Source organism: Gossypium hirsutum, chromosome A02 (genome assembly GCF_007990345.1).
Source record: "Gossypium hirsutum isolate 1008001.06 chromosome A02, Gossypium_hirsutum_v2.1, whole genome shotgun sequence".
NCBI classification, from domain to species: domain Eukaryota; kingdom Viridiplantae; phylum Streptophyta; class Magnoliopsida; order Malvales; family Malvaceae; genus Gossypium; species Gossypium hirsutum.
Genome location: NC_053425.1, coordinates 77813262 through 77885350, shown reverse-complemented (window position 1 = coordinate 77885350; position 72089 = coordinate 77813262). Strand labels below are relative to the sequence as shown.

Genomic DNA, 72089 nt, shown 5'->3' with positions numbered 1-72089 from the left:
ACTATACCGAATGCTTTGGTTGATAGTGTGATCGATATCTCTGACTTCTGGAATCCTTGAGCTAGTTAGGCAGCACTGTAAGGAAATGGAAAGGAAAGGAAGTAAGCATAAAGCTTAGTAAGTTGTATATAAATAAGTATACAACAACAATTTATCCATAATCAACATGCTCATAACGCCAAAGTAGGCATAAGTGTAACTTACTGGAACGACGGAAAAAAATGTGCAAGTGTACACAATCGCAACAAGTAATAAAGTGACAAGTAAATGTCGAGTTATCGTACCCACAGAGAATGTAAAAAGAATTATTTATGAAAGTATTTGTAAAACACTTTGGCGAGGTAAAAATAATTTGATTTTAAAAGATGGTCAAAAACTATTTAAAAACTAAAAGAGTTTTGGTGCACGATTTCAAATAAGATTTAATCAATGTAACATACATGTGTTGGATTAATTATATTTCTTTAACTTAGAATTATTAAACTCATGTTTACATTGTTACGAATAAATTCACAGCAACCCGGCAATTTGCTAACTTATGAACAAATTTACAAACAAAAATCCATCCATCTCTTGACATATCCCTGTGTCAATTCAACCGACTAAACAGATTCTAGTAAGCAAACATGTTATTGCACATACATACTCATTAAATTGAACCAATCTCTTGCATATCCCTATGTCAATTCAAACGATTAACAAAATCTAATAAGCATATAAAAGACTATGTGAAGTAACAATGCATCCCTACCTTGAAACAATTTAATCACAATAATCTTACAAGTTATGCAAGGCAATAATATCACCAGATACATTGCTAATTTAACCTTCAGCTTCCTTAGAAGAATAAATATGCACTGATTAAGTACTGTGTCTATTAATTACAATTGCAATTCGTTTAAATAATTAATTCATTAGTTACCTCACAGTCGTAACGCAAGAATAACTTAGGCATGATTTTACTTAATCAAGCATCTTACCGAGGCTTATAACAACATAAACACGATTTTAACAATTCAAGAAGGAAAAATATAATCAACCCAACACAAACATAACTTAAGCTGAATTGATTAAAATAACCATTTTAGTAGCATAAATATTCATAACCATGTTCGTCAAAACAACAACAAAATTTAAAGAGATAGGGAACAAGAAGCAAATCCAGTGTTTCTCCGTGGCTTGACTAGTTGCTCCACTCTTCGTTCTTCATTGGCCTTGGCTATCAAGGTGGCTTATGAGCACCTAAATTACTGCTCCAAATGGCTAATGAGAGCCTTTTTCCCAAGAGAAGAAATCGGCACTTGAACAAGAGGGAATGTAATGGAGAAAATGAGAGAAAAGTGAGAGAGGGAATGAGAGAATAATGTGAAATGAGTGATGCATGAGGGATCAGCAAGGGGTGGCTTTTATAGATGATTGTGGCTGCTAAAATAGAAAATTCCAGCAGCCAAAGAGCCCTCCCTTGGCCGGCCACACACATGGCAAAGTTGAGAGTTTCAACTTTGCTATTTTAAGCTTGGGGCAAATCTACAAAGCCATAATTTAAGGTAGGGTTTGAATGCAATTTGGAAGTATTTTGAGGGCCTTTTTGCAAGCATATTTAATAAGCTAAAATGCTGATTTGGGTCAGTATATAGACGGCTCTGGGTTGCCCATTTAGTGGCTGGTTTGGTTCACTCAATCTGGCTCGACCAGTGCGATTCAACTGGACCCTTTCTCCATAATTAATTAAAAATAATTTATTTAACCCAAATTAAATAGGAATAAATTAAAATTAATTAAATTATGAATTAATACACATTTCTGGACCATCTTAGGTTGGAAATTAAAGTGTCTCGATACTTCAAATTGCTTCTCAGTTTTGTGCTTTCAGCAGTGTCAGCCGAGCCAATTTTCACCTTTTGCGCAAATCTGTCGAAAATAGTCAAAATTAGTCAAAGTTAAGTATAAAATTAACTAAATTCACCATGTTCATATTTTTAACATGACTTAATTATTTTATAATATTTAATTATTTTTCAAAAAGAATTTACCCGAATTTGCATGAATTTAAGAAAAATTGGGTATGAAAAAGTATATAAATTTTTGTGTTTCCACACCCCAAACTTAATTCATTGCTCGTCCCGAGTAATGCACAAATTTTAAAAAGAATTTCTTGAAAACACCTTTGAAAAATTCCTTTAGAACAAAATTTTCTCAAAATTATGGATAGAAAATACTTATGCTCAAAAACAAGAAATCTGATGATTATGCTAACTTAAGTATACATATTGTTCAAATTAAATTCAACAACTTATTATAATAGCAAAATTTAGACTAAATGCTTTTGTAACAAGACATGTTAACCCTTACCAATTTGATAACTAAGTTGCAATCATTAAGCTTAACTTATGTCTTCATATGTTGATCGTAGCAATTTCTCTCCACTAATGTAGGTAGCATTAGAAATTTGAATTAATAGGTCTTTATCAAGGTTGTAACGTGGCTAGGCTAGGGGTAGGTGAAAGATGGATAAATTTGGTTTAAAAACCCTAGACATAGCCTCAATCGAACCTTCGGAGTTTTTACCTTCGATACACCAACTTGACTTTTATATGCTCTTTTGTACATCTCTTTCAAATACATGTGCTCTTTCTTTTTTTTTTCACGAGCACTTACTTTGCGTACTACAATTCTCGAGCAATTGATACTTCTTTTCAACTCCCCCAAACTTATTTTTGAAGTACATCTTGAAGATTATTGAGTCTAGTGTTTGGGACAATTTTAAGATCATTAAGCGAAAAGTAATGGCTTATTATTGTAAGGGTCGAAATAAAATTAGGCCATATAGTCTCAAAATTGGGTTTCAAAGGATAAAATTTTACTACGGTGTGCTTGAAAGGCTCAAGCGGTCCAACAATAGTTGCCTAAATCATTTCCAAAGTTTCATGCTCCCTAGGATTTCGCTTCAAGAAACTACTAAGTCAATTCTAAAGACTTAAACTTTCATGCATACCCGGCCTGGAAGTTTGGCTCGAATCTGGCGTGTCACATTGAAGTGTTTTTCGAAAACCATGTTTCCATTAAAAACCCTTTTTAATAATTAAAAACTTATACCCTTTTTAAATCTTGTTAGAAAACCTCAGCTGAATAACATTCTTAACAGCTTTGTAAAAATCTTGGTAGTTGCGGAAGCTTAATTTAAAAATAATTGCGGATACGCGATGTTTTGAACAACAGTAGTTGCTTTGAAAAACCGTGTTCTAATACTAGCAATTATAAGAACAATAAATAAAATTCCAAATTTGAAATCCATAAAATTACAACGGCTTTACTAAAACCACATAAAAACATTTAAAAGTAATAATCAAAACTGTAACATAAACAGTGTGTGTGGCTTCCTCCAAGCCCCTCGCAGCTCCGATCCGTCTAAGGCTGGAAATTACCTGAAAGGTTAATAAACGGGGTGAGTTTACGAAAACTCAGTGTGAAATCCCCTACTATATAAAAGGAACAGTCAGTCATATAAAAGAATTAAAAGTCTGGCCCCAGCCCTACTTACAGTTTCAGTATCAATTGGGCCTTAGCCCATTATAACAGACAGTACCAGTGGGCTTTAGGCCATTACAGAATAAGAAACATTATCAGAACTAGAATCAAAATAAGAATCAGAATCAGAATCAGGTGACAGAATTAGAATTAGAATCAGAATTAGGTGACAGAATCAGAATTAGTATCAGGTAACAGAATCAGAATCAAAATCAGAATTAGGTGACAGAATCAGAATCAATATCAGGAACAGAATCAGAATCAGAATCAGTATCAGGTAACAGAATCAGAATCAGAATCAGAATTAGAATCAGGTGACAGAATCAGAATCAGTATCAGGTAACAAAATCAGAATTAGAATGTGAATGCAATCCCAACCCAATCCAGCCGTATACACCCCCGTACCAACCTTACACCATGTGGGGAGACAACTCGACCCACCCATCCGCTACACACCACAGAATTTGCAACATGGCTGCCAGAACAGATATTGTGATAGAGTCACCAGATACAAATATTGTGGCAGAGCCACCAGAACAGATATTTGTGGCATAGCCACCAGAAACAGATAATGTGGCAAAGCCACTTAACAGAATACGTGGCACAAAGCCATCGATAACTGCATTATGTTAGGCACATAGCCATCAACTAGAGTAACATAACCGACACACAGCCCTAGGTAAATGTGATTGACACAGAGTCGTCAATAACCATATATTGGCACATAGCCTTAGGCAAATACGTTTGGCACATAGCCATAATCAGGTTGGCATAGAGCCATATGTAGGTTGGCTGAAAGCCATAATCAAAATAATTAGCTTTAAGCCATTGGTAGTTGTATCATGTTAGGCACATAGCCATCAGCGATGGAAATATAGTCGGCACACAGCCTCGGGTAAATATGATCGACACAGAGTCATCAATAATCATATATTGGGCTTAAAAGCCACAGGTGGATCCATAGTCGTCAAGCAACCATGCGATCCTAACAGATCAGATCTTCCTCCGTACAAAATCCCAACCCATGCAACATGTCATGTATGCAGAATGTCATGCCCATATTTGAATCAAACAATCGTAGTCAAGCCATTCATATCACCAACATATATTCACAATCAAATCCGTCAACCACACAGTCTAAGTCAGTCACTTGCCCACAAAGGTAAAACAATCATTTAACACCCTAAGGGCAAAATGGTAATTTTACCCCACAAGGATATCTCGATAATTCTACCCTACAGGGGTATTTCAGTAATTCTACCCTACAAGGGTATTTCGGTAATTCTACCCTACAGGGGTATTTCAGTAATTCTACCCCACAGGGGTATTTCGGTATTTCTACCCTACAAGGGTATATAGATAATTCTACCCTATAGGGGTATTTCAGTAATTCTACCCTACAAGGGTATTTCGGTAATTCTACCCTACATGGGTATTTCGGTAATTCTACTCTATAGGGGTATTTCGGTAATTCTACCCTATAGGGGTATTTCGGTAATTCTACTCTATAGGGGTATTTCGGTAATTCTACCCTACAAGGGTATTTCGGTAATTCTACCCTACAGGGGTATTTCAATAATTCTACCTTACAGGGGTATTTCGGTAATTCTACCTTACAAGGGTATTTTGGTAATTCTACCCTACAGGGGTATTTCGGTAATTTTACCCTGTTCTACCCTACAGGGGTATTTCGATAATTCTACCCTACAGGGGTATTTCGATAATTCTACCCTACAGGGGTATTTCGGTATTCTACCCTACAAGGGTATTTCAGTAATTTTACCCTATAGGGGTATTTTGGTAATTCTACCCTATAGGGGTATTTCAGTAATTCTATCCTACAAGGGTATTTCAGTAATTCTACCCTACAGGGGTATTTCGATAATTCTACCCTACAGGGGTATTTCGGTAATTCTACCCTACAAGGGTATTTCGGTATTTCTACCCTACAAGGGTATTTCGGTAATTCTACCCTATAAGGGTATTTCAATAATTTTGCAAATCGGAGGTATTTCGGTAAGTTTGCAAATCGGGGGTATTTTGATAATTTTACAAATCAGGGGTATTTGGTAAATTTTACAAACTAGGGGTATTTTGATAATTTTACAAACTAGGGGTATTTTGGTAATTTTACTAATCGAGGGTATTTTGGTAATTTTACTAATCAAGGATATTTTGGTAATTTTGCTAATCGAGGGTATTTTGGTAATTTTGCTAATCGAGGGTATTTTGGTAATTTTGCTAATCGAGAGTATTTTGGTAATTTGGTAAACTAAAGTATTCTAAACAGGGATAACAATACGAATGGGTCTAAAGCCCATTCTCGGCCCAAATGGGCCCACACGCTCGTGTGGCCCTTTTAGCCCAAATCTAGCAACAGATATGAGATTCACTTAGCCTAGTCCAATATTTACTACACAATCAAACAACTTATCTAATTGGGCCCGTAGGCCCATTGGGCCCACATGGCCCCTTTCGGCCCATCGCGGCCCGAAGTAGCCATCTTACAACTAGAGTAGTGAGAAATACACACCTGATAGGAGACTGGAGTTAATCCGCACTCCAAGCACTCTTAGCTGACGCCCAACCCAAACGAGCATGCCATAAAGCGAAAGGGATCAGCCAAGAAAGGTACCTTTACTCTCCTCATGGTTCTCTCTATTTAAAGCCAGCTTCGCATCCACTCTTATGTTAGCTTACCGATGTGGGATCCCTCCATCATCAGAGTTTAAATTCAACACCAACTCTTGCCGCCCCTTGTTAGCAAAATAAATGCTCTTTGATTGCTATGAGTTTCGAACCCTAGACCTCCTTGCCAACTTTATGACGCCACCTTCCTGCCTCTTATGTGGCGCTACTTTGCCACTAGACCACAAGGCTTTTTGTGGCACAATTTCCCCAACAATATTCTTAAGGCCTACCTACTACACCCAGAGTTTGATTCACCTTAAACCAAAATTTTTACTAGAGTCCAGATTTGAACCCAGGACTTCTCCAACACTTCTCAGCACACTTAACCACTAAAACAAGCCTTCATTAACGAAATTTACATGCACAACAAAATATTATAAGCTGCCTTCAACCGCTCCCATGCTCAAGGCCCAAAACTTCTAGGCCCAAATTCAGGGTGTTACACGTACGAACCCGGTTGTTTCGTAACCTCTATCACCACTTGTTCCCCAACTGATCCCTATAGTTCCTCATGGTGTTGATCCTTTACGATTAAATAAACCACCTATTGAAAAGATACAGAAACATAGAGTTGAGGAATTTAGATCCACTGTTAATGATGACCCTGAGAGAGTTGAATTTTGGCTTGAGAACACGATTCGGGTATTCGAAAAATTATCTTGCACACCTGGAGAATGTTTAAAGTGTGTCGTATCGTTGCTAAGAGACATTGCGTATCAGTGGTGGAATACCTTGATATCTGTAGTTCTACAATAACGAGTCACTTGGGATTTCTTTCAAGTTGAATTTAGAAAGAAATATATCAGCCAAAGGTTCATTGATCAGAAGAGAAAAGAATTCCTTGTATTGAAGCAGGGTCGTATGTCAGTTACAGAATATGATAGAGAGTTTGTACGACTCAGCAAATATGCTCGTGAATGCGTCTCTTCTGAAGCTATAATGTGTAAAAATTCAAGGATGGATTGAATGAAGAAATCAGAGTGTTAGTCAGAATTTTTGAGCTGAAAGAGTTTGTCGTTTTATTTAATTGAGCTTGTAAAGTCGAAGAGCTTTGCAAAGAGAAAAGAAAAGCCGATTCTATGGCTAGAGATTCTAGAAGGAGATTTGTGGGCAAATTACATCAGTTAGCATCAAAGAAATTTAGAGACTATCATCTTCGTTCTACGGCTGCTATGGGAATTTCGATTAGGGACAGGGATGTGAGACATTTCAGTTCTAAACCTCAGGCGACATCTGTTGCTATTGTGGGAAGTGTTAGAAATGCTGGACCTGAATGTAAACATTGCAATAAGAAGCATGCTGGTGAATGTAGATTAGTGAGCAGAGCTTGCTTTAAATGTGGATCTTTTGATCATTTTCTCCGTGACTATCTAGAAAAGTTTACAGCTGAAAGAAAACAACCAGCGAAAGCAAGTAACACAGCTACTAGAGGGAGACCGCCTCGAAACAGTGGAAATGTGAGTGCTAATCAAGGTACTACGAGAGATTCGACCGTGGGATCTGAGACACGAGCACCTGTCAGAGCTTATGCTATTCGTGCACGAGAAGAGGCATCATCGCCAGATGTTATTACCAGTACATTTTCTCTTTTTGATACTATATAGTTGCGTTGATAGATCCTGATCAACTCATTCATATATCTATATGAATAAAGTATTTAAAAAGAGTTTGCATGTCGAGTCCACAGAGTTTGTAATTAAAGTATCGAACTCCTTAGGCAAATATATTTTAGTTGATAAAATTTGTAAGAATTGTCCTCTAATGATCCGGGGTTACTGTTTTCGGGCTGATTTGATGCTTTTACCGTTCGATGAGTTTGATGTGATTTTGGGAATGGATTGGCTGACTATGCATGATGCAGTTGTGAATTGTAGACAAAAGATTATCGAGTTGAAATGTCAAAATGTTGAGATTCTTTGGATTGAGTCTAATGATTCGAGTGAGTTACCGGTTGTGATTTCATCTATTTTAGCTCAGAAATACTTGAAAAAGGGCTATGATGCATATCTTGCATATGTGTTGGATACGAAAGTGTCAGAATCAAAGGTTGAATCCGTACTTGTTGTTTGCGAGTTTTTGGATGTATTTCCAAAAGAATTACTAGGTTTGTCGCCGACTAGAGAAGTTGAATTTGGTAATGAATTAGTATTGGGAACAACGCCGATATCGATAGCTCTGCATAGAATGGCTCCCATAGAATTAAAAGAGTTGAAAGCTCAGTTGCAAGAATTGACAAATAGAGGTTTTGTACAATCGAGTTATTCTTCCTGGGGTGCACCAGTATTGTTCGTGAAAAAGAAAAATGGCACCATGAGAATGTGTATTAACTACAAACAGTTGAATAAAGTGACTATAAAGAACAAATACCCTTTACCGTGGATTGACGATTTATTTGATCAGTTGAAAGGGGCTACAATATTTTCAAAGATTAATCTGAGATCAGGTTATTATCAACTACGAGTCAAAGAGTCGGATGTGCCGAAAACTGTATTCAGAATAAGGTATGGACATTATAAATTCCTTATCATGCCTTTCGGTTGAACTAATGCTCCTGCCATTTTTATGGACTTGATGAATCGTATATTCAGACCGTATTTAGACAGATTTGTTGTTGTATTTATTGACGATATTCTAATCTATTTATGAGATGAATCTGAGCATATCGACCATTTGAGAGTTGTGTTACAGACTTTACGTGATAAGCTGTTATTTGCAAAGTTCAGTAAATGCGAATTCTGGCTCAAAGAGGTTGGATTTTTAGGGCATATTGTTTCAGCCGATGGTATTAGAGTTGATGTGACAACCCGAATTAGGGCCTAATCCGAATAGTTGTTTTATGACCACAAATCCAAGATAGAAATAATTGTTTTATAATTATTTTTAGGTTTATGATATGATTTCATGATTGAGTGAAAATTTCGTGATGAAATTCTATGCATTAAGCGCTTAAGTTGAGGACTAAATTGAATAATTTGCAAAACTTGTGTTCTAGAAGTTTTTAGTATGAAATTGCTTTGGAATATTAATTAGGAATAGCAATTTGACAAATTTCTAAGTTTATGGACAAAAATTGGACATGGATGGAATTTTTGGAAAGTTTAGTAGTAAGGGTATTTTGGTCATTTGTATATTAAATGAAATAAAATGGGAAAAATAACGCAAAAATGGTTATCTTCTCAATTGGTTGCTGCCGAATTTTTCTCTCCTCCATAGCTAGGGTTTCTTCAATTTTCAAGCATCATAGTAAATGATTTCAAGCCCCGTTTTTAATGATTTTTATGTTTTTGAAATCCCGGTAACTCGATTTAGCTTATGTTAGCAATAATTCAACCTAGGGTTCATATTTGGAAAAATACCTATAGGTGAAATTTGTGTATTTTGGTGTTTTATGATAGAATATGAGGTTTTAAATTATGTTAGACAACTTGTGCTACTCGGTTTTGAGTGAAAACGAGTAAAAGGGCTTAATCGGTAAAAATACCTAATGTTCATAAGTACATGTTAGAGTGAGAATTTGATGTTTCCATAGAAGAGAAAAATGTTTAGCATGTTATTAAACATAAGAATAAGGGCTGAAATTAAATTTCCGAGCCTAGGGGAAAAATCATAATTTTGTAAAAGTTAGGGGGCAAAAATGTAATTTTTCCATAATGTGATTTTTGGATTGAAATAAATAGTATGATGTTAAATGAGCTAAATGTGTTGTTATAGATCAAGAAAGACGTGGAATCGATCGTGATCGGGGAAAAGAAAAGCTTTCGGTCTAAATTATAACATTTCTAAAGTTTGCACCGAGGTAAGTTTGTACATGAATAATTTATCGATTTTTTTATGTTATTTTATGCTGTTATCATATGAATTGGTGACCGTCCATAGAATGATTAAATGATGGAAACTTGCAAATTTAATTAGATTATGAATAAGTGTTAACGGTGAAAAAGGAAAGATTTTCCGGTTGAACCCTCGGAACAGGAACAATACGAATGACCCATTGTGAATACATGTGTGTAGTACTAAGTGCAGGCTACTACGTGTACCGTACTGTTAATTCGTATGTGTAGTACTAAGTGCAGGCTACTATGCGTACTCAATGTGTAACACCCCGAACCCGAGACCGTCGCCGGAGTCGAACACGAGGTGTTAACAGACTTCAAACCACTTATTTGACATTTCCCAGACAACCTGCCAATCTGCGTACTAGTCTCTTTAAAAATCATATCTTGAGTTCTGAAACTCGAAATCCAGTTCCGTAAATTTTCTCTAAAACTAGACTCATATACCTATATGGTAGAATTTTTTTAGAATTTTTGGTTGGGCCAATTAGTACAGTTTATTAGTTAAATTTACCCCTATTACAGGGTGCGACTACACTGACCTTCATGCATTACGATTTGGATAACTCCCTGAACAGAGCTTCAATACTGATGCCGTTTTTTTCTATAGAAACTAGACTCAGAGAGGAATCTATACATATATGGCATGACTCCTAATTATCTCTGGTTAATTTATAATGAATTTCCAAAGTCGGAACAGGGAACCCAGAAATCGCTCTGGCCCTGTTTCACAAGAGTTTAATTATCTCCTAACATACAGCTCATATGGTCGTTTCGTTTCTTCTATATGAAAATATACTCATCGAGCTTCGATTACATAATTTATTCATTAATTAATTCCACTCCTACTATTTTTAGTGATTTTTCAATCTCACGTCACTGCTGCTGCCAGCATCTGTTACTAAAGCAACTATGCCTATTTCGTGATTTCTCCTTGATCTAACTAGTAATTCATCATACATATCACAAATCATGATCATGACTAGCCATGCCAAGGGCTAATCATTGTCAAACATCTCCCTACTACACTATTGCCCATATCATGAATTTTGACACCAAAAATAATCAACCATGACATATGGCATAAAAATCGAATTTCCAAGACTTACGACCTAACATTATAGAACCAAATCCAACCGAACATTTATGCCATTTTCGCATGGCTAAAAGTTTACATACCAAATTTCAACAAAACATATTAGCCTATACATGCCGAAATGTTCTCCTAGACCGACTAAAAAGAAGATACCAAAAGTTCCTAGCCGGTGTGATGACTTCGATGGCGGCCCGATCACGCAAAAAGAGACGAGTCCAAGAAACCTAAAATAGGTGACAAGGAAACACCGAGTGAGTATATAACTCAGTAAGTCATAAGCAATGCACTACCATCCATTAATAACATTATCACAAGAGGAAACAAAATGGAACGAGGCTAGTTACTCCATCCATACCGAACCATACCATAGTTCCTTAGACCTATCGGTTCAATCTCATACCAAGTCATGCATTCACATTCCATATACTAATCAATAGGATATTTGAGGCATTTTCATACATCATTTTATTTTCGTTACAATCATACAACTAAACGACCTTTCACCTATTCCACGATAAATCTTATGTACGTGACTTCAATTATAATTGTCACATAGGTTCAAACTTACCAAGCTCAACTCCAAATATAAACATAGCGCCTATTAGCCATGAACTCAAGGTACTTACCCGATCCGCTGTCCGTGATCAACTCAATAATGTCGCACACTTAGTGTCCATAGTGATTCAAAAGTATATATTAAGTCCGCACACTCAGTGCTATATAATCAACTCGCACACTTAGTGCTATATAATCGAACTCGCACACTTAGTGCTGTACAATTTAAACCCGCACACTTAGCGCCAATCTCATGATCATAAATGTTTATACCCGCACACTTAGTGCCGAGATCAACAACTCAATACATCTCACCTCTTTTCTTCTCATTCAACACTTTCATCACCACATACATACATGTATATATATATTTATCATTCCATTCAGCATCATTACATAGACGTTATGACCATTTAAATTAATACAAACTATATGCTTAATGACTTACTTTGTGTTGGGTAAGACGGTTCCAACTCGGCTACTCGATGATCTTTTCTTTGCCTTTGCTTGATTCTCCTCCTTTAACTCCTTGAGCTTAATCAATAAATCAACTAGTTTAACCGCCTTGCTAAATATTTACAATCCAATTACACATGCATATGTATGTTAGTATATTCGGCAATCACTCTTACTAATCACCCATTTAGTCGATTGTAGGGAATTAAATATAATATCTCTAGGATGTACTCTACATGGCCGAATATACCATGTTAGTTTTTTTAACATTTCCTATGTAATTACATATAGGTTTTTACACTTTAAGTTTCACACATTTCACCTTTTTAATGCCTATTGCTCATCCCTTTGATCTTAACCTAAATGACAACTCCCTCTCCCCATATCTCAACCGAATTATCCATAACATCAAGACTAAAATTTTGCACCTTGAACTTCATACATTTATAAAAACTTCCATAACTCATTCAGCTTTAACAATTACCCATTTCTCATAAAAGAAATTAACAAATAAAATGAACATTCCATTAACCCATATGGCCGAATGTACCAAGCATTACTTAACTAAAATTCCACAAATTTCAACCTCATAATAATCTCTACTTATTCAATACAACATGAAACAACCTCTACTCCTAACCTCTTGATATACGGCTTAATGCCCAAACCACCATAAAAGTTTGATTTTTCATGACATTGCCGAAATGCATTTCAACAATTAGCTCAACATACAAAGGAAGTTAAAACCAACATTTCAAAACTTACCTCCCACTAGAAAAAGGGTTGCCGAATTGCCTTAATGAAAACTTCCCTATTTCTTTCCTTTTTGTTTCGGTTTTGGCAAGATGGAGAAGAAGATGAACACACTCTTTCTTTTTTTTTTTGTCTAGTTACGGCAAATGGAGGGGGGGGGATGGATGAGACAACTTTGTTTTCATCACCCCTCCCTTTTCATTACTTAATTACTAACCCTTTTATTTATTCTTTCTAATATAACACACTAAGCCAACATGTTCCCAACATGTTTCCACCCATAGCATGGCCAGCCACTAGCTCAAATTTTGGGTAATTTGACATGCAAACCCATCATTTTCATAACATGCATTAATAGGCCACTTCACATTTGCCTAGCACATTTCTAAATTTTCTCACATAAGTCCTATTTAATGAAATTCACTTACAATTAACAAAATTCAAGCATGAAATTTTCACACATGCATATATACATATAATAAGCATCAAATATGATGGCTAATTATTAGTAGGACTCGGTTTTGTGGTCCCGAAACCACTTCCCGACTAGGGTCAATTTTGGGCTGTCACACAATGACTTCGATCACGTGTGTAGTACTAAGTGCAGGCTACTACGTGTATCGGATTGTTGGTCGCATGTGTACTACTAAGTGCAGGCTACTATACTATCAGATAGCTTCGGCTATGAGTGTGGAAAGGGGAAATATGTGTAAACAATGGTATATTTGTTATTTTTCTGTTGAGTTTAATGGGGAAAATCGATAAAGTGGTAGTATGTGAAAGTTATTATAAGGTGGATATGTGCAAATTTATGTTTATGAAAAGTTAGGAGCTATGTGCTCGATAATTGAGTGAATTCTGGTATAACAAAAAGGACTAGGTGAAATTATGCAGGAGTGAATGTTAGAAATAAAACAGTGTTGGACAGCAGCAGTTACATGATTTTAAAAATTTACCAAAAATCGTGGAAGTTGAATAAAAATGTAAATGATATATGAAAATAAATCTTAATGAGTCTATTTTCACATAAAAGAAACAGGGGAAGCAAAAGAATTCTATATTGTATGATATTTGAATTCTTGTAAAACAGGGTCTGAATGAATTTGAGATCCCCTTTTCTGACTTTAGAAATTCACCATAAATTGTAAAAAAATTATTAAGAGTCATACTTTACATTCATGGATTTCGTATTGAGTCTATTTTTAAGGGAAACAAACGGCATGGTTGTTGGTATTCTGTAAAGGGAGAAATTTGGTTCGTAGTGCACAGGGGTCAGAGTAGTCGAACCCTGAAATAGGGGAGAATTTAACTAATAAACTGTACTAATTGAACTGACAAAAAATTCTAGAAAAAAATTAGTAAGTAAAAATATGAGTCTAGTTTCAGGAAAAATTTACAGAATTTGATTTTGAGTTTTTTAGCTCGAGATATGATTTTTTTTAAACCGGGATTCCAGAAAATAGCCTGTCCTGAATATGTGATTATATACTAGTATGATTGTTTTACTTTGATAAATTGAATATCAATTTCGTACTTACTTACTAAGTATATGCTTACCTTCTTTTCTTTTTCTTGTCTTATAGAATTATTAAGCTAGCTCGAGATTTGGAATAAACATGGGATCCAGGAAGAAACATTGAAACCCGAAGAAGCTATTCGAAAACAATAACCTAACCTCTTTATTGGTAATATTTTCGGGGACGAAAATCCCTAAGGGGGAGAGTTGTAACATCCTGTTTTTAGGTCAAATCAGAATAGTGGTTTTGGGACCACAAATCTAAAGTCAAAATATTTATTTTATTATTTTAATAAGGTCTACAACATGATAGATTAATTATGTGAAAGTTTCGTAAAGAAATTTTACCGTTTAAATGCTTAATTTGATAAAAAAGACTAAATCGCATAACACGTAAAAGTGCCATTTTTTTATCCTTACATGTAAGCTCATTTTTTTATCCGTTTTTAATGATTTCTACATTTTTGAGATCGTTGCTTCGTATTCTAGCTAGCCCATGCTTTAATTTTTGAATTTGTTCATGATTTTAAAAAGTGCCATTGTTGAATACTTGAGTTTTTTGATGTTTAATGGAATATTATGAAGGTTTAATGATAAATATACAAGTTTTATAAAGTGATTTTTGATAAAAAAGTCAAATAGGGATTTAATTGTGAAGTTGAAAAATGTGGTGGTTAAAAGTGTAAATTAATGAAAGAAATTGGCTGTTAAAAGTCCCAATGAAATTCGACTACCATGGGATTATGGTTTAATTGTGTAATTTTGCATTTTTATATATTAAGGACTAAATTGCAAAGTAGTCAAAAGTCTAGGAGTAAAATTGTAAATTAGCCAAAATGAATGCTTTAGGCTAAATTGATTTGAATGAAAGTTTGAATGAGTTAATTTGATATATATATATCAAGATAAACAAATAACGGAACTAGATCGGGGAAAAAGAAAGGTTGATGAACAGACGATAGTCTTCATCCAAGCAACCCAAGGTAAGTTCGTATAATTAGAATCGAACTTTTCTATACTTGTAATTATTGAAATGAATATATATAATTGAAATACTTGAAGTATGAATGATTTAATGATTTAATGTGTATGTTACTGAGCCCTGTATGAACTGTATGAATTCATTGGATACGAGTGACTTAATAATGGGATTACCGTTTTGGTTGAGCTCCTGCATTTGTTGCGGACTCACCACAGCACGTATGAGCTTACTGATATATCAGCTCGAAAGAGCTTACTGTTTTCAGCTCAATAGAGCTTACCGTTTCAGCTCAATAGAGCTTACTGTTTAGCAGCTCAAGAGGAGCTTACCGATCATGGATCAAAAGAGCATATATGATGATAAATTGACGGATTACTGACATTGTTCACTCGATTATCCTTTGAAGTTCTAATAGGTTCAATGGGCCTAAATAATGTTATACGGATGAGTTACGGTTTATAAATGTTACTAATGTTATACATTATATATGAATTTGGAATGATGATAAGCATTGTATTAATGGATGGTTTCATGTATTTTTACAATGACTAACATGTGATAAATACTTGTGTTTAGGTGTTGGTTAATTGAATTGGTTGCATTTTTGTATTGCTTTGATTATGTATAATGGTAAGTTTAATTCTAAATTATACAGGCTTACTAAGTATAATGCTTACTCTGCTTCTTTTTCTATATTTTATAGAGGTTTATTAACTCGCTCGTGTCGGACAAGTCGGAGTTGCACATCACACTATCCAATTTCTGATTGGTACTTTTGAACTTGTGAATTTGTAAATATGTCAAGTATAGGCTAGTTTAAAGAATGATAGTTATATTACTTAATATCATGATTTTGGTATATTTTGTGTATAAGTAAGCCATGTGATTTGGCTTATTTTGATGTTATGTTTTGGTTGAATCGAAGTGCTCAATTATGATGTGTTTTGGGCAAGGAATGATTGAATGAAATTATATAAGTAAAGTCCTAATATGTGTTTGTTCAATGAATGGATTATGCATGTTGTTAGATAGGTATTTGGATATGTAATTGGTAGGTTTGATATGGCTTATAATGTGTATTGAAATGAGTATTTTGGCTGCCTATTGAGCTTTGAAAATGTGGTCAATTATGCTTGTAAATGCTTGTGTTTTTAGGGTGGCAAAATGGCTTTGCAAATAGCCTATTTTTGTCCATACGGACAGGGACACGGGCGTGTGTTTCAGCTGTGTGCGACATACGGTCACACTACACAGCCGTGTGTCCCTTGGGTTACCCTTTCGAATTAAAGTCAGTATACCCTACAGGTTTGACATGGCCTAGACACATGGGCGTGTCTACTGGCCATGTGTGGTACACGGGCTGGCATATGGGCATGTGGCCGACCGTGTGACCCAAGTTAGTAACCTCATTAATTTTCCTACGGCTTGGCATAGGGGCGTGTCCTTGGCCGTGTGGTACACGTCAGCTGTAAGTCCTGTTTTCACAAGGCCTGTGACACGGGTGTGTCTGGTAATCGTGTGAGGCACACGGCCTATTCACACGGGCGTGTGACACTTGAAATGTGAAAATTTTTCTAAGTTTCTGAAATTTTTAATGTATTACGATTTAGTCCCGAATACATGATTAAAGCTTTGTATGCTTGGTTTGGGTAAATATTGATTATGAATGAATGATAATTACTGAAATGAGATGACATTTGATAAATGATTGTTCTAAATTGAGTTATAAGTCATATAATGCCTCTTAACATATTTCGGCGACTGGTATGGGTTAAGGGTGTTACAGAGGACCTTACTCATGTTGGATAAACAGACTCATTCTTCCAAACCTGTAAAGATTTTAGGCAATCAATGTCAGGATATTTATTCGTTCTAGGTTGTGGAGCCATAGTATGAAGAAGTGTAAAACAAACTTCCACTCCTGACTCTACTGTGGAGGCTGAGTATGTGGCTACTTCTGAGGTAACGAAAGAAGCAATATGGCTTTGAAAGTTCTTAACCAAGCTTGAAGTTAAAAATAGCTATAACATTGTATTGTGATAATAGTGCTGCAATAGCTAATACCAAGGAAATGAGAAGTCACAAGAGGACGAAAGACATTGATCGGAAGTATCGCTTGATATGAAAGGCAATAGTCGAAGGAATTGTAGATGTGATGAAAGTAACTTCTAAAAATAACCTTGTGGCCATTTACTAAGACTCTTATAACTGGGAGTTTTAACAAACATGTCGAGGATATGGGAATGCGAAACATGACACATTTACTTCACTAGGGCAAGTGGGGGATTGTTGGGAAATGTGCCCATATTGTAGTACACATGTAACTGTTTTCTATTTATTTGAATGATGGATAAATAATTTATTTGAATGATAAATAAATAACTAAAGTTAATTTCACATTTCACTATTATGTATTTTACATTTTGCATGCATAGCAAAATTGCGACAAACAAATATTAGCTCATTGATTGTCTAAAGTTCAAACTGAAGAAAAGTGGCATTGTAAAGAACATTTACATTGCGAGAAAGATGACTTACTTTAGTAGATAACTTAAATGAGCATATAATTCTGTAAAAGAATCAAAGTGAGAATTTGATTCAAATACTGAGAAGAATTATTATGTCATCTACAATTCGAATTGGGGAGACGACTAGTCTTGGCTATCAGAGCAGTTGACTCCACGGGTAGAGACATAGATGTATTCATTGGTAGAATGATACATTAGACTGGACTCGAGATGAATTAATTCTAAACCAGTTTGTGAATTAATACACTTGTGACTTCATGATGTGATTTACCTAAATCCTGAGTTAGTTATTGACCATGCGTATGCAACTCATATGCTTTAATATAAGTGGAGGCTTATGCTCTAATGATGATCGAGCTCATAACAAGTATGTTCGGTACATCACTTGTGTATGGCATGGCTTTACTAGCAATAGTGTAATTCATAACTCATTTAAAGAGTTAATGATATTATCTCATTGGCAGTGTGTGGATTGATAAATATGGAACGTGGCATTGAGTTGCTTATTCTCAAACGAGCAATTTATCACAGTCATTTGTTTCTAGTGATCATCTTAATCATTAAGAAGACACAATGCTAACAATTAGATAAAATAGGATTGTATTGAATGAACAAATTTAACTTAAAGGAATCAAGGATATCATATGAGGGTAACACACACATGACAAGGTCATTAGACAAAACAGTTGGATAAATTGTTTTCGTAAAGAGTATCCAATAAGGAGTTTTCAATCATGGTACTTCTTGTAGACTGACTCCATGATTAAGTAATTATGAATTATTGGAACGATGCTTCTGGACATAATTGCAAATCACTAGAGCCTAATTGAAAATGTTTGATTGGTCCCTCTGCTAGATCAACAAAAGCTCGATTAAACTGCATTTGAATCAGAAAAAAATTCTACGACTTTGGAAATAAATTAATTGAGTCGATTTATTTGATGTGGAATTAAATTAGGTGGTCGTGAGAATTATTCAACTAGAGAATTCAATTAAAGAATTTTCTTGAAAAATTAATTTAGAAAATCCAAGTGATTTTTGGGAAAATTAATTTTGATCAAGTAAAATCAAATTAATCAAATTAATTAAAATTAATATGATATTTTTGAAAATTAATTTTTGAGTTAGACAATTGACCCAATGGGTAATTGAACTTGAAAATTGGACCTAAGATCGTAAATTAGGCCCGTGAGCCCAAAATCGAGACCAAGACCCAAAAACTAGTTGAATCGAGCCCAACATGTGAAATTGGGCTGATGGTCCAATCGATGGCTAGATCGAAATAGTTGGGTCGTAATTGACCCGGATCGAACCAGCAGCAGCTGAATCGACTCGAGGTGCTGTAAGGGTGTCACACCTGCATCACCGAATACAGCGGTGCCGGTGGCCGGTAGCAGTTGGTCATTTGTGGTTGAGCAGTGGAAGAGTTACACTCCTATTGGAATTCTACTGGAGAATTTGATTTCAAATTAATTATTCCAAAAACAATATTATTTTAATAGTTTAATATGAAATTTAATTTAATACTTATCTTAATAATATATTATTAATTTAATATTCAAATGATTATCTTAATATTAAATTTAATTTAATTTTTATCTTGTATATAAATATTCTGTTATTTTAATAAGATTTAATATTAAATTTAATTTTATGTTTACCTTGTATATAAATATTCTATTATTTTAATAAGATTTAATATTAAATTTAATATAATTTTTATCAAGATAAATATTATATTAAATTTAATATTAAAGTGATTAAGTTTAATTATAGTTGAATTCTCTAAACTCTCCCTATATAAATAGAGCATTGGGTCATTATTTACACGCACTTGAATTCACGAGAAAGTTGTAGAGAGAAAATTCTCTAAAGAGATTATTCCATAAAATTTCTAGAGATATTTTTCTGATTTACAACTTGACCCAAAAGTTTAGAGAAATTATAAAATTACCTCACTGGTAATTTTTCTGAAAAATTTTCTGATTCGAAGCGAGCCCACTCTCAGCAGACATGAGCTTGAGGATAGCGGAGAAGACTACTCGGTCGAAGTGGTCATCCCAGACTAATCGATAAGGTAAAATTTTGATTAAATGTTTATTATTTTAGGTATCACAATCAAGACTTTGTTTTGGGAAAAAAAATTTAAGCTTTGATTTTTCCCTAAATTTATTTTCCGTTGCGTTTTTCGAACCTGTTTTTCCAACATAACGCCCTCCTGTCGACCCAATTCACTGGGTCCGAATCTCGGGTGTTACCACACAAAACTTGACCATGCAACAAAAACAATTTTCAATTTCTTACTTTTTGAAAACATATTCTATGGAATTTCAATTGAAAACTTATTACATAAAAACAATGGGAGTATATTACAACAGTTTGTACGTAAATCTTGATACAAATCATTACAAAATAGAAGTTTATCAGAAATAGACTCAAAAGGGCGTATTCGTAGACTGTGCCACAATTCCACTATATGCATAATAACCCACTTCGCCACCAACTTGGCGCACTCCTAGCATTGTACCTCCAGAAAATGTCCTTTCTCAATTACCTGAAAATAAATAACAAATCTTGTAAGTACAAGAGTATATAGTGAGCTCATTAACTATACCTTGATGGATGCTTTGCAATCTTGTAGGAATTGCTATAAGTTAACTATTTCTCTACATCATTTACTTCAGCTGATATTATACAGTCTTATCACTTTTGTAGACGTGACCGGCTGCGTGCGTGCGCATTAAAATAACTAATTTATGAAACAAATTTTAAAATTCGATTTTACTGCAAGCATACAGGTCAGTTGTAATATTTTTGTGTTACAATAAAACAACGAAGTATTCTAAGGATCAAACACAAAGGAGAAGACAATTGAGCAATAATTAGTATACACAATATAGGCTAAGTGACTAATAATACGATTTTATATTATGGCAATTTATAAAAGATAATTTTGCAAGAAAATTAAATATTCTACTCTAGGGACTAAATTGCAAGAATTGTAAACTAGAGGGACTATCTAGAAAAATGACTATTAAGGGTTGGTTGGTGTAAACTATGAAAGTATATAGATATTTTTATAGTTGTTTATGACACCTTTTTATTTAAAAATTATGTTAATCTCGAATATTTGATAGTTAATTGGGTGAATTTTGTTCATATTGAGATAATGGGCATGATTTAGTAAAGTATGCAATTTTTTGCATTTATGTATTAAATTTGTGCATAATTTAATTATTTCATGTTACATGATAAATTCTTTTATTTAATTGTTGCAGTGGGACCAAGGAATTATTAAGTTGAGAAACTTATTTCAATTATATGTGGACATGAGCTATATTCCAACTTAGTTGGACGAAAAAGGCAAGCAAAATTAGGTCAAGAGAAGGTCACTTTAATCAAGTTAAAGTTAATTTAATTGAAGAACAAGTCTGAAAAGTAATTGGGTTATAAAACTGTCTAAGTGAGGGAAGAAGCCCAATTTAATAAGGGAATATGAGCATGTAACGCCCCAAAATATAGGTACTTATTTTATGTATATTGCGTAACACAAATACATGTCTGCTTCAGTGGTTAAGTGTTCTAGGAAGTGCTTAAGAAGTCTTGGGTTCAAACTTGGGCATTTGCAGAACTTTGTGTTTGTGAATGAAACGCTTTCCTTTAGTTAGTAGTATTTTAAATTAATGTGGGCAGAGCTTGATAGGAAGGGCCTGTTGGTTAAGGGGTAAGTGGCGTCTTATTGTTGCTAGAGGCCTTGAGTTCAAGTCCTATGTTGCACAAGGAATGTTTTATTTTGTTGCTGTGCCGTGTAGGAAGTTTAATACCAGTAGAACTCTAAAGCTTGTGGGTGGTTGGAGTGTTTGAGGGGTGAGGGGAGTGTGTGGCTGAAATTTAAGAGGATTATGGGGGGATTTGGATAGTGATCGGTGGGAGTGATTTGGGGAGGGATTTTAGGAGAGAGTTATGGGTGGTTGAGACGTGTGGGAGTAGTTTTCCGAATGTGGGAACTCCACATGCCAATTTGGTCATAGGCTCTTGGTGCCGAAAATTGTATGGCTTTGCTTTCCATTTTTGGTAGTTTTTGCTCCTTTTGCTTATTGTCTTTCTTTGGTTTTGTGGTTTTTTTTGGTAGCCGAATACTAAGTGTGACCATTTGGGAACTGGTTGTTTGGGTTTTGCTCTTCAATAGTGCTTTTCAGACCGACCTCCTCTGTTTTCTCTACATCCTTAACAGTCATTCTTCCCCTTGTTCTTTTTGTTTGGCTAAACACCCTTTCTCAAACTTGTTCGAGTTTTTGTTTTGGTTTTGATTGGTTTTCCTCTGTTCTCCCTTTCCCTCAATCAAGTTTCTCTTTAAACCGATTACACCTTCTTCCCTCTCTTTCTATTTGGATACTTGTGCCAATTTCTGCTTAGCTCCTTCTCTAACTGTTTTGATTTTTGCAGTTCTTCTTTGAACAATCGATTGGTGCCTAGTTCTTATTTGTTCTCTCGCTCTTTTTCTTTATGTAGTAATATTACTTCTAACTTCTTCCTTTTTTGCCATTTATGGCTAGGGACGTGTTGGTGTTAGCCTTGCCTCTGTAGTGTAGGTTTCTTTTAAGATGAAAGATCGATTGTTTTCCTTCCCTAGAATCGTGTTGCGATTTTGGTAAGTGCTATATGTTGGTTCAACTATTTATGCAAACGTTAATAATAGAGGTTAATAGATTTTAGTTTAAGTGCAGATGATCTGTAAGAGCATATAATCAATCTTCGGTATCGATTGAAATGTGAGGAGTATTTTGTTCATTCAAGGCAAGTGATAAATTATAGATTGGTTAAGAGTTATTTAAGGGATTGTTAACTCTATAGATTAAAGGGCTGATAGTGTATCGTGTTGATATAGGTTTGGGGAACTCTTGAGCTAGACGCACGTTTTTGCAAACAGGTGTGTAACCACATTGCTATAATTGTAAATCGACAAAAGTCGAAAAATATGACTATTGACGCTGCACGAGCGTGCGCTTGCTCGTGTGGTAATCTGAACGCGTAAAATGTGGGCGTTTGATCGTAGAGGCCATCATGAGCGATTTCATGGGCTTAAGCCGTTTTGGGCCACGTTGGGCCTAAATGGGCTGTGTGGGCCCTACGGGCTCGTGGGCCCGCATGGGTAAACCACACAGACTTGTAGAGATTACTGGGCTAGGCTGTATAGTTTACATGGCCAAGGCCTTTTTTGGCTTTGTGGGCCATATGGGCATGTGGGCCCACATAGGTCGTGTTATGGGCTTTGGGCTCATTTTTAATGTTTGAGCGTTAAGGTTGCACGGGTCGTCCGAGACGACTGTGGACCTACAGTTGGGTCGATAAGTACACTTAGACCCCATACTGATGAAATGATTGTTATACCCCTATGAGGTAAATTGACTAATATACCCTTATGATATGTATGAATATATTTGAGCATGACATTTTTGCATACACGTATGATATTAGGATATGACATGTTGCATGGGGGTGAGTTTGATATATTTAGAGGAAGTGTACTGTATTGGCAGTTCTGCTGCAAATACTGTTTAGTACCGCAACCAGTGCTATATTTTGGAGTGTAGGGATAGGTGGGTGGATTTTATCCCTACGTAGAGTGTAGGGCTGGACGAAGTGGAGTGTAGAGGATGGATGGGTAGGACTTCTGATTGCATTTCTATTACTGTTACTATAATGGGCTATGGTCCTAACTGATACTGGACTGTCACTGAAACGGGCTTAGGCCTAAACTGAATTTGCATACTGTATGATTGACTACTGTAAAGGGATTACACACCGAGTTTACTTAGACTCACCCTTCTGTTTTTCTGTGCAGGTAATCCTTAGGCGGATCGGTGCTGCGAGAGACTCGATGGTGGTCACACAACCGTTCTTGCTTCCTTTAAACTTTTAATTTATAAGTAATTTAATTTGGGGGTTTTGTTTTGTAATAAGGCCTTTTTAAGTTTTTATTTTGATTTTGGGATTTATTTAATTTGAATCATATCTGTTAGAAGTAGGTCGCGATTTTTCAAAGAGATAAATGCATTTTAAAACACCACTCTATTGCAACACAATTTAAAAAGCTTCCGCAACAATCATGTTTTTAAAATGCAATAACAATCTAATATGATTAACGCTATGCTAAACCAACTTGAGTTTTAACAATGAGCAAGTTATTATAAATTTTTTTGTAAAGATCACAATGAGGTTTTAATATAGAACAGATTTTTCAATAGAACTATGTTTTTCGAAATACACTTCAATGTGACATTGCAGATTCGGCCATAATGTCTAGGCCAGTTTTGGGGTGTTACATTTAATGGTATCAGAGCTAGGTTTTTAAAACTCAGATGTGGATTTGGGTTTCCTTAAAGCTTAAAATTTGGAAAAAAGAACTGTTTCAAATACTTGGAAATGTTTTACTGAATGTGTGGTACACCGAGTCTCCGGCGCCAATCCTGTAAGTTCTCTGAAACTACTATTTGTTTAAATTGAAATACTACGACTACTATAGGCAGTAGACTGTACCGGAATACTCTCTTTAGGGTAACCTAAAACTGTAGTAAGACTACGATCTGCGAAAACAAAACTCTGAATTACTAATAATATTTTCCATAAAATATCCTGTAATAAACACTGGAACTGTAAATTGACGCATAAAATATATAATTTAGATAAAACGCAAATCGATAATGAGCACTAGAAGTACTCGTGGAAAGGGTACAAGAGGCCTAATACTGGTTACACGATCGTGCAATTGGGGAGAACGTATTGTCCCAAGCTATGTTGTGAATTTTGGAAAGGGTCACTGGGCCTGATACTGGTACTGTGGGCTGTAGGTCGGTGACAGAATGAATCAGGTCAATGGGGCTGAGATTTTTAGGGGTATCGCTGGAGTTGCCTCTAATGTGGCTGAATATTAGATTGAAGCCACTGAGAGGATCATGGATGACCTCGATTGCACCCCAGAGCAAAAACTAAAAGGTGCAGTGTCGTTGCTACGAGATGAAGCCTATCAGTGGTGGCTTACAGTTAAAGAGGGTACTCAGCCCAACTAGTTGACTTGGGAATTTTTCAAGATTGCATTCCAAGAGAAATATGTGGGTGCTAGTTATGTGGATGCCCGGAGGAGGGAGTTTCTGAATTTGACTCAGAGGGATAAATCAGTAGCTGAATATGAGCCTGAGTTTTTGCGACTTAACCTCTATGCACGTGGGATGGTGGCAACAGAATATGAACACTGTGTTCATTTTAAGGACAGCCTCAAGGATAGTTTAAGGATTCTGATAGCTCTACAGAGGGAACGAGATTTTATTGTGTTGATCAATAAGGCGAAGATCGCTAAAGATGTGAAGCACGCTAAGCGCCAGAACTGTGAGAAGGAAAAGGGTAAGAACAAGAGGGATTTAGAGCCCTCAAGTTCATTTTTGGGGTATAAGAAGAAGGCCAAAGTTGATGGGCCGATTAGAGTTGGGGCCCCTATTGTTGCTACTGGACTGCAGCCCTGTGCGAATTGTGGGAGATGCCATCAGGGCGAGTGCTGGAAAAGGATTGGGGTATGTTTGAGGTGCGGATTTGTGGAGCACTATATCAAAGATTGTCCATAGAGGCCCGATCAGATGCAAGCTACTGGTCTGGGTACTGGTTAGCTACCGAGAGGTGTTCAGCAGCCACCGAGAGGCCGTGGTCAGGCTAGAGGTGGAAATGGTATTGGTCGTGGTTGTAGAGCACCTAGCAGAGGTGCTGGTGATATTGAGGTGAGGCAACCGGCACTAGTTTATGCTACATGTTGTCGAGAGGATGGAGACGCCCCAAATGTTATTAGAAGTACGTTCTTTATCCATAATGTGCCTTGTACTACATTGATTGATGTTGGTCTACGCATTCTTATATAGATGCACTGTGTCTGAGACTTTGGGTATTATGGTTGGAAACACTATGAGTGAGGCTACTGTGTTGAGTCCATTAAGGCAGTCAGTGAGAGTGAATAAACTATTTAAGGATGTACCTTTGGAGGTTCAGGGGACTATCTTTTTGGCGGATTTAATGGAACTCCCTTTCGGAGAATTTGACTTAATACTAGGTATGGACTGACTAGTTAAATATCAAGTGAATTTGGATTGTGCTACTAAACGGGTGGTACTGAAAACTGTGGAGGGTGATAAGGTAGTGTTAATCAGGGAGCGTCGAAATTATTTGTCGAATGTTATTTTTGCACTTAGGGCCGAGAAATTGGTTCGTAAGGGTTATGAGGCGTATCTAGCCTACATTGGTGTTTCTGATTGGTTCTTCTGTTAAAGATATTAGAACGGTTAAGGATTTTCCAGATGTTTTTCCTGACGAACTACCTGGGTTATATCCGAAATATAAAGTGGAGTTTGCGATTGAGCTCCTGCTTGGTACAGCTCCGCTGTCCATCGCCCATTATCAGATGGCACCAAAGGAGCTTGTGGAGTTTAAAGCTCAAATTCAAGAGTTACTGGATCGAGGGTCCCTTCACCCTAGTGTGTCTCTGTGGGGAGCACCGATTTTATTTGTGAAAAAGAAGGATGGAACCATGCGTATGTGCATCAATTACCGGCAATTGAACAAATTGACTATTAAGAACAAATACCCCCTATTGAGGATAGACGATCTGTTCGACCAGTTCCGGGGAGCTTCTTTCTTCTTTAAGATTGATCTCTGATCGGGGTATAATCAATTGAGAGTTAAAGAGGCTGATGTTTACAAGACAACATTTATGACTCATTATGGTCATTACGAGTTCTTAGTGTTGCCGTTTTGACTGATGAATGATCAGCGGCTTTTATGGATTTGATGAACCGAGTGTTCCAGCCCTATCTGGATCAGTTCTTAGTGGTGTTTATAGATGACATTCTGTGTATTCGAGAACTGAAGATGAACATGATGCACATCTCTGAGTTTTTCTACAGATTTTAAGGGAGAAACAATTGTACGCTAAGTTCAACAAGTGTGAATTCTGGTTACGAGAGGTAACATTTCTGGGCCATGTGGTATCTACTAAGGGGATTAGGTTTGATCCTCGAGAAATTTAAGCTGTTCTGGAATGGAAGCCACCTAAGACGGTATCTGAGATTCAAAGTTTTCTAGGTCTGACAGGGTATTATAGACATTTTGTAAAGAGGTTTTCTTTGATTGCTGCACCTCTAACTAAGTTTTTGCGTTAAGGGGTGCTGTTTAACTAGACTGATAAACAACAAGAAAGTTTTGAGAGGCTTAAGAAGGTTCTGACTGAGGCCCCTATCTTGATTTAGCCAGAGTCTGGGAAAGAGTTTACTGTCTATAGTGATGCATCACACGTTGGTTTGGGTTGTGTGTTGATAAAAAAGGTAAGGTAGTGGCTTAGGCGTCTGATCAACTGAAGACGCATGAGGCGAACTATCCGAAACATAACTTGGAATTGGTCCTGGTGGTATTCGCACTGAAAATTTGGAGGCATTACCTGTACGGTGAGAAGTGTATTATTTACATGGATCACAAGAGCCTCAAGTATGTCCTCACTCAGAATGAGTTAAATCTTAGGCAGCGTAGATGGATTGAGTTGTTTAAGGATATGACTGTTCGATTGAATACCATCCTGGTAAAGCCAACGTAGTGGCCGACGCACTGAGCCGTAGGGCTATGACGGATCTGAGGGTGATGTTTGCTCGTCTCAATTTGTTTGATGATGGTAGCTTGTTGGTAGAACTTCAAGTTAAACCAAGGTGGATTGAGCAGATTAAGGGGAAACAGTTATAAGATGAATCTTTGGGTCCTCGTTTTCGATAGATAGAGAGTGGAGAAGCTTTAGATTTTGGACTGAATAGTGAAGGGGTACTTTGTTTCCATGAGAGAGTCTTTGTATAGAAGGATACTGATATGAGGCAGTCGATACTGCAGGAGGCGCATAGTAGTCTTTATGCTATGAATCCTGGTAGGAATAAGATGTACCGAGATCTTCGTGAGTTATATTAGTGGCTAGGTCTTAAACGTGAAGTTATATAGTAGTCTGGGACATGGCATCGGCCTCGATGGAGATAGCCAGCATAAGACCATGTCTGGGACATGGCATCGGCCTCGATGGAGATAGCCAGCGTAAGACCATGTCTGGGATATGGCAGCGGAAACTTAACCCATGTTTGAGGCTTATAGAATATCTGGTAGTATTCCAAAAAGGTTTAACTTTAAGAGTTCAGAAAAAGATTTAATAAAGAAAGTATGATGATGTTGTAAGTGTTACAGGTACCTATTTGGTATGCATGAGTAATGAGCTCGATTAGAAAATATGATTTGAGTTGATGGTAATGAGTAAGTCCAGTTTATACTTACCTTTGAGCTATGAGCATAATTGATAAATGGTGAAGTTATTGCTGTATATATATATATGCAACTTACTAAGCTTTATGCTTACTCTCTTTCTTTTCCCTTTTCTTCTAGTATTGCCATTTTGCTCGAGGATCCCTTGAAGTCAGAGATATCGATCATACTATCAGCCGTAATACTCGGTATAGTTGGATTTATATTTTTAATTATGGCATGTATAGGGCTAGACTAGGAAGTTGTATTATTAAGAGAATTATTCATGTATTTTTGGTTTAAGTCAAAGGCCATTCACTTTGTATCAAGTTTGGAATAATGGCTATTATTCATTTTGATGAATGCATATAATGTTCTGTCTATGGATGAATTGGTGTCCATTGTGATGAAATTTGTATATTGATATGATCTTACTTAGGTTGTGCAAAAGGGGTGATCGCATGATTTCGTGATAGGTTTTAAATATTTATAATTACTCGTTCTTGAACTAACTATTACCGCGATGTAGGCAAGTATACCTATCGAACAGTAGTATAGTTTTAGCAAGACCAGATTGTCGAACCCAAAGGAACTAAAAGTGCCAGTAATGACTGTCTTTTTATTATCTAGCCTAAGAATGAAAAGGTTTTTTTAACTAACTAATTATCTAAACTAAGAACGCACAGAGAATGGAATTGGGGAATTGCTTTTGGAAAAATTGATTGAATGAAGACAAAACCTAAGGAAAAATCCACCTAGACTGTACTTGTTATTCTGGCTCTGAATCGAACGATTTATTCCTTTAACTTGTTCCGTAGAGATCCCTAAGTTATGTTATTATCCCTATTCAAGACAAATAATGTCTAATCACTAGATTGAATAACCGAGACTTTTCTCTAATTAACACTCTAGGGTTGCATTAACTCGATCTATGGATCCCCTTATTAGGTTTCACCCTAATCCGAAAAAATCTTGTCACCCTAAGTCTAGGCGTGCAATCAACTCTGCTTAATTATGTCAAATGTACTCTTAGACAGGGTCTATTCCTCCTCTGAATAATAGCTTATCCTGAATCGGTATCCTGGGATATCAAAACAGGAATTAAGAACACATAATTAAGAACAAGTCAAATATTTATCATACAATTCAAAAAATAATAACAAGATTTGTCTTAGGTTTCATTCCCCTTAGGTATTTAGGGGATTTAGTTCATAAATAAATAAGAAAACATCTCAAAATGATAAAGAATACAAAACATAAAGAAAACCCAAAACTCCTGAAGGGAAATTGAGGAGTGATCTTCAGTCTTGATGAGGGATCCGACTTCTGAGATGGATCAATCGGCTTCCTTGGAGCAATTCGTTACCCCCTACTCTCCCCTTCTTTTTCTTCCTTCTCTAGGGTGTATTTATAGGCTTTGGAATGCCTAAAAGCCCTCAAAATTAGCCTTTTCCGAATTGGACTCAACTTGGGCTTGGCAGGGACACGCCCGTGTGACACACTCGTGTGCGATTACTTCAGGCCATGCTCGAGCCTGCCAAATTGATACGACTATGTGGTCTACCCATGTGAGGAGGTCCAGGCCGTGTTGATTTCATACTTTGGCCCATTTTCTCCGTTTTTGGCCCGTTTCTCGTTCTTTTCGCTCTCCTATGCTCTTCTAAGTGTAAAACATGAAATTAAAGCATTAGGAGCATCGAATTCACCAATTCTAATGGAAAATCATCCATAAAATGCGTTAATCATGGGGTAAAAATATGTATAAATTACGGTTTATCAAATACCCTCACACTTAAGCATTTGCTTGTCCTCAAGGAAAATTCTCAACTCATAATCAAAATAAATTCTTTTAAACTTATAATTTCTATCGATAATATCTCAAAATAATCCATAGGTAATCATACATTGAGAATTTAACTAAAAGAACATAAAAGTTTCAAACATTCCAAGTTGAGTATTTAATCATGCAAACATAGGTGTCTCTCATTTAAGTAATTAACTTTGATTTAGAATACCACAGAGTTTCACATCCTCACTACAAATTCACTCAAATCACTCAAGGTGTTTAAGGACAATAAATGAAGCACTCAATAGTCAATAATGAAAAGTCATTACCATAGGCTTGCATGAAAATCAAATCTCCACCGTTATAATTTAAGATGATACATCAATCAAAAGGTCTTTAGAGGGTTGTAATGAGGTTTGGTTAGGGGGTGTGGTCACAAGCCGAAAGAAAGGGTTAAAATCGAGATTGAATTGAAAAATTACCTAACTAGAAAAGAGTTCATCATCACTTGCATACAACATAGCTTCTTCTCAGACTAAGGAATTTAACTTCTGAAGCTTACAAACAGAAGATCACTACTAATATGTATATATATATTTAAGAACAAGTGAAATTACAGAGTAGAATAAAACATAGCTAAGTAACTATTTCAATTCAAATCTCGACAAAAATAGGGCTTAAATTAATTTAGGGGGTTTCAACAATAATGGGTTAAAGGTTACTATTAATGGTAATACAAGAAATGGCTTGTTAGGCTCAAGGGGGTTCACTAGAGGTTAATTGTGGAGGTAGGCTTTTCATGGCATGAGTGGGTTAATGGTGCGGTCTCAACATGAATAATCAAACAAGTTCTAGAATAACAGTTCACTACTGACGCACTCAAAGAAATGATAAAAGTGAGCATGAAAGAATTAATAGATGCTCAAAAGGCTCAAAAATCTCACAAAAATTATGGCTTTTTGATGTTTAAAACTTGTGAATCCCAACTTAAAGTAATACCTAAATTTTGGGGAAATAACCTAAGATTTAAATTCTTAAAAATCAACTTATCATGCTTGATTCTCTAATGTCTTAACGTTTAAACAATCAATGCATAATTGCCTATGTTTTAATTCAAGATATATCAATCAAAAAATCAATTAAAATTATCCTAAATATGATATGAAAGCTTTTTCAAGAGAACAAGGCAATCATTCAGGGATTTTTCTGATAATGAGATAAATATCCCCCCACACTTAATATGTACATTGCCCTCAATTTACAAATATGGATATTAGAGTATAAAAATAAGATAAGGAGAGAAGTGAAACTTCCTGTATGATGAATTCCTCGAACTGGAGTTCTGGAGAGTAATTAGTTTGAGAGTGGAGGAGGATACTTCGGCGGTCATAGAGGTTCATTAGGCCATAAGTCCTGCGCCAAAAGGATATTATCTCTAGTGGTAGCTATGGTTGTGGGCGAGCAGGACATGGCAGTCGTGGAGAACCTTTCCCGGTGGAGTTTTAGTTCCTATGTGATGATGAGCTTTAGAGCTCTATATAACTGTGATAAAATCAAGAACTTTTTAGGGGATATTAGGAAGAATAATTAATCAATAAGAAATAACTAAACTTAATAATTAAAAATAAAATTTCTAAAATCTAATAAAAATAAAAAGTAGTTTTAATAAAAATAAAAAAATAAAATAATAAATAAATGTTTTTAAACATCTTCATCGCTGGATGGTTCGCGAGGTGGGATTGGCGATGAGATGTGGAGGTGTTGACAAATCTGCTGTAGAGTAGCATCAATGTTGTCAAATCGTTGAAAACACTACTGCTCGAATCGAGTGAGGTGCTCAGAGATGTCAGCATATGAAGCCGCCACATAAACTGGACGAGAAGGTGGTGGTGGCTGAGTCGGTGGGTCCTCGTGCTGTGGGGGGGCATCATCAAGAATGTCCTTGTAGGCCTCCTTCTCGGTAGATTGGGCAAGACGATACTGGGGAGGGTAGGTTCCTCGGCACCTCTCGATCATCCTCATGCTAAGCATGCTCGAGATGCCTTGTAGAGACATCTGGCCGATGAGGGTGAAGGATGATTCTTGGGCTGCGGTGTTGAGGAGCCTGAAGTGTCGCGCTACGCTAGATGATGCTCGTCGTGGGCGATGAATAGGCAGATCGATGACATGCCGTGCGACATGCACATAAAAAGTAGGCATCGTGAGTGTTGACTACGCTAGTGCTCTCTCGCCTTCCTGTAATCATGTGAGACAAAATGGCGTGTAGGTACCTCAGGGATGGTGGGAGAATTGATGCTTTGGAGCGGCTAGGATTGTAGGAGGCTGCGCTAGGGGCCAAAGTGTGCCAGCACTTCGAGGGAGAAAAATGTATGTGGCGAGTGAGAGCATGTAGTTCATTTTTCTCCTTAAACTCCTCCGTATATAAGCCTAGTGCAGCACCAAACTCTGGGACGCTTAGCTGGCGGACTAACCCGCCTAGGCAATATTGGACCGTGTCGGGATCATCGTAATTTGTCATTACAGTCTGAAGATGGAACGTTAAGCATAGTTCCATCGTGAGCACGAGGTATGTTGGTTTGATGATCCCAAAGAACAGGTCCCAAGGGTCGATGGTTAGGAGGGCCCGAATCACATCAGCCATCTGAACTTGTTCTACGGTAGCCTAGTTGATGCAGCGGCCCGCAATTAAGGGTCAGGCCTGAAGTATTTGGAAAAGCTCTTCTTGGGGCCCTCAGGGGAACTGTAGGAGAGGGTGACGAATTTCTATGGTCATACCCGTAGAAGATAGCACTCCCTTCTGTTTCTTAGAAGCAGGGACAGCAGCCTTTTTACCACGTGAAGATGACATGGTACCTGTGATTAGAATCATCAAGTCATCTTGATGAGTGGTCAAAGTAAAACGAAGTCAAATCTTAAAAATCATAATTTGAAGCTTCAACTACTAAAAGTAACTAAAAATGATAAGTTCAATGGTATACTTTTGTGGCACTAGCATGGTGATATAAGTAAAATGGCAAAGAATGGAATGCACATTACTATATGAATGAATAGAACTGTCAATACAAGAGCCATGATTATTTCAACTATCCTAAACATGGATATTCATTTCTAACTAATTAAATGGAGTAGATAAATCATGTAATGAGTAGGAATTTGAACATGAAAAGATGATGACTTGTCCTATAAATGAAATTTGTGTGATAGAAAGATAAAAATGACATGAAAAATATAGACTACTAAGAGAAATAGCTTTATAAATGAATGTAATTGAAGGGGAAAGAGTAAACAAATGCTAGAAAGGGGAGAATGAACGTCAAAAATGAAGTTGGAGGCGGCGCACGGGCGTGGTAAGGAGGCCGTGTGAACTTGCAGCGGCTAGGGTTAGGGCTTTTGAATGAGGAAAAAAGTGAATAGTGCAGGGTATTTATAGATTTTGGGCCACACGGCCATGGCACACGCCCGTGTTCCCTAATTTTTGCCCGTGTGTTTCGCGATTTTCCTATTTCGGCGCGTCTAAAATTCGTCCCACGCCCGTGTACCTGAGGTGTGTAGGTTCGACCATGTCGCATGACCGTGTCTAGCTTCGTTCGCTTCTCCTACGTCCGTGTGGGAAATCCCCACGCCCGTGTCAATCTAATAGGTTCGACCACGGATGTGAGACACGGGCGTATCGCACGTCCGTGCTAGTTTCTCAGTTTCAACCACGGGTCTTCCACACGGGCGTGTCGCACGCCCGTGTTATTTTGGTAGGCTCGGCCATTACCATGTCGCACAGCCTGCCATTTTATCGTAGCTCGTGTTTGGGGAAATCCTTGCCCTATTTTCACACAGCCATAAGCACGCCCATGTGCTTGGCCGTGTCTCTATGGAAAACCTGTATTCGAGAGCTCGGTTAGTAAGTTAGATGTTGGAGACTAAATTTTTAAAGAAGTTAATACAGTTAGTGCTCGAGTTGCCTCCCGAGAAGCGCTTATTTATAGTCTAAGCTCGACTTACCTCTCTGTTGAATGATCATGGTGGTTCGAAGAGTTTATACTCCTCATTCCTGCTATCAATCTTAAAATAAGGTTTTAAACGGGTGGTGTTTACCTTAAAAGTGCCGAACTTGGGATGACTCACCTCCACCTTATCGAATGAAAAAATGCTGAGTATCGTAAGAGGGATTTCTTCATTTGGTGTGGTAGTAACAATGTGGGGATTGGCGACATCTAATAGGACTTTATCTCCAACTTTAAGTTGATTTGGAGAGGTATCAAGCTCGTTCTATCGTAGATTCGGTTTGTCAGATGTTCTTAGTTTATGCATCCGCCATTCATCGAGTTCCTCGATTTGTAATCTTTGATCTTCATGAGCAGGTCCTCTACTATTGCTTGAGAATGACTCGTGTACTTCCTTCAGACTTATCTCCTACAAAGTGGGTTGTATCATGTGGTCAGTTTTAATAGAATGGTTTAGACGATCACCTTCAATTGTCGATGTGTTGTCAGAATTTCGAGCTTGAAGGGTGAGTGTTTCGTCTCCTACGCGAAGCGTGAGCTCACCTGTGCCAACATCAATAATTGTTTTAGCAGTTGCTAAATAGGGCCCTCCCAGAATTAAAGGAGTGTTGCTATCCTCCTCTATGTCTAAAACAATGAAGTCAACGAGAAATATAAATTTATCGATTTTTACTAGCACATCTTCAATAATAACCCTAGAAATATTATAGTTTTATCTGCTAGTTGAATGCTCATCCTAGTCTGTTTGGGTTTCCCGAGACCTAGTTGCTTAAACATTTTATAAGGCATGACATTGATACTAGCCCCTAAATCAACTAATGCATTATTAACATCTAAACTACCAATTAAGCAAGGAATCATAAAACTCCCTAGATCTTTTAGTTTGTTCGGTAGCTTATTTTTTTAGAATAGCTGAGCACACTACGTTTAGCTCCACATGCGATGCCTCGTCCAACTTCCGCTTATTTGCTAAAAGCTCTTTTAAGAATTTCATTGTGTTTGGCATCTACGATAGGGCTTCAATAAACGGTAAGTTAATATGTAATTTTTTTAAGAGTTTAAGGAATTTACCAAATTGTTCATCTGAGCAGTCTTTCCTTGTCGCGTTGGGGTATGGCACACGAGGTTTATATTCGACATTCACCATTTTGTTCTTATTGTTATCTACCTCACCTTAACCTTTGTTTACCACAGTTTCTTGCCTCGGTTCTGGTTCAGGTTCAACAACTCCTTCATCTTGAATATTAATTGCGTTGAGCTATTCCCTTGGGTTGGGTTCAGTATTACTTGGCAAGCTATCTTGTGGTCGTTCGGAAATTAGTTTGGAAGCTGGCCTATCTGAGTTTCGAGCCCTTGGATCGACACTTGTTGATTTTTAAGTGTTGTCTCGGTGTTCTGGAAACGAGTTTCTGACACCGAAATAAACTTTGAGAGCATCTCTTCAAGGTTCAGCTTCTTTTCCTGTTGGTAGGGTGGTTGTTGGTAGCCTAGAGGTGGTTGTGGTCTTTGATTTCCTGGACCGCTCTATGAGAAATTGGGGTGGTTCCTCCAACCTACATTGTAAGTGTTACTATATGGATTGTTTTGAGGTTGAGGATTATTACCCATGTAGTTTAGTTGCTCGTTATCCATGTTGTGGCCATACGATTGGTATTCTAAATGGCTTGTTCCACCTCCACTTACTTCGCACTGCATTACTGGGTGAACCTGCGAAGAACTAAGAAAACCATCAATCTTTTTATTTAAGAGTTTTACCTAATTAGAGAGCATGGTGATTGAATCGGCGTTATAAATGCCGGCTGTTTTCGTTGGCTTTGTCCTCATGACTTGCCACTGATAGTTATTCAGTGACATCTCCTCTATAAACTCATAGGCATCTTCAGGTGTTTTATTATTGATGTTCCGCCAGTAGCTGCGTCAACAATTTGTCGAGTCGAAGGATTCAGGCCATTATGGAACGTTTGAACCTATAGTCAAAGCGATAACCCATGGTGAGGGCACCTTCTCAAAAGGTCCTTGTATCTCTCTCATGCATCGTAGAGTGTTTCTAAATCCATCTGCACAAAAGAAGAGATATCATTACGTAATTTAGCCGTTTTAGCCGGCAGAAAATATTTTAGTAAAAATTTTCCTGTCATTTGTTCCCAAGTAGTAATTGACCCTCGTGGTAGTGAGTTCAACCACTGTTTAGCTTTGTTCCTCAATGAAAAAGGGAATAACCGAAGATGAATAGCATCATCAGAGGAACCATTAATTTTAAATGTATCGCATAGTTCTAAAAAGTTGGCTAAATGAGCGTTGGGATCCTCATCCTGCAAACCATCAAACTGAACAAATTGCTGTATCATTTGAATAGCGTTAGGTTTTAATTCAAAAGTATTTGCAGCTACAGTAGGTCTAACTATGCTTGATTCGGTTCCTATTAAAGAAGGTTTATCATAATCATACATAGTGCGTGAATCAGGATTTTGATTAACCGCAATTGCAGACGGTAGCTGATTGCCTTGGTTTTCAGCCATCTCTTCGGTTGGGGGTTGAGTATCGTCTTCTTGCTCGTTCTCTGTGTATCTTAAGCTTCACCTTATTTCTCTTTGATTTCTGCGAACTGTGCAATCAATTTCTTCGTCAAAAAGTAATGGTCCTGACGGATTTCTTCTAGTCATAAACTATAAAAACCTGCCAAGAGAAGGAAAAAGTAAATTAATAAATAATAATAAATTAAAGTGCATGAAAAATAAATGGCTAAAGTAATAAAAATTTAGTGTTCCTAATATTTCAATTCCCCGGCAACGGCGCCAAAAACTTGATCGCATGATTTCGTGATAGGTTTTAAATATTTATAATTACTCGTTCTTCAACTAACTATTATCGCGATGTAGGCAAGTGTACCTATCGAACAATAGTATAGTTTTAGCAAGACCGGATTGTCGAACCCAAAGGAACTAAAAGTACCAGTAATGATTGTCTTTTTATTATCAAGCCTAAGAATAAAGAGGTTTTTTGTTTTAACTAACTAATTATCTAAACTAAAAACGCACTTAGAATGGAATTGGGTAATTGCTTTTGGAAAAATCGATTGAATGAAGACAATACCTAAGGAAAAATCCACCTAGGCTGTACTTGTTATTCTGGCTCCGAATCGGACGATTTATTCATTTAACTTGTTCCGTAGAGATCCCTAAGTTATATTATTATCCCTATTCAAGACTAAAAATGTCTAATCCCTAGATTGAATAACCGAGACTTTTCTCTAATTAACACTCTAGGGTTGCATTAACTCGATCTATGGATCCCCTTATTAGGTTTCACCCTAATCCGGCAAAATCTTGTCACCCTATGTCTAGGCGCACAATCAACTCTGCGTAATTATGACAAATGTACTCTTAGACAGGGTCTATTCCTCCTCTGAATAAGAGCTTATCTTGAATCGGTATCCTGGAATATCAAAACAAGAATTAAGAACACATAATTAAGAACAAGTCAAATATTTATCATACAATTCAAAAAATAATAACAAGATTCGTCTTAGGTTTCATTCTCCTTAGGTATTTAGGGGATTTAGTTCATAACTAAATAAGAAAACATCTGAGAATGATAAAGAATACAAAACATAAAGAAAACCCAAAACTCCTGAAGGGAAATTGAGGACTGATCTTCAGCCTTGATGATGGATCCGACTTCTAAGATGGCTCAATCGGCTTTCTTGGAGTAATTCCTTACCCCCTACTCTCCCTTTCTTTTTCTTCCTTATTTAGGGTGTATTTATAGGCTTTGGAATGCCTAAAAGCCATCAAAATTAGCCTTTTTTGAATTGGACTCAACTTGGGCTCAGTAGGGACACACCCATGTGACACGCCGGTGTGCGATTACTTCAGGCCGTGTTTGAGCCTGCCAAATTGACACGGCCGTGTGGTCTGCCCGTGTGAGGAGGTCCAGGCTATGTTGATTTTGTACTTTGGCCTATTTTCTCCGTTTTTGGCCCGTTTCTCATTCCTTTTGCTCTCCTAAGTGTAAAATATGAAATTAAAGCATTAGGAGCATCGAATTCACCAATTCTAATGGAAAATCATCCATAAAATGCGTTAAACATGGGGTAAAAATATGTATAAATTATAGTTTATCAATGGGTGACAAAATGGCTTGGGAAATAGCCTAGTTTGTCCACATGGGTAAGACACACGGCTCACACCCATAGGTGTGTGTTATGGTCGTGCGTCCCCTGCACTTAAAACTTTAAAGTCATTTTAGTACACGGGCAAACCACACGGGCGTGTGTGAATGCCGTGTCATAAAGTCAGTATGTATGCTAGTGGTACACGGGCAAGAGACACGGTCGTATGTCTCTGCTGTGTGAAGGACACGGTTATAGGGCATGGGTGTGTGCTTAGACCGTGTAGTTTTGGCAGAATGCCTAGGTTTTCAGACACGGGATCCGGACATGGGTGTGTCCCTAACACACGGACGTGTGTTCTATACCCACACGGGCGTGTGGAGCCTTGATGCATGAAACTTTCTAAGTTCTTCATGAGTTCTCAGTTGGATTCTGAACCACCCCGGATGTATGTTTTGGGCCTTGTAAGCCCGCAAATGAGACTGATTGCTTGTGTAAAGAGAGTTTTTTAAATTGTTTGAGATTTCACGGCCCAGTTTTATATAGTTGGTTGAGTTTAAGTCAGGTAGCACTACAAACCCTATTCTAGCGTCAGATACGGGAGAGAGATATTATATTTGGTGATATCAGAGCATGGTTTAGTCGGTTCTAGGACTAACCTAGCTAAAGTATGAGTCTAGCCATACATGCTATATATATCGATAGTGTGACGATTCTTGATGATTATAAATTGTGTTGTTTCTTATATAATAAATGGATCCTGATAGAACCATGGCAGATGACGTGGAAAGTAATGCGTCGGCTCCCGCAGAAGAGACCGCGTCAGTAGAGAGTGAGCCCATAAGTATGGGCCAAGGTAGAGGGGCTAGGGAAGCCTACCTCCAAATGATGGATGCTTGGTATACGGAGAATTATTCATGTATTTTTGGCTTAAGTCAAAGGCCATTCACTTTGTGTCAAGTCTGGAATAATGGCTTTTATTCATTTTGATGAATGCATATAATGTTCTGTCTATAGATGAATTGGTGTCCATTGTGATGAAATTTGTATATTGACATGATCTTACTTAGGTTGTGCTAAATGGGTGACAGAATGGCTTGGTAAATGGCATAGTTTGTCCACATGGGTAAGACACACGGGCGTGTGTCTAGGCCGTGTGTGACACACGGTTTACACCTATGGGTGTGTGTTATGGTCATGCGTCCCCGGCACTTAAAACTTTAAAGTCTTTTTAGTACACGGGCAAGCCACACGGGCGTGTGCCAATGCCGTGTCATAAAATCAGTATGTATGCTAGTGGTACACGGGCAAGAGACATGGCCGTATGTCTTGGTCGTGTGAAGGACACGATTATAGGGCACGGGTGTGTGATTGGGCCCTGTGCTTTTGGCAGAATGCCCAAGTTTTCAGACACGGGATCGAGACATGGGCGTGTGCCTAACACACGGTCGTGTGTTCTATACCCACACGAGTGTGTGGAGCCTTGATGCATGAAATTTTCTAAGTTCTTCATGAGTTCTCGGTTGGGTTTTGAACCACCCCAGATGTATGTTTTGGGCCTCGTAAGCCAGTAAATGAGACTGATTGCTTGTATAAAGAGAAGTTTTTAAATTGTTTGAGACTTCATGGCCCAGTTTTATACAGTTGGTTGAGTTTAAGTCAGGTAGCACCACGAACCCTATCCTAGCGTCGGATACGGGAGAGGGGTGTTGCATTCTCAAGGTCTCGCCATGGAAGAAGGCACTGAGGTTTGGACGGAAGGGCAAGTTGAGCCCTAGGTTCATTGGGCCTTATCGGATACTGAAGCGTGTGGGACCGGTTGCCTATCAACTTGAGTTACCTCCTGAATTGGACCGAATTCACTACATGTTCCATGTTTCCATGCTAAGGTGTTACCGCTTTGATCCTGCGCACATTATCTCAACTGAGGAGATTGAATTTAAACCAGATCTGACTTTTGAAGAAGAACCAGTTTGAATTTTAGAGCATGATGTAAAGGTGTTAATAAAGAAATCTATCACATAGGTTAAGGTACTTTGGCGTAATCCCAGCTCGAAGGAAGCCGCGTGGGAACCTGAAGAGGCGATGCGACAACAATACCCTCATTTGTTTTGACTGGGTAAAATTTGAGGCCGAAATTTTCTTTTAGGGGGTAGAGTTGTAATGCCCCAAAATATAGATACTTATTTTCTGTATGTTGTGTAACACAGATGCATGTCTACTTCAGTGGTTAAGTGTCTTGGGAAGTGCCTGAGAAGTCTTAGGTTCTAACCTAGGCATTTGCAAAAACTTTGTGTTTGTAGAGGAAGCCCTTGCCTTTAGTTAGTAGTCTTTTAAATTAATGTAGGTAGAGCATAACAGGAAGGGCCTGCTGGTCAGGGGATAAGTGGCGTGTCATTGTTGCTAGAGGTCTTGAGTTCAAGTTTGTGTCGCACAAAGAATGTTTTATTTTGTTGCTGTGCCATGTAGGAAGTTGAATATCAGTAGAAATCTGATGCTGGTGGGCAGTTGGAGTGTTTGAAGGGTGAGGGGAGTGTGTGGCCGAAATTTAGGAGGATTATGGGGGGATTTGGATAGTGATCGGTGGGAGTGATTTGGGGAGGGATTTTAGGAGAGAGTTATGGGTGGTTGAGGTGTGTGGGAGTAGTTTGCCAAATGTGAGAACTCCACTATGCCAATTCAATGATAGGCTCTTGGTGCTGAAAATTGTATGGTTTTGCTCTCCATTTTTGGTAGTTTTTGCTCCTTTTGCTTCTTGCCTTTCTTTGGTTTTGTCGTTTTGTTTGGTAGTCGAATACTAAGTGTGACCATTTGGGAACTTGTCGTTTGGGTTTTGCTCTTGCTTTTCAGACCGACCTCCTCTGTTTTCTCTACACCCTTAACAATCATTCTTCCCCTTGTTCTTTTTGTTTGGCTGAACACCCTTTCTCAAACTTGTTCGAGTTTTAGTTTTGGTTTTGATTGGTTTTTCCTCTCTTCTCCCTTTCACTGAATCAACTTTCCCTTTAAACCGATTACACCATCTTCCCTCTCTTTTTATTTGGATACTTGGGCCGACTTCTGCTTAGCTCCCTCTCTAACTGTTTCAGTTTTTACAGTTCTTCTTTGAACAATCGGTTGGTGCCTAGTTCTTTTTTGTTCTCTCGCCCTTTTTCTTTATGATTAATATTACTTCAAATTTCTTCCTTTTCTGCCATTTATGGCTAGAGACGTGTTGGTGCTAGCCTTCCCTCTGTGGTGTGGGTTTCTTTTGAGATAAAGGACCGATTGTTTTCCTCCCCTAGAATCAGCGTTGCGATTTTGGTAAGTGTTATATGTTGGTACAACTATTTATGTGAACGTTACTAATAGAGGTTAATAGATTTCAGTTTGAGTGCAGATAATCTGTAAGAGCCTATAATCAATCTTCGGTATCGATTGAAGTGTGAGGAGTCTTTTGTTCATTCAAGGCAAGTGATAAATTATAGATTGGTTAAGAGTTATTTAAGGGATTGTTAACCCCATAGATTAAAGGAATGATAGTGTATCGTGTTGATATAGGTTTGGGGAACTTTTGAGCTAGACGCACCCTTTCGCAAACAGGTGTGTAACCACACTGCTATAATTGTAAATCGGCAAAAGCCGAAAAATATGACTATTGAAGCTGCACGAGTGTGCGCTCGTTCGTGTGGTAATCCAAACGCGTAAAATATGGGCATTTGATCGTAGAGGCCACCATGAGCGATTTCATGTGCTTAGGCTGTTTTGGGATACGTTAGGCCGAAATAGGTCGTGTGGGCCCTACAGGCTCGTGGGCCCTGCATGGGTAAACCATATAGACATATGGAGATTATTGGGCCAGGTTGTGTAGTTTACACGGCCAAGGCCATTTTTGGGCTTTGTGGGCCAAACAAGCGTGTGAGTCCACATGGGTCGTGTTATGGGCTTTAGGCCAATTTTCACTGTTTGATCGTTAAGGTTGCACGGGTCACTCGATACGACTGTGGACCTACCGTTAGGTTGGTAAGTACACTTAGACCCCATACTGATAAAATGACTGTTATACCCCTATGAGGTAAAATGATTGATATACCCCTATGATATGTATGACTGTATTCGAGCACGATATTTTTGCATACACGTATGATATTATGACATGACATGTTGCATGGGAGTGGGTTTGATAAATTTGGAGGAAGTGTACTGTACTGACAGCTTTGCTGCAAATACTGATTAATGCTGCAACCGGTGTTATATTTTGGAGTGTAGGGATGGGTGGGTCGATTTTATCCCCACATGGAGTGTAGGGCTGGACGAAGTGGAGTGTAGAGGATAGATGGGTAGGACTTCTGATTGCATTTTTTTTACTGTTACTATAATGGAATATGGCCCTAACTAATACTGGACTGTCACTGAAACTGTCTTAGGCCCAAACTAAATTTTCCTATTGTTTGACTGACTACTGTTAAAGGATTACACACTGAGTTTACTTAAACTCACCCTTCTGCTTTTTTGTGCGGGTAATCCTTAGGCGAATCGATGTTTCAAGAGACTCGATGATGGCCACACAACCGTTCTTGCTTCCTTTAAACTGTTAATTTATAAGTAATTTAATTTGGGGTTTTTGTTTTGTAATAAGGCCTTTTTAAATTTTTATTTTGATTTTGGGATGTATTTACTTTGAATCATATCTGTTAGAAGTAGGCCGCGGTTTTTCAAACAGATAAATGGATTTCAAAACACCATGCGATTGCAACACAATTTAAAAAGCTTCCACAACAATCATGTTTCTAAAATGTAATAACAATCTAATATGATTAACGCTATGCTAAACCAACTTGAGTTTGAACAATGAGCAAGTTATTCTAAATTTTTTGTAAAGATCACAATGAGGTTTTAATATAGAACGGAGTTTTCAACGGAACTCACTTCAATGTGACATCGCAGATTCAGCCATAATGTTTAGGCTGGGTTTAGGGTGTTACAGAGCAGCCCAAACTTAGCTTATGGAAGATTTATTCAGAGGTCACTTACACTTGTAAAACAATTAAAAATTATCTCTAAACTTTTTCCCCAGCAACCATCCACCTCATTGTATGATTCATGCATGAAATCAAGCATGAATCAAGCAACCAACAACATCCCCTATTTACAGTTCATGGCCGGCCAAGAAAATGAGAAACCTAAGGGATATTCAAGCTATCTTTTGTAAACTTCTTAGCCATCCCTCTACTATAAATACCACCCTTTACTTCCCATTCATTAACCCTTCATTATTCAATAATCCCTTAATCCCTTACTTTACATTCTATCTTCTTTTCTCTCATCTCATTTCCTTTCCCTTTCACGCTTAAACCATCCATTTCCCCTTCCATTTAGCCAGCAATTCCTTGAGAAAATTCTCTATTGGCTGGCCACCTTGAGGAGCATCTAGCAAAGGAGCAACAGGATCGGAAAAATCCATCGCGATCAATTTTCAAAGGATTGTTAAAATTATTCAGAGTTTCTTCTTCCTTAATCTTTATTGTTGTTCTTGTTATTCATCATGTTTGCAATTTGCTTTGTTGTTTTTTCATTAATAATGATAGCTTAATTTTGTTTAGCTAGAATAATTACATTAATTTGATGAACTTCTTTTGATTTATGTTCATGATGTTCTGTGCTTCAATCGATCATGTTTTCAATTAAAATCATTCATGTATTTCATTCACTAAAATGTGATTGAATGCATTAAAATTAGTTGATCAATCCTAGCTGGACAATGATTAGTGGACGCAATAATTGAAAGGTGCACGCTTAATTTAGATCCTAGCCCGATTAAATCAAAGGTCCGTAATAACTCGAGAGAGCTCTAGTACCTTGCATAAATTTTAAATTTGTGTGATTAAATTGTTTCAAACCTAATTCGCCTCTGTTACTTCACATAAACTCTAAGAAACCCTTAGTTAAATATGATCATGTTAGTATTCCTATTTATCTAAGTAAAAGATTCCGAAAGGACTTAATGTTGGTTTCAAAGTTAATGAAAGATCGAGTTAACATGGAATATTTTCTGGAACATTATGAAAATGATGAAAATGAACCAAGTAAAATGTTGTAATTATTTTAGCCTATTCATGTTATTGTTGTTAAAGCTTGCGAATTTGTTGCTAAATCCATCTCGTACATTTTAATAATTCATCACACTTAGGTTAATTTTCATTTAGGTTAACTTGCATCTAGATAATTAATATATATAGCCCCTGTGGAGACGATAACTCTTATACTTATTATTTGATAATGATTGTGTACACTTACACAAACCTAGTGTTACAATTGACTTCGATATGGCTCACTAAATCTCAGACTTGGGACACAAATCATGTAAATTACCAAGTGGCTCCATTTTATCTTCCGATCTCAATATTATTGACTTAAACATATTAGGTTCGGTATATCTTCCAATCTCACCTGTTAATTTGAGACTAGCAAATGAGTGCATGACAAGATTACCTTTCAGTCTTACTTTATCTTAATATTCCCTTATGGGCGTCACTACCTAAGTTCTTAGTTCTACTCAAATTAGTCCAAATTGTTACGATTTAGTCTTTTGTCCAAAGATTTTAGTTTATGCACATGCTCAAAGTCAAGAAAATAATGTAACAATGGAAAACAAAATAGCCATAAAAGTAAAACTTAAGAAAAATGTGAAAGTTGATATTTTTATACAAGAATACTTAAATAGCATGAAACTAAAAGCATTTAACAAATAAATCTAAAGAAATAAGTATAAAAGGAACAAGCTTTAAAAAATTTGAAGTGAAATAAATTGAAATACAGTTAACTAAAGCTTAAAGAGTCTTGAAAACAAGGTATAGGAACTGAAAATGTAAATAAATTGTAGCTAAAGTGTTAACTAACTTAAATAACATAAAGAACATTAAGAAAAATAAGTAAATGCAAAAAAATAAACTCTAATCTAAGGTAGAATTAGATAAAAATAAAAACCCTAGAAAAGTGTAGAGAAAAACTAAATAAAACTTAGAGAAAACTAAACATAAAACTAAGCTAAAATATGTCTCTCTCTCCTCCCTAACAATTTGTGGCTGTTTTGAAGGGTTTCTGATGACTTTTCGATGTAAAAATTGCCCCAACATGGGTCTTGTGTGATTGGTGGATTGGGTAGACAAAGATTGCCCTTTTTGTCCAAGTTTGTCCCTTTGACGAAGGTGATATTGCGATACCCAGAAGAGGATATCGCGAACTCTCGGGAAATGTTGAACTTGGGGGTCTTCCTTGAGAAGTGGACATCATGATACCTAAGTACGATGTTGCGATACCACTGAAGGGTCTCTTTGTTCTTCTATACTACTGAAGGTATCGCGACTCCAAGAGTTGGCTATTGCAATACCTTTGCCATAGATGTCGTTCTCACTTGTTTTCGACCTCTGACATGTCCTTACATCACTCAAACACATGTCAGACCTCTCAATGGCACTTTCGGCTAATTTGGGTAAAAAATTAGATAACAATGAGAGATTTTTAGTTTTTACCCAAAAATATAAAAATACGAAAATAATGAAAAACTAGGCTAAAAACTCTATTTTGCTCAAGAAAAAGCTCCTTAAATTTGCCACATTGATTTGTGGCAGATCAATACGTCAGTTATCATACCCTTGTTATCCTTAATCATTCATATCTAGTTAACTGAGGAATCCTTCCAATCGTTTCATAAATCTCTTGTTCCGTAATACTTTCTTAACAGAACATACCCTCAAAAACACTTCTAACAATCCATGCCTTAACCCATATTCTTATTTCAAACAGTTGTTTACTGATATTTATCTTGGGCGAATATTCAAAAATGTTTTGCGAATACTTAGACAGAATTTACTAGGGGTGTTCAGTCGATTAACCGACCTAAAATACCATTAGCCAAATTAACCAAACTTTCAAAACTTTTAATCATTAACCAAACTGAAAGTTTTTCCAAAAAATTAACCTAACCGAAATTTTTTTGGTTAATTCGGTCGGTTAACTGAATTAACTGAAAATTATATGTTTTTTTTATTTTTGGTTAAAGTAAGTATAAAATTAACCGAATTAACCGGATTACCTGAATTATCTGAATTTTATACTTATTTAAAGCACTTACTATATCAAATAAAGATCCTGTTTTGCAAAATGTTGTTGTAATTTGATACACCATTTTTACTTAATTTAACGTCTTACTGATAACAATTTATATAGTGCTGGGAATACATGAGATAAATGATTGTCTGGTATATTGCTTGGTGCTGCTATGGTTTATAAAAAGAGAAAGCACGAATTACTCTACTGTGATTGTATTTAAGGTGAAGCCATTTTTGTAATCTTGGAGTAATTAAATGTTACAAAGAATGATTTGGATTAATTCAAATGTTGTAAAGAAATATTTTGATATAGTAAGTGCTTTAAATTAGTTCCAACAGATTAGTCAGCGAGCTGAACCCTGGTCAGAGTTTTAGTTTTTTATTTTGATTTTTATTTATTAAATTATTTGTAATTTTTATGATTGGGTTGGATAATTGGGTTGGGTACTTGGGTTTATATATATTAAATTGGGTTTATGTTGGATTGGGTTTGGGTGAATACTGGGCCTATTTATATATTATAATTTTATTTATTAATTTTTTTGGTTTAACAGAATTTTTTTGGTTAACTAACCGGTTTCGAACCGAATTAACCGTTAACCAAAAACTCAAAAAATTATTAACCGGCCCCCGACCGAATTAATTCGGTTAATTGATCGATTAACCGAATTTGGTCGGTTAACCGAATTTTTCGGTTTTACCCGAATTTTGCACACCCCTAGAATTTACACTCAGACAACACTAGATTCAGTACCACACATATTCATACTAATAAATCATTGCATAGACTATTCAAATGCACTCCACATTGTGTTATATCAGAATTCCATAATTCAAGTTAACATTAACTCAAATTCAGAATAATTTTAGAAGAAGATACAATACCACTCACTTTTCATACTTGTAGATCATTATGACGAATACCCTTATTAACATACAAATACACATCTCTTTTCATGGAAACCCTTGAAACTTATCTTTCTTAATCTAGAACATATTGATACCATATCTTAGGTCTTACTTATTACAGAACTAAAAGAATTTACTCATATATTACAATAGAGATAGACATTTAGATTCATATCTTTCCAGACATCCCTGGCAATTTATGCCACATAAGCCTAAAAGAACATGCCACACAGGCAATCATATAGAGTATGTCACTAAGGCATTCCATTCATAATTTTCCACAAAGGCATTTCTTTTAGAATACACCACAAAGTCATTCCTTAGTCTTCGTGTTTATGATATGGATTTGTCTAAACTCACATTATGTGAGGTTTGTCCATCATCGTCTTGGGCCACGTAGAAAACCTTATTGGGAGATCACCATTAATTAGTTTCTCTTCAGAGGGTGCCATGGCCATGGACTTTCCTTCAAAGTTTCATATTAGATTTTGTGTTTTCTATCGTGATGAACTTCATGAGACACCACTACTGTGAACAGACCTAGACTCACTTTATAGACTCTTCATACATTGACACAATATAAGGCCATCATTTTAATTCACTAACATACACCCAACAGAGCACACATCTCATAGCATACATCCCAAGCATACATATACAACCATACTTCAACGTTTTAGTACTCATTCACCAATCATCACATACTTGAATTTATCAAATTCCTTGTCAAATACAAATGCCATACCTTTCATGGTTTTGGATTCATAGTTCAATCAATTACCTTTAGGTAATTCTTGATATAAACAATATACATGCAGGAGTTAACATAGAACTTACTTAACACTCACTTATAACCGCTTTGCTCCAAACCAAACATCTATCAAGCAAATCAGCAAAAAACACTGCCAAAAAGCATAGAAACACCATTAAAACCTGTTCACATACATTTTACCATCATCACTAACATTGACAATCCCCATGCAAAGCCTTATATCTTTATCTCACTGTTTAATTGTAACATCCCGAATTAGGGTCTAATCAGAACAGTGGTTTCGAGACCATAAATCCAAAGTATAAATAATTATTTTATGATTCTTATGAGGTCTATGATATTATTACATGCTTGTGTGAAAGTTTCATGAAGAAATTCTATTGCTAAAATGTCCAATTTGACATTTAGGACTAAATTGCAAAAGTTGCAAATGTGAGTTCTAGAAGCTTTAAGCATGAAATTTCCATGGATTATTAATTAGAGATCCTTAAATAGTAATTTGCCCAATTTCTATTTTTATGGACTAAAATGGGGATGAATAGGAAAAATTTAAAAGAAAGGCCTTAAGGGCATTTTTTATCATTTGGTTAATAAAAGAATAAAAAGGGAAAAATAAGTCAAAACTGTGTTCATCTTCTTCATATGTGTGCCGAAATTTTGAAGAGCCATAGCTAGGATTTTTCTTCAACTTTCAAGCTCGATTGTAAGTACTCCTTTGCCCCGTTTTTAATGTTCTTTATGTTTTTGAGATCCTTGAAGCATGAACTTGCTATTTCTATCATTATTTTGAGCTATGGTTAATGTTTAAAAACTTACCTATGTGTGACATGCATGTATTTTGGTGTTTAATAGAGGAATATAAAATTTTGATGCATGATAAACATCTTTTACTAAGTGGTTTTTCATGAAAACACCTAAAAAAGACCTTCTTGTAAAAGTTATAAAATAGGTGGTTAAAAATCTGATTTGAAAGAAAATATGGGCTGATATGAGTATGATATAAGTTCGTCTAGGCTTGGGTATCAAAGAAAATAAACACATTTCATTTTACAAGCCTAGGGGCTAAGTTGTAATTATGTGAAAGTTTAGGGGTAAAATTGTAATTTTGCCAAAGTATGATTTATGGACTATTTTGAACAATGTGATAATTAAATAAGCGAAATTTGCTATTATAGATCAAGAAAAATGGAGTCCGAACCTAAACTAAGGAAAGAACAATGTTTTGGACTAAATCAAATAGTAGCCATATTTTGGGTACCGAGGTAAGTTTGTGTGTAAATAATGCAATGTTACATTATTATGTATTTAATGCTTTAATGTTGCATGAATTGTATAATTGTCTTTATGGATTTAATTAATGATGACTCGATGACGATTCGATGAGTTCGATACCTTAAAATCTCGGTTGAATATTGGGAATAGTTAGGATACAAATGTCGTGACATTAGGGTTATGTACGATCCCATGTAAGACCACGTTTGGGACATGGCTTTGGCATCGATATGTAATTTCGTGTAACACCATAGCTAGGCTATCGGCATCGATATGTGATCCCATGTAAGACCATGTATGGGACATGGCATTGGCATCAATATGCGATCCCATGTAAGACCATATCTGGGATATGGCATTGGCATCCTACCATGTGTATGAGAGCTCCTGAGTATCTTTTAGTATTCCAAGTGGTTCAACGGGTAACCCAACGATTATGTCAAAGAGATGACAAGGTATGATAATGTTAAAAGAATACAGGTACGTACACAAAGCTCATAAACATTGAGATTATGGATCGATGAGACCTCGAATGTAGTGAATGAATGAATTATGATCATGAGTTTTATTGTACATTGAGTAAATGGCACGACTAAAAAAAAAGAATTATACCTATGATACTTGATGACATTATGATAAATATTATTGTGTTATGTGTATAATATTGCATGGTTAATGTTGCTAATTATCTACATGCAAACTTACTAAGCTTTATGCTTACTCCTTTTTCTTTTTCCATTTCCTTATAGTGTCACCAAGCTATCTCAGGGATCGAAGGACGTTGAAGCTTGATTCACACTATCAAACTAATCTTTTGGTATAGTGAATTTAAGTATTTTGAGTATGGCATGTATAGGGACTTGGTCTTTTTGTTATATGTCATATTTGTGTAGCCAAATGTGTTGACTTATAATGATTTGATGATTCATTTTGTATATGGCCATGAGATATAGCCCATATTAATAATGGGGATGTAATCCTATTCATACATGCATACATGTGCTATGGTCACTCATGTTGTGGTTAAATTCATTTGGCATGGATGAATTGTGGATATGATTATGGATGTTTGGATGAATTGTGGATATAATCATGGATGTTTTATGATGGAAATTGAGTAAATGGCATAATAACAACTAGGGCATGAATGTATGAAATGGAAGTAAGTTGATGTTTCATATTGCATGTGAATTTGGTAAGCTTAGTCTAAATAAAATATGAAGTCTTAAGCAAGTATAAATTGATAAGAAGTTGACTTGCATGAGCCATGACTATGAATGTGTAAGTGTGCATGTGTCATTAAGGGTGACAAAAGGCTTGGAATATAGCCTCAAAGTTGTCCACACGGGTAGGCACACGGGCACGTGTCTAGGCTATGTGTGACACACGGTCTGTCCTATGGGCGTATGCTCTAGCCGTGTGTCCCCTGCACCCTATTAAATGCAAAACAGAATGCTCAGTAGTAAACACATGGGTAGAGACACGGCTGTGTGTCTCAACCGTGTAAAGGACACGACCGCATGACATGGATGTGTGCCAGGCTGTGGAAGTCTGCACTTAATTTTTGGAATTTAAATGCCACATGGCCTAAGCACACGGACGTGTGTCTTGGCCGTGTGACCTTAATTGTATTGATGATGTCACAAGTAGAAAGTTACGTGGGCTGAGTACACAGGCGTGTCCCAAGCCACATGGGCATCTGTTACCACACGGCCTACCCACACGGGCATGTGACCCTGTTTCATGAAAATTTTCATGTTTTTCCAAGTTTTTCTAAAGTTTTTGGTTTAGTCCTTAACTACCCCCGATGTATGCTTTGGGCCTCGTAAGCCCATATAAGGGACAATTTGCATGTGTATGAATGAATTTTATTTGAACAAAATTTTATGGCTCGATTTTGTATGTTTACTCATGTTTAAGTCTCATAATGCCTCGTATCCAGTTCTGGCGTTGGACACGGGTAAAGGGTGTTACATCAACTGCTTCTAACATGCTTACACTTTCAAAACTCAACATGCAAAGTCATAAAACTTTCCCAGACATGTAGTAAATACTAATAAGATCTGGAATTATTGTTTCCAACTTAAAGAAGAAAAAAATGCGTTTGGTTTCAGAAAGAATCAGATAGTAACATTTTAGAATAATGAATAAGAAGAACAATTCTCCCCCTCTAATCTTATACACATATATATAGTCCAATCTCACTTACATAGCTCAACACATGTTACCTGAATTCAGAGCTTGTCTTTCATAATGGCCTATAAAATTTAAGAATAAAATAAATGAAAATCTATTATTTTAAATACCTTGACTTCTAACTAGATTACCTTGTATCATAACTGGAACAGTACTTCAGACATACTAACATGCTATACTTCTGGCATGAACATATACCATAACTACCTTTTTACTTTGCTATCATTATAATCCAATTAACATAGTAATCTGATAAAGAACCATCATTAATTTAAATGTTTATTGGAATACTTCCATCTTATACGCCCAACAGAAATACTTTGGCAGATAATACTTTACCATATAGACTACTTTGAGACTATGCATCAAAACCTTGCATTCGCCAGAACTAGGGTGTTACACTGAGGATGTCGTGACACTGTTGCAATGTGGCCACTTAATTTGCTGAGGGTGTTTTCATCCGTACAACTTCAGTAAATTATGATTAGTTAATTGTATTAGGTTTAAATGAGTCATCTAACATAAATCTTATAAATGCTATTGCTCAGGACCTGATTCGAGAGCTTTTTCTTAGTTTTTACTTTCCAGTATTAGATTAGGCTTTGTTATTTTTGGATTTTTCTATTCAAACTTTGTTAACTTGAAATTCAATTCTAGTTTAGTGTATTTCTTCAATCATTATTGTTCTTTGCATCCAATTTCCAATCGTTGAATATCTGTTACAAGATTTTACATTTCTAAGTGTAATCGATATCTTTGGGTCCAAATCTCTATACTTTATGTTTCTCTTTTGAATATTTATTGTTAATATTTGAAATCGAATTAGAGATGATTACATTTAGATCCATGTGTAACTAAAACCCTAGGGAGATTAATGAGTGGATGTGAGATTAATTAACGAATGTTTTAGGGTTTATTTTAAAATTATTTGGATTATGTTGAGTGCAATTAAACCTTAAGATTGACGACCCTAGGAAGTTATTTAGGAAGATGAGGTCAAAAGAATTGTCTACTAAGCATCCTTTAACTTGTCCCAGTTTCAACTATGAGGTCGAGAGATAAGTACTTCCTCTGACTAGTTAATTTAGTTAAAGGCTAAGAGGTAATAACTAGGTGAATTAATTAACCCTGAATTGGTAGTTAATTATGGACATTGAAATGATTTAGTTTTCTGTTTGTTTATTTGAGTGATTTACAATTGTTTCTGCTATTTTCTTATTTCGCATGATTCACTTTAGACTATTTTTATTATGATCTATCGTACTATGGTTCAATTAAGTACAATTTAGACTTGTTAGTGTAGGACTTAATTGCCATTTAATCTAGCCTCCATTGGGTATGATCCTCAGAATACTTTCGTGTTCCATTGTAAAAATATATTACAACCTGACCTATATACTTGCGGACACCACCTAATTTATATCTTTAGTTGCAGTATTTTCTAGCCCCGACATTCATACGTCGAGCGATAATCACTAGGTCATCAATATAGGGCTTGGGATCATCATCCTCTATCATATATTCCTTCTCTTCATTGGCTCCTTCCTCTTGCTCTACTTCTCATTGGAAAAATTTAACACGTGGATTTACCGACTATTGCAGGTTGAACAACCCATGTCACACCATGTAGTGGTCAATGTACGGCTGCATTTCTGCCATCCACTAAATGTTGTACCACATAGCTTTGATCAGCATGTCTAGTTGGATTTTCTTGCCCCCAGATGCCTTCTTTAGAATGGTTAGATGCATCTCCATTTTGTGCTTGTAGTGTTGATTCCACTATTGGATTTGCTTTTGTTGTAGCTTTCTAAATTATTGGAGCATTGAATTGTTGGTTTTACTTTGGGTGAGGCGATGGAATTGCTAGTTCTATAACTAACCCAACTTTATGGCATAAATCCATAACTAGGTGCAGAAAGTAGATTTCAACCTTGCCTCCAACCACACATTTTTTCATTTGCTTATTGATCTATTTCCCCATGTAGACACGTTTACACTGTAAAATAAAATACAACAAAGAGCTCGAAAAACGTTAACCTTGTTAGTGTTAAGCGTAGAGCTAACACTGGTACAAATTAGTTGCATCCATATCATCGCAATTGGGAACATAATGGCTTGATTGAATGAAAGAGGACAGTTAGTGTGTGCTTCTCGTGCTTCTGATTTCTATTCTCCTCTATTTTTAGTTAAATAGGGTTTTAAGTGTAGGTTGGTCCACATGGTCTTAGAGAGTTACACGTCCTGGTGACATGACTGTGTGACATTACTTCGAATACACACTGTAACGCTCCAGAATTGGGCTTAGAAGTATTGGGCTTTGAGCATGGGAGTGGTTAGGAGACTGCTCATAAATATTTTAGTTAGGCAAGAAAGTGATGCAAATTTCATGTTTGCTTTATTGGCTAAGTGTGTAACATCCTAATTTTCGGGTTTTCCGTGATTTTCAAGATTTTGGTAAAGTTTTTAAAATTTGGTATTTGGTTGGGAAATACATAATTGAAAGGTGTAAATGGGCTTATGGAAGGCCCATGTATTGGCCAAAACCCTGTAGAATTTTTGAATTTTGGACTTAAGAGTTAGGGGATTTGGATAGGTGGTCTTATTAAAAATTGTGGGTTACATGTATCACAAAAGAGCCTCTGGTAAAGTGGATAAGTGACTCCACTAGGGAGCTAAAAAGGTGGCGTGTAAGTGGTTAGGGGAAGACCTGGGTTCGATTCCCTGTGATGGCAAAGGTGATGTTAATTTTTATGCTTTGAGCAGGCAGGAGTTGTAGCTGAATAGAACTTTGTGGGAGAGAGTTTGAATCAGTCAAACGCATCGATTAAGGAGGGATAAGGGGAGAGATTTTAGGGATTTGAGAGGGAGATAAAGTTAGCCGATTAGAGGGGACTAGGGAGGGGATTTCGGCAGAGGGGTGTTAGGGTAGTATTTCGGCATTTAGGAATTTAGCTGTGCCGTTTTCTTCTGTAAACCATAGTTTTATTCTTTTCTTCTTTTTTCTTTCTTCTTCTCTAGCCGAACCACCACCCTTCCATCCACTTTTCCTTCCTTTTCTTTTTCGAAACCTATTCACTATTCCCTCCCGTTCATCTACTACTTCTATCTTTACTTTTGCCGAAAAGTCACAAAAGTCGAAACCTGTGGTGTCGATTTCTTGTTGATCAGCAACTCTCTGTTTTCCTTCACTTTTTGGTGGCCAATCCCTTTATCTTCTAGGCTTTAAACGGATTCAAGAAGAGAAATTGTGGTAAGTATTCGTACTCTAAATTAATTTAAATAGTAACTGTTGACAAATGCCTAAACCCCTATAGTTTAGGGAGGTGGCCGATTAGAGATATAAGCCTTATTTGGCTTCATCATTTGTTTTATGGGTTTTATGGTGGAGCAGATATGTTGGAGGAGCAGCAAGGCGTGGGGTGTCGATTTGGATAAGCTTGGATCATCGGAGTGACTAAATCTAGATCTAGTCATCAATTTCGGCAAAGGTATGAATTCTAGGGCCATTATAGATGGTGGCCGAATATGTAAGTGTTAATGGGTAGTCTTCGATTTGGTTTAATTACTAACATGATCTAATCTATAAGCGGTTGATTATAGGAGAAATTGCGTAGGAGATCTCGTCAAGGAATATCGCAAATCAGGTGTGTAACGAACCCTCTTTCGTAGCTTAACTCGATATTTGTCGAAAAGCTGAAATGCCGAAATTCTGGCATTTCGAGGACTTGTGAGCAAGCGAACGCTCATTGGTTGTTAGATTCGCTAAGTTGATGATCGGGGTCATTGGAACAGGTGAGAGCACGATTTTTAGCATCACGGTAAGTTGGGCCTCGAGGGGCTGAAATCGGGCCCAATGGGCTTCCGGGCCCATTTGGATATATTTGGTAGAAATTGGAATCTTGTCAGATTGCACGTTAATATGGCTAAGACCGTTATAGAAAAGGGCTAAATGGGCCTAGATGACTAATTTGGCTATGTAAGGCCATTAAGGGTTTTTGGCCCAATAACTCGATTTCGCTAAGAATGAGCTAGAATCGCTGTCAAAACACATGAAATTGTTAGTAATTGATACTGAACATGGAGAACCCTAATATTTGGTAAAATTACGAAATTACCTTTATAATATGAAAATGACTATTTTGCCCTTAGGTATAAAGGACCATTATACCCCTAGGGTTTAATTATGAATTTGATGCATGAGATTTTGATATACATGATTTGACATGATATGCACATGATATGCATGATATGTACATGATATGTATGATATGCACATGATAAACTCATATATGCATGGGTTGGGTTTTGATATGGATGGAGGAAGTGCAAAAGGGCTTTGCCCCAGTTTACCGAAAATGGCTTTGCCCCAGTTTATCAAAAAGGGCTTTGCCCCAGTTTATCAAAAGGGCTTGTCCTCCAGTTATATGATAAAGCAGCTCTGCTGCCAGTGGAAAGTTTGGTTGGGTGGGTTGAGTTATTCCCCACATGGAGAGCTTGGTTGGTACGGGTGGAGAGTAGCGGTTGGTGGGTTGAGTAGTCTCCCCAAATGGGCTTGCATTGGTTCATTGATGTTGCATGTATTATTGAACAGTCCCACGGGCCATATCGTTTACAGTAAAGGCTTCGGCCCAGTGATATGATTTATGAAAAGGCTTCAGCCCAGTGGTTTGATTAGTGAAAATGCTTCGGCCCAGTAACCGTTAAACAAAGGCTTCGGCCCAGTATATGTTAAGACTGAATATGGGCTTAGGCCCGGCAGGCTAATATTGTTTTGGGCTCAGAAAGGGGCTTGTTGCACACTGAGTTTCCAAACTCACCCCCTTTCCTTAACCTTGCAGGTGAGCCTTGATTTGGGGACTTGGAGCCGGAGGGGATTCGAAGTGGCCACATTGATCGCTTTTGGGCTTTGAAACAAGTGACTGGTTTTCTTTAGTTATCTTATTTACTATTTATTTTTGGGTTGTAATAAGGCCATTTTAACTTATTTTCTTTCCTTTTCTGGATTATTTTATTTTTTTAATAACTTTAATCTGGTTGATAATAATTCAAATGGGCTAGACTTAGGACGAGTTTTCAAAACGATACTTGTTTTCAAAATAACACAACGTCACGATTATTCGATTTATCAAAGATATCTACTCAAAGAAATTTCAACTCGTTATAACCAAGTGTGGCAATGGTTGTGGGCATGTCTAGGATTGGATCCAACCGAAGAGCTTGGTACTTAAGCAGCCTTCATGGCTCACCTCCTCTGTTATGGATACCTACCTGGTGCCCAGCTTCCATTCACTTTGTTAACTTAACAAAAGTCAGTTTTTAAAACACTAAAACGAAACATGGATTTTTAACTTTAATGTGGCACGTCGAAATCGGCCTTAACGTTTGGGCCAAGTTTGGGGTGTTACATTTAGTGGTATCAGAGCCTAGGTTGCAACAACTCGGCTGTGGATCAAGTCCGAAAATCTTTTCAAAAACTTAGGCCTAAGAGGGGTGTTTTTGGAAATGGTTTTAAAAAGTTCTTTTCAAAGATGTTATACAAGGTATACGTGTTAAAATGGTTTAAGTTTTTCTGGGTTTCTAAAATTTGATAATCGAAGAAGTGGCACACTGAATCCCTAGTACCAAGTCTGTAAGTATACTCTCTTTTTACGTTATGTGATATTGATATGATGCTGAGACCCTACTATGATACTTTAGATAGGGTAGAGCTGTAAAACGGTAGGAATGAAACTATAGCTAGGCTACGACGTTGCGAAAACAATCCTTGAACTACTATATTTCCATAAGACATCTCGTAATAAACAATTGAACATTATACTAATATCATAAAATTCGTAATCAGATAATTCGATATGAGTACAAGAGGAGCTCGTGGACGAGGCCGCAGATGTGGTCGCAGAAGGGTGCAAGCTGAATCTTCATCCTCAGGGCATAGGCCAGCTGAGGAGGCATCCGTGCCACAGGTAACTGAGACTGGGTCATATGATCCGGCTGCGGGGGATGATGCTTTATCCCAAGCAATGTTAAGGGTTTTGGAGAGGGTTGCTGGAGCTAGCACCGAGATAGTAAAAAGGGGATCCATTTCGAAACGACTCCGGGCTAACGGAGTAGAAGTTTTTAGGGGCGTATCTGGAGTAGCCCCAAATGTGGCTGAATATTGGCTAGAGGCAACAGAGCGGATTATGGATTATTTAGATTGCTCTGTGGAGCAAAAGCTGAAGGGGCTGTGTCGTTGCTATGAGACGAGGCATACCGGTGGTGGATCACCGTGAGGGAGAGTACCCCGATTGAACGAATAACCTGGGAATTTTTCAAGACTGCTTTTAAGGGGAGGTATGTTGGAGCTAGTTATGTGGATGCCCGTTGAAAGGACTTTTGAATTTGACTCAGGGTAATAAGACTGTTGCGGAGTATGAGGCGGAATTCTTGAGGCTGAGTCGATACGCCAGTGGGATAGTTGCGACTGAATATGAGCGCAGTGTTCGATTTGAGGATGGCCTCCGCGATGAGCTTAGGATACTGATAGCTCTACAGGGGGAGCGTGATTTTGCTGCGTTGGTAGAAAAGGCTAAGATAGCCGAGGAAGTAAAGAGAACTGAATGGCAAAATCATGAGAAGGATCGACCCAGATTTAGGAGGGATTCTAGACCCTCGAGGGCTACAAATAGATATGTTAAAAGAGCTAGAATGGAGGAACTGGTTCGAGTAGTTCCAGTGAATACTTTTAGACCTCAGGCTTGCAGGGACTGTGGTAGGGTGCATATGGGGGAGTGCTGGAAACGTACTGGAGCATGTTTTCGTTGTGGGTCAAAGGAGCATAAGTTCAGAGAATGTCTTCGGAGAGCAGCTCAGGAACTAGCTGCGGAGCAAAGGGATGTCCAACCACAGTGAGGAGGACCACCATCATAGAGAGGTCGTGGGTAAGGTAGAGGTGGCAATGGAAATGGACGAGGACGTGGGGCACCTGGTAGGGGTGCTGGACATGCTGAAGCTCGACAGCCGACGTTGGTTTATGCTGCACGACATCGTGAGGAGAGTGACGCTCCTGATGTTATAATCGGTACGTTCTTCATTCATAGCACGCCTTACACTGCTTTGATTGATGTGGGTTCCACACACTCGTATGTTGCTTATGATGTATCTGGGGCTTTGGGTGTGCTTTCCGAGGAGACAGTGAGTGGGGTATCGGTGATAAGCCCTTTAGGGCACTCGGTTAAGGTAGATAAACTCTTTAGGGCAGTGCCTTTAGAGACACAAGATAAGATATTTGTAGGAGATTTGATGGAGCTGCCATTTGGGGATTTTGATCTTATCTTGGGAATGGACTGGCTAGCTAAGCATAGGGCGACGTTGGATTGTGCTGCTAAGAGAATGGTACTAAAAACTACCAAAGATGAGGAGATAATGGTCATAGGGGAACGAAGGAATTATTTGTCCAATGTTGTTTCGGCTTTAAAAGCCGAAAAGCTAATTCTAAAAGGTTGTGAGGCGTACTTGGCATTTGTAAGTCAAGTTGAACCTGAGGGGATAATTGTGGAGTCGGTTAGGACCATTAAAGAATTTCAAGATGTATTTGCAGATGAACTTCCTGGATTACCTCCAAACAGAGAAGTCGAGTTCGTAATCGACTTGTTACCTGGAATAGCTCCTGTGTCCATTGCGCCTTATAGAATGGCACCAAAGGAGTTGGTAGAATTGAAAGCTCAGATTCAGGAACTGTTGGATAGAGGTTTTATAAGACCAAGTGTTTCCCCGTGGGGCACACCAGTGTTATTCGTAAAGAAGAAAGATGGGACCATGCGAATGTGTATTGACTATCGGCAGTTGAATAAACTGACGATCAAGAACAAGTATCCATTACCAAGAATCGACGATCTGTTCGACCAACTAAGAGGAGCCTCGGTATTTTCTAAGATCGAACTTCGATCAGGATATCATCAGTTGAGAGTCAAAGAAGTGGATATTTACAAGACGACATTCAGAACTCGATATGGTCATTACGAGTTTCTGGTTATGCCCTTTGGTTTGACTAATACACCGGCAGCATTCATGGATTTAATGAATCAGGTGTTTCAACCGTACTTAGATCGGTTTGTGGTCATATTTATCGATGATATCTTGGTGTATTCGAAAATTGAAAAGAAGCATGATGAGCTTCTTCGTGTTGTGCTGCAAGTGCTAAGGGAAAAGCAACTTTATGCAAAGTTTAGTAAGTGCGAGTTTTGGCTGAAGGAAGTCACTTTCTTGGGGCATGATGTGTCTGCTAAGGGAATCAAGGTGGACCCTCGAAAGATTGAGGAAATTCTGGAATGGAAGCCACCGAGGTCAGTAACAGAAATCTGATGTTTTTTGGGGTTGGCAGGTTACTATTGGAGATTTGTGCAAGGATTTTCTGTGTTGACAGCACCGTTAACTAAACTTATAAGGAAGGGAGCACCATTTGTTTGGACAAATAAGCAGCAAGAGGCTTTTGAGAAGTTAAAGAAGGTTCTGACAGAAATGCCAGTGTTGATTCAGCCAGAGTCTGGTAAGGATTTCACTGTATACAGCGATGCGTCACATATAGGATTGGGCTGCGTGTTGATGCAAGAGGGTAAACTGGTCGCTTATGCTTCACGACAGCTTAAGCCTCACGAGGTAAACTACCCTACACATGACTTGGAGTTGGCAGCAGTGATTTTTACGATTAAAATATGGAGGCACTACTTGTATGAAGAGAGATGCATTATTTATACGGATCACAAGAGTCTTAAGTACTTGTTAACTCAAAAGGAGCTGAATCTTAGATAGCGAAGGTGGATAGAGTTGTTAAAGGACTATGATTGTTCGATTGAGTACCATCCAGGTAAGGTAAATGTCGTGGCTGATGCGTTAAGTCGAAGGACTGTGGCGGAATTGAAGGCAATGTTTGCTCGTTTAAGTTTATATGACGATGGAAGCTTATTGGCAGAGTTACAAGTGAGACCGACTTGGGTGGAGCAGATTAAGAAGCAACAGTTGAAGGATGAGTCATTGGTTTCTCGGTTTCAGGAAGTTGAGAAGGAGGAGAATCTAGATTTTGGGTTAAATAATGATGGGGTTCTTTGTTTTCGGGGAAGAATTTGTATGTCGAAGGACTTTGACTTGAGATTGATGATTTTAAAAGAGGCACATAATGGACCTTGTGCTATGCATCCAGGAGGGAGTAAGTTGTATCAAGACTTGCGAGAGCTATATTGGTAGCCTGGACTTAAGCGAGAAGTGACCGAATTTGTGGGGAAATGTTTGACATGTCAGCAAGTAAAGGCCGAGCATCAACTGCCTTCAGGATTGTTACAGCCAGTAAAGATGCCACTTTGGAAGTGGGAAAGGGTAACTATGGATTTTGTAAGTGGGTTGCCATTAACACCTTCCAAGAAGGATTCAGTTTGGGTAATTATGGATAGGCTCACGAAATCTGCCCATTTCATACCTGTCCGATCTGATTACTCACTTCAGAAGCTGGCTAAGTTGTATGTGGCAGAGATAGTGCGGTTGCATGGGGTGCCAGTATCGATAATTTCTGACCGAGACCCAAGGTTTACATCTCGATTTTGGCAGAAGTTGCATGAGGCGTTGGGAACGCGATTGGATTTTAGTACGGCTTTTCACCCTCAGTCGGATGGGCAGTCAGAGAGGGTCATTCAGATTTTAAACGACATGCTGAGGGGTTGTGTTATTGAATTTAGGGGCAGTTGGGAGGATTACTTGCCATTGGCGGAGTTCGCGTATAAGAACAGTTACCAAGCAAGTATTCATATGGCTCCTTATTAGGCACTATATGGGCGACGGTGTCATTCGCCTACGTGTTGGGCAGAGTTGGGGGAAAGGCAAGTACTTGGTCTAGAGTTGGTAGCAGATACTAAAGACAAAATTAAAGTGATCAGGAATCAGTTAAAGGAGGCAGCGGATCGACAAAAGTCTTATGCCGATCTGAAGCGTAAGGATATTGAATATGCTGTGGGGGATATGGTCTTTTTGAAGGTATCGCCTTGGAAGAAGATATTGAGATTTGGTAAGAAGGGCAAGTTGAGTCCACGGTTTATTGGGCCTTATCAAATTATTAAGCGGATAGGGCCGGTGGCTTATCAGCTAGAGTTATCTCCAGAGCTGGATCGTATTCACGACGTTTTTCATGTGTTCATGCTAAGGCGATATCGTTCTAACCCAGCTCATATCGTGCCAGTTGTAGAAATCGAAGTACAGTCGGATTTGACCTTCGAAGAAGAACCTGTGCAAATACTTGATCATGACGTCAAAGTGCTGAGAAGGAAGTCAGTTCCATTAGTGAAGGTACTTTGGAGAAACCATGGCAAAGAAGAAGCTACTTGGGAAACTGAGGAAGCAATGCGTCAGCAATACCCTCAACTGTTTGGATCAGATAAAATTTCGAGGCCGAAATTTCTTTAAGGAGGGTAGAGTTGTAACATCCTGATTTTTGGGTTTTTCGTGATTTTTGAGATTTTGGTAAAGTTTTTAAAATTTGGTATTTGGTTGTGAAATTCATAATTGGAGGGTGTAAATGGGCTTATGGAAGGCCTATGTGTTGGCCAAAACCCCGTAGAATTTTTGAATTTTGGACTTAAGAGTTAGGAGATTTAGATAGGTGGTCTTATTAAAAATTGTAGGTTAAATGTATCACAAAAGAGCCCCTGGTAAAGTGGCTAAGTGACGCCACTAGGGAGCTAAAAAGGTGGCGTGTAAGTGGTTGGAGGAAGACCTGGGTTAGATTCCCTGTGATGGCAAAGGTGATGTTAATTTTTATGCTTTGAGCAGGCAGGAGTTGTAGCCGAATGGAACTCTGTGGGAGAGAGTTTGAATCAGTCAAACGCATCGATTAAGGAGGGATAAGGGGAGAGATTTTAGGGATTTGAGAGGGAGATAGAGTTAGCCGATTAGAGGGGATTAGGGAGGGGATTTCGGCAGAGGGGTGTTAGGGTAGTATTTTCGGCATTTAGGAATTTAGCTGTGCCATTTTCTTCTGTAAACCATAGTTTTATTCTTTTTTTTGTTTCTTCTTCTCTAGCCGAACCACCACCCTTCCATCCACTTTTCCTTCCTTTTCTTTTCCGAAACCTGTTCACTATTCCCTCCCGTTCATCTACTACTTCTATCTTTACTTTTGCCGAAAAGTCACAAAAGCCGAAACCTGTGGTGTCGATTTCTTGTTGATCAGCAACTCTCTGTTTTCCTTCACATTTTGGTGGCCAATCCCTTTATCTTCTAGGCTTTAAATGGAGTCAATAAGAGAAACTGTGGTAAGTATTCGTACTCTAAATTGATTTCAATAGTAACTGTTGACAAATACCAAAACCCCTATAGTTTAGGGAGTGGCCGATTAGAGATATAAGCCTTATTCGGCTTCTTCATTTGTTTTATGGGTTTTATGGTAGAGTAGATACGTTGGAGGAGCAGCAAGGCGTGGGGTGTCGATTTGGATAAGCTTGGATCATCGGAGTGACTAAATCTAGATCTAGTCATCAATTTCGGTAAAGGTATGAATTCTAGGGCCATTATGGATGGCGGCCGAATATGTAAGTGTTAATAGGTAGTCTTTGATTTGGTTTAATTACTAACATGATCTAATCTATAAGCGGTTGATTATAGGAGAAATTGCGTAGGAGATCTCATCAAAGAATATCGCAAATCAGGTGCGTAACGAACCCTCTTTCGTAGCTCAACTCGATATTTTCTAAAAAGTTGAAATGCCGAAATTCTGGCATTTCGAGGACTTGTGAGCAAGCGAACGCTCATTGGTTGTTAGATTCGCTAAGTTGATGATCGAGGTCGTTGGAACAAGTGAGAGCACAATTTTTAGCATCACGGTAAGTTGGGCCTCGAGGGGCTGAAATCGGGCCCAATGGGTTTTCGGGCCCATTTGGATAAATTTGGTAGAAATTGGAATCTTGTCAGATTGTGTGTTAATACGGCTAAGACCGTTATGGAAAAGGGCTAAATGGGCCTAGATGACTAATTTGGCTATGTAGGGCCATTAAGGGTTTTTGGCCCAATAACTCGGTTTCGCTAAGAATGGGCTAGAATCGCTATCAAAACACATGAAATTGTTAGTAACAGATAATGAACATGGAGAACCCTAATATTTGGTAAAATTACAAAATTACCCTTATAATATGAAAATGACTATTTTGCCCTTAGGTATAAAGGACCATTATACCCCTAGGGTTTAATTATGAATTTGATGCATGAGATTTTGATATACATGATTTGACATGATATGCACATGATATGTATGATATGTACATGATATGTATGATATGCACATGATAAACTCATATATGCATGGGTTGGGTTTTGATATGGATGGAGGAAGTGCAAAAGGGCTTTGCCCCAATTTACCGAAAATGGCTTTGCCCCAGTTTATCAAAAAGGGCTTTGCCCCAGTTTATCAAAAAGGGCTTGTCCTCCAGTTATATGATAAAGCAGCTCTGCTACCAGTGGAGAGTTTGGTTGGGTGGGTTGAGTTATTCCCCACATGGAGAGCTTGGTTGGTACGGGTGGAGAGTAGCGGTTGGTGGGTTGAGTAGTCTCCCCAAATGGGCTTGCATTGGTTCATTGATGTTGCATGTATTATTGAACAGTCCCACGGGACATATCGTTTACAGTAAAGGCTTCAGCCCAGTGATATGATTTATGAAAAGGCTTCGGCCCAGTGGTTTGATTAGTGAAAATGCTTCGGCCAAGTAACCGTTAAACAAAGGCTTCGGCCCAGTATATGTTAAGACTGAATGTGGACTTAGGCCCGGCAGGCTGATATTGTTTTGAGCTCAGAAAGGGGCTTGTTGCACACTGAGTTTCCAAACTCACCCCCATTCCTTAACCTTGCAGGTGAGCCTTGATTTGGGGACTTGGAGCCGGAGGGGATTCAGAGTGGCCACATTGATCGCTTTTGGGCTTTGAAACAAGTGACTGGTTTTCTTTAGTTATATTATTTACTATTTATTTTTGGGTTGTAATAAGGCCATTTTAACTTTATTTTCTTTCCTTTTCTGGGATTATTTTATTTTTTAATAAATTTAATCTGGTTGATAATAATTCAAATGGGCTAGACTTAGGACGCGTTTTCAAAACGATACTTGTTTTCAAAATAACACAACGTCACGATTATTCGATTTATCAAAGATATCTACTCAAATAAATTTCAACTCGTTATAACCAAGTGTGGCAATGGTTGTGGGCATGTCTAAGATTGGATCCAACCGAAGAGCTTGGTACTTAAGCAGCCTTCATGGCTCACCTCCTCTGTTATGGATACCTACCTGGTGCCCAGCTTCCATTCACTTTGTTAACTTAACAAAAGTCAGTTTTCAAAACACTAAAACGAAACATGGATTTTTAACTTTAATGTGGCACGTCGGAATCGGCCTTAACATCTGGGCCGGGTTTGGGGTGTTACAAAGTGATTTGGTTGTGTTTGGGAGTGTTTGAGAAGCCTGGGTTATGCAATAGAGTAATTATTTTACTGTTTGAGCAGCTTAGGTGGTGGAGTTAGACTGAGACTCTGTGGTTGAATTGGTCATGAGTTTGAATAGAGTTTGAATGGGATGTTGGAGTGATTTGTAAAGAGAATCATGGAGCATTATTAAGAGAAAATCAAGGAATTTGGGTTGCGGAGAAGAGTTGTGCTGTATGGGGGCTTTGGGCACTCATACATTCGGCTATCAGGGGTTCCTTTCTACGTTTTTTGGTAGCCATTTGTTGCTGGGGACCTTGGCTTCGATTTTTCCTTGCGTTGGTTTTTTTTTCTCTCTAAAGCCAAAATTAGCTTTTCGTTTTAAGGTGTTTTACTATTAGATTGTTTCGATTTTGCACTCTTCGTTATTATGTTTTGCTGAATCTCTTTCCTTCTCTTCCAATATTGGCCGAATACATCCCTCAAACGTTGTCGAGATTGTTCCCCTTCTGTTCTCTATTTTCTTCCTTTTCCCCCTATTGTTATTTCCACTACATCTTGGCCGATTTTTCTAGGCTGCTCTCCCTCCTCACGATTTTATTCTTTCTTTTCGAGTTTTCTTCAATAGCCGATTGTCCCACTGCCTTCCTCCATTTTCTTCAATTTTCTCTGTTATTGGGTATTCTTGGTTGATTATTACTAAGCCCTATGGTGAGGGTTGATTAACTCAATTTCTACAAGAGTTCTTGACATAAGGTATGTGTTGGATCGTCTTCTATTAGTTCAGCCTGTTTTCCCTCATTTTGTTTCTTAAAACCGAATACCCTTTTCTCCTTATGCTTTGACGACCGGTTGTTGGTTTCTTATGTGGATCGTTGGGTTTCTAGTTTCTCACAAGAAATGGTGGAGTGCAAGTATTTTGGAGGCGATCAAAACATTTTTCCAAACTATTCTATAAAGTTGTCCGACGAGAAGCGTGTGATCGTTTTAGTCATCGATCTATGTGTATTTAGCCACACTACTTTTGGTCAAGGTAAGCGGGAGTACTGATTTGGGGATGTAGTGTTTATGAACACTAACAAATGAAAGATTGACTGTATGTGGAATTGAATGTAGGTTGGGCGCTTGAGGAATTTGGAACGGTTGCATAAACAGGTGTGTATTCCAACAAATCGGACTGTAGATCGGCAAAAGCCGAAAAGCCAAAATACGACGTTTGATGCCACACGAGCGTGCAATCACACGTATGGTGTTTCGAGCCTACAAATCTTAGGCATAGGACTGTAGAGGCCGTTATGGGTCTCGATAGGCCGAAATGGGCCGTGTGGGCCCAATGGGCTCGTGGGCCCCACATAATTAAATCCACGGTAAGTGATAAATATTGGACTGGGCTATGTAGGTCATATAACCGTAACTAAATTTGGGCTAAATGGGTCGCACGAGCATGTAGGCCCACTTGGGCCGAGTAATGGGCCTTGGGCCCATTTCCACTGTTATGATCAATTAGGTGATCTATGTCGCTCGAGGCAACTGTAGACCTTCGGAGAGGACGTTATCTGAGCTGAAACCCCAAAATAGGTAAAATAACCATAATGCCCCTATAGGGTAAAATGACCATAATGCCCTTGTAGGGTAAAATGACCATAATGCCTCTGTATGGTAAAATGACGATTATGCCCTTATGTTTAGTATGACTGATGTGCTTATGATTTACATATATGATTGTACAGATTTTGACTTTGCATACACATAATATTTATGACATGACATACTGCATGGGGTTGGGATTTTGATATGGAGGAAGTACTGTACTGGTGACTATGTCACATTCACTGTTGCTGGTGGTTATGCCACAATTACTGATACTAGTGGCTTTGCCACACTTACTGTTCTGGTAGCTATGTTGCATTATTATTACTGGCAGCTTTGTTGCGATATCGATGTGCTAGCTGGGTGGGTCAATTTACATCCCCACGTGGTGTGCTAGTTGGTATAGTGGGTGGGATGCATAACTGCATTACACTGTACTATACTGTATTGGGCTTAGGCCACACTATTACTGTATAGGGCTAAGGCCCAAACTGTGCTGATACTGTATAGGGCTAAGGCCCAGACTGTACTGATACTAAATAGGGCTCAAGCCCAAATTGTGTTATTCACTGTTTGTTTAATATTGGGATTACACACTGAGTTTTCATAAACTCACCCCGTTTTTAACTATGTAGGTGATCCCCAGCCTTAGACGATTTCGTGCCATGAGGGACTTGGAGGTGGCCACACGACTACTGTGTCTTGCATTTGACTTTATTTAATTTAAATTTCACTTTTGGGTTTTTATTTTATAATAAGGCCATTTGTGGGTTTTAATTTTTAATTAGGCTTTGAATTATATATATTTAAAACTGCTAGTCTAGGTAAAGACGAGTTTTTATAAAAATAGTGTTTTCTAAAACACGCGTTTTAAAATTCATCGACTTAAAAAGCTTTCACATTTTTAAATAAATTTAATATAACATTGAAGTTTAATAAGTTAAACACTTTGACGAGAACTTTTTTAAATAATATTAAAAGGTTTTAAATCAGTAATGGATTTTTACTTTGAAGATCAATTTTCGAAAAATACTTCGATGTGACACACCAGATTCGGCCATAACGTCTAGGCCGGGTTTGGACGTTACACACATACAGTCTGACATACAGGTTGGGACATGACTTTGTGACCCATACTTCGAATTGTACTTGGTTAGCCACATGACCATGGTCCTGAGCCACATGGCCTAGTCACACGGCCGTGTGACCCTTGTTTTCAAAATTTTCAGATTTTCTATAAATTTTTTTCTTTCAAATTAGTTCCTGATTGTTTTCAAACTATTTTTAAGGCCTCGTAAGCCCAATTTAAGGCCTGTAAGAGCATTTATGCTATAAATGAAAATCATAAATGAATGTTAGTATTTAAATTTAAATGATTGTTTCTGTATGAAGTTATGTGTTTTGATTCGTACTATAATACTCTGTAACCCTAATTCCGCGATGGAGACAGGTTAGGGGTGTTACATTGGTATAGAGGAGTAGGTCGGGTGTAACACACCTTGCCTGACCCAATGTCCGAGTTCGAGTTACAAGATGCCACATCTATTACTGGAGCAACTACAAACATTTAACATTTAAATCAAAACATATTCCATGAAAATTTAAACATTTCAAACCATAGACATGATATACAAACTTTCTCAAGTCTTATATAAGCCTACATATACTCTAAAGTTAGCCCAAAATCGAACAAGGATCAATTCTTAAAAGTTTCAAATCATCAAGTTGACATCACTACGTGAAAGAGTTACTTGTCACGACGTGACATAATGACTTGGCCTTCCTGTAACAACAGAGTTCCTTGTCACGCTATGGCTTAAAGTCCAGAGCTCATCATGATAACCATTCCTCCACATAGCGAAACTCTGTTCTTGGTACAAATTTAGCCACTTGGCACCTTTCTCATGCCACTAATCAAACTTACCATATGGTGCATATTTACACAATCTTGGCTGCACCAAAAACGTTCCAAACACATACCAATACATGTATAAACATCCACAATCATCCTTACATCAACCAATGCTATCAAGTAAACCATTAAACATATCATTCCAATATTATGGCATTCAAACTTAATCATTTGAAAATTACCAATCTTTTACCTATTTCAAGCTTCTTTTAACATGACTAAACACATCCAGTTATACCATTTCATTTTCCATAAACACATCTCAAACCATTTACCAAAGCATACTATTTCAACAAGAAATGCCATTATGCAAAGTCATGCACAAAATAGGTTCCAAGCTATGTCAACATTCAAAGGCAAAAAATACATAACACCTATATACATGTCACAAAACTAAACTTTAAAATGATTAATAAACTACCAAATCAATAATGGGATAGTGTGAGCTTCTCAACGATCCGCTTGACACGTTCTGAAAGTTGGCAATCTATAGGGAAAGGGAAAATAATGGGGTAAGCATATTGAATGCTTAGTAATTTCATAGGCATTAAACAATAAATTACCTCAATTTAGAATTTAATATAATAAGCCACTAGCTTGACAAGTTTGCCTAAACATAACAACCACATATCGACAATGAGAGCTCAATATATAACCGTATCATATCGTAATTCAAACATATAACATTCCAATTCACTTATAAGCAACATTTCAATGCCACTCACATTGTCAATCTACATTTAATCAATTCAATATCAAAATTATATCATTTTAAATACATATATGCTCAAATCCATATTCTCATTTCAATAATTTCTCAGTTTGATAACTCTTTCATATTTATTCGACCCATAGGGCTATTTTTCAACTCAATGCATTCGTTATAATATTTCACATTTCTAAAACATTCTATTTCATTACCATTTAATCAATTCATGTATTTTTAACCCTGTTAACCAGATACGAACTTGGTATGGATACATGATCTATCACCCCAAGTTTCCCAAGAAGGATGGTGTTATAACAATACATAATACCACCCCAAATTGCTCGACAACAATGGTTTTCTCATCTCAATCTATTTTGTCATCCTAGGTTGCCCAGAAATGATGACTCAATGTACAATATATACTACCCCGGATTGCTCGATAATGATGGTTTTACTCAATAACATGACTTTATGGCATGGCAACTATATCCGAATCAGTTTGGATAACTAATAGGGTAATCAATTTCAGATTCATTACAACTTCAATTCCTATTCTTTCGATCTCAATATCATCAATCCATTGGCCTGTCATCAAATGTAGTATTTATTTTGGTCAATTTCTACATTTAAGGAGCTTGTTTTTGTAACACATCCGTCGCCGGAATAGGGTACGAGGCGTTACCGGACTCAAACGCATGCATACAAGCATTTCTAGGTCATAAAATTTCGTTCAAATTTAAAAATTTTCAATTTCTATCTTAAAGTCTCTTATATGGGCCGACGAGGCCCAAAACATACATTGGAGGTGGTTAGGGACTAAACTGAGAACTTTTGAAACTTTTGAGACACTAAGAAAATTTTCATATTTTGGAGAGTCACACGCCCGTGTGGGCAAGCCGTATGGTCAAACATACTCGTGTGGCTCAGGACATACCCGTGTCCTCCACTCGTGTAACTCTCTGCTTATGACGTCATTACTCATTTAAAGTCACACGACCATGTCACATGCCCGTGTGCTAGGCCGTGTGGCCATCCGTGTGGATGATAGTTAGGCTATTTACCAAGCCCTTTTCCATCCAATCAACACACAACATGGCATTTTTAGGCATCCCAATAACCAAACCATGGCATTCACACACTATTTATAAATCAAATTCATCACGCACAACCACACACACACTTAACTAATTATAACATGTAACTTACTTAACCATTCACATTTAGTATTTTCCATACATAATTATCACACATTCAATCATCCAATCTAAACAAGCATGCACATCCATGTAATGCTTCATCATAGACTTATAACATAGCAAATATTGGCCACACTAAATGGCCTTATACAACAATGACGTTCAATTAGCATAGGCCAATATTCTAGGCCAACTCATAATATCATGTATAGAATAACCAAATCCCTATACATGCCATACACTTAAAATGCTAGAAAATCATTGATACCCATCAATAGCTTGTTAGTGTGATAGGATCTTCAATGACCTCCAACTCGAGCTAGCATCTGTGACACTATAGGAAAAAGGAAAGGAAGAGAGAGTAAGAATATAGCTTAGTAAGTAGGTATGTAAATAATAAACAAATTATTAACATGCTTTTAAAAATCCTCATAATATGTTCTCAAGATAATGCAATCATAATTGCACAAAATTCCACTATTCACTTATGTTTATATCAAGCTGCGTTATAGTCACTAAATTATTTATATATTGAGATACAGAACTCCAAATTAAGTTTTGCTAATTTTCTCTAAAACTAGACTCACATATATCCTTACCATAAAATTTAAAGAATTTTTGGTTTAGCCAATAAGTACAGTTTATTCTTTAAAATCGTCCCTATTCTGCTGTCTGACAGTTTCGACACCTCTTCACTAAAACTTAATTATCTCCTCGTACGGGACTCGGATGATGTTCTCATTTGATTCTCTTAAAAATAGATTCATTAAGAATTTAAAAAATATAAATTATAACTCATAATTATTTTTATACTATTTTTAATGATTTTTCAAAGTCATAATAGGGGATTCCAAATTCATCCTGACCCTATCCCACAAAAATTCGAACATCTCATAATATGAAATTCTTTTGCATACAATGTTTATTCTATGTGAAACTGGACTCAATAAAATTTAATTTCATATCTTATTCAACCTCAAATTCAATTTTTAGAATTTTTGGTGATTTTTCAAAGTTATACAATTGTTCTTGTCTAGAACTATTTTACTACTAAATTTACTCTTTCACGATTTCTTTGTGTATTAACATCCATTTAGTCATACATAACACTAAAGCATATCCTTAACTAGCCATTCCAATAGCTAGTCATTATCAAATATTTACATGCCATTCATTGGCCAATTTAACCTATACATCAACAACAAAACTTAAACTTATCATATCTCAATTTAATTTGGCCTAAAAGCCTCACACATGATCATCAATCAAATTTACCACCTATTTATACATCATAAGTATAGACTTATAATCACAAGGTCATCACAAGATCATTTGAATAGGTAGGACTTACACATTTACATTCTTACCAAATGTCCTATATACATCGAATTTATTACTCATGAATTTTGCGTACATACCTGTACCCTTTCAACATGATTATACCTTGTCATTTCTTTGACATAATCTTTGAATTTACCCGTTGAACCTCTTGGGATACTAAGGATACTCGGGAAAACTCATACATGATATATCGTACCAATGTCATGTAACACCCCGAACCCGAGTCCGACACCGGAGTCGAACACGAGGTGTTAACAAACTTTGAAAAATTTCCAGACACTGCCCAATCTGTGTACTAGTCGCTTTAAAAATCATATCTTGAGCTTCACAACTCAAAAATAAGTTTCGTGATTTTTCCCTGAAACTAGACTCATATGCCCATCTACATATTTTTTTCTAGAATTTTTGATCTGGCCAATTAGTACAGTTTATTAGTTAAAGTCTCCCATGTTACAGGAATCGACTACCCTGACCTTTGCGCATTACGACTTGGATATCTCCTTGTACAGGGCTCCAATACTGATGCCGTTTA

General features: G+C 37.4%; 1 non-coding gene across 1 annotated transcript; it reads left to right on the top strand.

Annotated features, from left to right (window-relative positions):
* Positions 1-36013: 36013 nt before the first annotated feature.
* LOC121217346 (small nucleolar RNA R71) lies at positions 36014-36120 on the top strand. Its single transcript, XR_005913432.1, has one exon. It is a non-coding gene; the product is annotated as a small nucleolar RNA R71 (small nucleolar RNA).
* Positions 36121-72089: the final 35969 nt, after the last annotated feature.